Source organism: Callionymus lyra, chromosome 17, assembly GCF_982586985.1.
Source record: "Callionymus lyra chromosome 17, fCalLyr1.hap1.1, whole genome shotgun sequence".
NCBI lineage: Eukaryota > Metazoa > Chordata > Actinopteri > Syngnathiformes > Callionymidae > Callionymus > Callionymus lyra.
Window position 1 is genome coordinate 6,600,085 of NC_141834.1, and position 60,948 is coordinate 6,661,032.

Sequence of the window (60,948 nt, forward strand, 5' to 3'; positions counted from 1 at the left end):
GTTGTACATTTGACTTTTGTATTTCCATATAAGAGTAGAATATCTGCTGCTTCACCTGATGTGGACCTGAATGACCGGATGATTCGTCTCCACTAAATGAGCCAGGATGAGGACAGCGAGGCTGCTGACGCACTTTAAAGATCTCACAATAACCAGAAGCTGGCGGCTGTATCGTCAAGACAACCAAGAGAGTAAGAAAAGGTTTTTCGATCTAAGAACGGCAGAGAAGACTCCAGGGACAGACCGCACGTCAGTTTGAGAAATCTGAATGTTCTGCTCCCTCAGAGTCTCAGAGGCTTAATTTGAGTACAGAAGATCAATGTCCTACTATCATTAACTTTTACTGACTTGTGGGTTGGAAGCTGAAACTCGGAACAAAGAAATTCTCAGATATTGATGTATTTCATACTGTATTTTCACTGAAAAGGGGTTCATCTTAAACATTTAAGTTAGGTGAGAACAAAGTTTTAAACGTCATCAAGCAATGTGTGATTGTAAAACAAATGTATTTATTTATTTTTATTATTTTAGGAACCATATACCAAAGTTGGTCAAATGTTAATCCAAAATAATTACCATAGAATTAATGGAGAGTTCAGTTGCAGTTTCCTATTCATAGCAAATGTCCTATTAAAGTTATTCTCATCAAGATTTTCTAGATGTTATAAAAAAAAAAGAATAGTTTCATTTACCTTTAATATATTTGCATTTTTATAAAAAACACATTTAAAAAATGCAAAATAAGAGCTGCTTTTTAAAAATTCAATAGTTTAAAAAGGACTATTTAATATCATTCATTGCAGTGTCCTCTTCACAATAAACGTCATACAAAAGTTACAAGATTTTAGAAATTCAAATTGAAAACCATTTGAGAAAAATGCAAAATAAGAACCATAAAGGTTTTCCTGCATCCTTTTTAAAAATCCAATATTTTAACTGACAATTTAAAAAAAAAATACAACAAGATCATACGCACAATTACCTATACAGAAAAGTGTTACAAGTTTTATTTAACATTATAGAAAAAATAAAGAAAAAAAAAGAAAAAAAAGGGGAGTGAAAACAGCGATGTTACATCACAGATCTCTCCACCACATACACATTATTAAAGTTAAAATATCTTATTTAAATTTATTTGGAGTCACATATTTATTGTTGTTTTTCTTTTGATTTAGTCGTACATTTAAAAAAATAATTGTATAACTTTTAGGCTGAGTAGCAACAAAAAAGTATCCCTTTCTTATTCCTGGAGTTATTTTCTAAACTTTAAAAACTAGAAACAAAAGAATAATAATAATAATAAAGACATTTCCTTCTAAAGGCATAAAGCATAGCAGCATGAACTGAAGAGTGGAAACAAAGGCCACTTCTTGGTCCAATACATAATAATAAATAAGTTGCAAGTTGAATTATAAGTTGGCGCTGTAATTCAGACAGATTCTGCGAGTGTCGCTTTCTAATAAAGCTGTCACATTTGCATCCGCTGACTTACACCTACGATCGTTTTGAATTAATTCCTGTCACTTCCCCTTTTGATTTATGTATGCTGAGTAATGGAGGGAGGCGTCAGCTTCTCTGAATGCGCGTGCAGCCTTGACTGTTAAGTTAACACGTTGTCTAAATGAGGCGTCATCTTACTCTGTAGAAACGCAGTAACGTTGAGAGGACAAGAGGACAAACTAGCACAACGTCATTATCTTCTGGCTGCAGATTGTTTTATTGTCAGTGTGTGTATCCAGAGTTATGATCTCTGCGACATCAATGCTGTGTCTGTCGTGTTTTGTGAGAGTGCAATCATCACTAAACGCTCATTTTCTGCTGAATTCAAGTGGAAATTACAAAGCAATTCTCAATTTACACAAGTGCTGAGAGTGCACTACTTTTATTGAGGATACAAATTTCACTGATCTCTGGGATTCCTCAATATTACTCAGATGAAGCTTACACAGAGTTGTGTGCTCGATCTTCAAGGTTGTCTTGTTTCTGCCAATTGTCCCATGAATCAGTTTTCTTTTAAATAAATTTCAATATTTGTTTCTCCACTTTTGCCATTTATGTGTTGAACTCTGATCTGATGTTCAGTTGATATACAAGATTATCTTAACCAGGGATTTCAGGCAACTTCATTAGGGGTAATTTACAAATTGAAAATATTGTTTCTGGCCTCCCCTAGTGTCGGAGTTGTGTAACTGTAGTGTTGTCAATTATCACTTTAGAATTTGCCAATTATCTGCATGAAAATGTGTTTAAATAAACGAGAGAAAGGCTCCTCTGTCAGTTCCAAGTTTAATCTTACTAGTTCTACTACATGTGTCATGATTGTTGAACATTAAACCAATCATTCCATTATTTTTGGAAATGTCTAAATGATGACAACATATTGTTTAATCCACCCTGAGTGTTACTCTGGCAAAACTTCAACATGCATTGACTCTTGTATTAAATGTTTAGTCAAAGGTTTAAATAGCATTTGAATTTGCAACTTTTGATGGTGAATCGGTAAATAAGTACACATCAGTTTTGTGTAGGACTGAAGCACTTCTCAATTGGACCTCTGAAGCCATTTGTTAAAAAAATATATACATCTTACAACTACATTTGAGATCTTTATAAGAAGAAACAATTCAGAATCAGAATATTTTTTTATTGCCAGTGGTGTAAATGCAACAGAGGATTTTTTGGTGGCGTCAGTACAGAATAAAAGCATAAAATAGGATTGTGTAGTGTATATTTGTTAGTTTGTTTGTGTTTGAGTAAAAACACCTTTTGCAAAACATCTTGTGATTGATTTTCTGCGGAAAACATTTTGCATTTTCAATTTTATTTTGAAGTGTGGTATACTGTATATTTGTTTCGAGTTTTTTGTTTGTATTTATATCATTATTTTTACGTCATTTGTTTGAACTACATTCATCATTTAGAGTTCAATTTCCCATTGTGTATAGTTTACGTCCATATATGTATATATATATATAAATTATTTTTTTAAATTATTATTTTAAAGGTTCATATGAGAACGTACTTGAGAGTTGCAGTTGGTGAGCACTGCCCCCTGCTGCTTTTACAGCGCTGACAATAATTTATTTTATTTTTATTATACGGCTCTTTAAAATACGCATACATTAAATATTCAGTATAATATGTTATTTTTGTAAACAATTCTTGAAAAATGCAATACTGAGACAAGATAAACCAGCATTTGACATGGGATATCTCCTCGTATTTGTTGAGATTAATTTAAAAAAATACTGATGAATACAACTTCTGTGTTTTCTTTTATAAAACTTAAAATAAGCATTAACATACAAATGGCTACATAATTATGTCTTGTTTAAATTTCGAAAGATACTTCTTTTGACTTCCGACGCTCCCCGTAGCCGGAAGTGACGCATTGTTTACAAACCGTAACTTCCTTTCGGCATTTTTCTGAAGAGACGCTTGTAAATACTACAGTTTTTGTATTTGACTCGAAACTATCAACCAAACAACACGTGTATTGAGTTGTTCTTAGGATACTTAAGTTGTCATACTTTTAATCGTGAAACGCCAGCTAACTTGTGGCTAAGCTAACAGGCTGCGGCGAGCGTGAGTCATTTCAACAGGTGTCTTGGATGTGTCTGCAAACTGTCAATGAGTCAAAGGTTAAGAATCTGCAAGGGTTTCTAAAGTGTCTAAATGCTCCTCGGCCGCGTTTTACTCAGGTTCAGATCATCGTGCGTGAGAGGTGTCCACGTTCATCTGCCAAACAGATGTGCAACTTTAAATGATAAATCCAAGCTTCTGAAATATCCGTCACACCAAATACAAATACAGGTATTCTACATTGATCTGTACTATTTATTGCATGCAAAATGAATGCATTAATCATTTGACTGTTGTTTTAATTATTGCTATGAATTTGTTCTTTGCAGACAAACGCACGATCCAGTCTGTCTCAGGTTGTTACGAATATCATGGAACCTGGAAATGTATCCATTGTGTTAAACGATGATGATGAGGATGAAGAAGGTGATGGTCCTGCAGAGAGTGAGGACGTGAAAAAGGACATGACTTCCAATGTGTTGGTTACAGTTCCCAAAGCAAAAATAGATCAAGTGACTACGGATTCTAATATAAGTAAGTAAAGCATTTATAGCTAGTTCTGATTTTACACCACAGAATGCTCATTGTATAGCTATATGAACTTGATTTATAATTATTTTAAGTCTTGACTTCTGTCTTTTAAAGGAAAAAGTTTACTATACCCTTTTAAACGCAACTTTTCAAATAAAATGATTAACCTTTGACACATTTCTCCAACCTCTTCTTGTTTCTACCAGTTCATATCGTATTGAAAGGATTGATTTAACTCGTTTTTTCCTGAACTCCCGACAGAAACGAATAAATATTTAATGAGGAAGATGAAGAGAAAGGAGAAAATGAGGATGAAGAAAAACGATAAGTCGGATAAGTCGCTGGAAGATTTGAATGCCGAGCTTCCGTTTGCGCTCACAAGCCCCACATCATGGACACAGTTGGGATGTATGAACCAGTTTTTCTTCCGATATTATCTGAAATTGGTTTACTAATAAATGTAAAAATCTAGTGTATTACTTGTAATAATGATGTTATTATACTTAGAAATACACTTATATATGGATAGGATAACATGCGTTTGTGTCTTCTCGTCTGGACTATTGCAACAGTTTATTTTCATGTTTTAACAAGAAGGAGTAGCGAGAATTCTGACCTGCTCTAGTAGAAGAACTCACATTTCTCCGATCGTTAAATGTCTTTACAAATATAAATTACTTACTTACTTACTTAAATCAGTTGTTTGTGTAAAGTCAAAATAAATTCACAAGCTCAATGTTAACTTTTCTACACACAGATAATAATAATAATAATAATAGATTTTATTTAAAAGCGCCTTACAGGAGACTGAATGTCGCTTCACAGTAAAATCACATAATACGATAAAAATCCTATACTTGTTAATGGGATTTAGACCAATAAAAAAAGTTGTAGATTTTAAAGGTCATGTATACATTATATTTATTTTATTAAGTATATATATTTTTCAAAATATATTAAAAATAATGCTATCTATTTAAATTATTAAACACTTTTTTGCTTTAAATGTTTTATTTTTGCAAATAGTATTTGAACATTACCATTAAAGTTACTTGCCACAGCTAGTTTAATGGGACGTCATCCTTTTTTTTCCACATATTTTCTTCTCTTCATAATCTCCTTTAAGTAAGTAATGGTTATCCAAACAGACAAATTGTTCGGATTGTATTCATCTTCTCCATTTTGTGTTTCTCATCATTTCTGACATTTTTCTTGATGTATTAATTTTTGACATAGTCTTATCACCCCTAAGTATAACCTTAGTAACTCCAAATATACTTTATTTTATATTGTCACATACTAAAATCTGTCTTTTGAGCTTAACTGTACTATTATAGACTAGTTATATTATTTTACATTAGTCACACAATGAATGTAAATAATATTGCTTTTTTCCATTTGTACTGTCTGTAGCTCTACTATGTCCCAATTTGTAGATTTATTGCGAGATATTGACACAGTCTTTGATAACTGTGTTGTCATTTTAAAGTTCCAGATCAAGAATCTTTTGACAAGAAGAGAAAGCGGAAGAGAGGAGAGAGTGGAGCTCGTGTGGACAGCGAGGAAGATTTAGAGAAGAAGAAAAAAAAGAACGAGATTCAGCGTCCAAACTATTTTGTTTCCATCCCGATCATCAACACAGAGGTGACCTACTTACTCAATATAATAATGTTTAGTATAACTTGATCTGAAATGTGTAATACATTTAAACGCACTGTGTATTTCAGTGCAACTGTATCACTCGTTTGGTTATAACATCTTTCACACAGGAAAGTAAAGAATGCATACAGTGACGTCTGGGCTTCGTTTGTGGTGCAATCTAAAAGCCACAAAGCATCACATGCAAAACCAATATTGCTTCCACCACAGTCGATGCTACAGCATTTTTGTTCCAGTTCTCACGGTTTCCACAAACCGTTATCATTGATGAAAGATTATGAAATTGTTCTTTTGAATTAATGACTGCCTACATGTATACACTTAAAATAAAATATTATTTTGAGGTTGTGGAAGTTTCAAAAACTAGAAAGAAAACTGCACTGTGCAGTGCTCTAAACAATTTTAGTGATATCATCTGAATATCATACCATAATACTTCAGGGGAGTGGTCAAAATCTTTAACCCTTTTGTTATATCAGGGTCAAGGTGACCCGAAGGCCCGAAAACAAATATGTTTGTAGTATCCCTTGTGTTGCCTCTGGGTCAAGGTGAACGATCTCCACCACTGCATATGTATTTAACCATTCATTTGTTATTGCATGTACTTTGGGGCTTCAAATCATTTTTCTTAAAGGTCAACTGATGTGTTCATTGGAGTGTCCCTCCAATTGATCTTGGACCTCTATTTGAGCCAAAACACTTTGTTTTTCTGGAGCTTTAATCTTGTTTACCGTAACCACACCCACGCTGCTGTGATTGGTCAAGCATTAAGGTTTGTCACCGTGGGTCACCAATCTTGGAAGTCTCGACCTCCAAGGGACGCATTGTATAAACAAAACGGGGCGTGATTATAGCTGGCTGGAGGAGGAGTGAAAGCATTATCGCATCATAATGGACTCCGCTCTCGTAACCTCTCATTTGTTGAGATTTGATGAAGACTTTAACATTTGAATCATGTGAGTGAGTAAGGAGGGTTGATTTTTTTTAAGAAGTTGCTCTTAAATGATTGAAAAAGAGCAACTAACTATTGATGGAACACTCTTTTTAAAATGATATAAAAGGACATATTGCTACACATGTATTTAAACGACAGAAGGAGCAGATGGCTTGTCTTAATTAAAAGTTTTTTTAGTGTATCGTTATACACAGTAGTTTAAAGACGTATTCTGTAGGAAAAAAAAACATTTTAAAGTGGTAGGTTGTGCCAACATCACATTGTTTTCTACCCTGAGCAGTTTTATGCAGAAAGCAATGATTAGAATAAGTGTCTAAAGTTGCACTTACTTTTTTAGTTATTACTTACTTACTTACTTTCGTCTCCCACAGAGTCGATTGTTTTAAACTCCAGCTTGACTCCAAAAGAACGATTAAATTAAACCACAACAGTTTTTTTTTCTACTTTTTAATTGCGAGCCTGTTTAATTGCAGATCAAATCTGCCGTGAAGGAAGTGCAGGAGGCGGTGCTTCAACTCGAGCCTCGGTTAGCCAAAACCATGATCCCCGTCCCGACACTGCACATCACTCTGTTAGTTACTCATCTGTCCAATCAGGAGCAAGTGGATCGGTGAGTGGATAACGTACACATTAATATATGAAGGAATAGAAGATTTTTTGAGCCAGAATTTCAATATGGATATGCTAGTTTTTGTAACTCTTTGTTGTCACTGATTATGTTGTCCAGGATTCAATATGTGACTATTTTAGTGTAACATCTTTACTCAAACTTAAAAAAAAAAGATTTTGTTCGTAACAATTCTGTAGATGTATTTTCTTTTTTTTAAAACCAAATTTAGACATTTTCCTACTTATCTAGTCAAATACTTTTGTATTTTAAGAAGATAAACAAGATGTTTGTGCACAAATGCTTATGCTGTATTTGGCAATGGCGTGTTCGTTTTTACAGCATCACAGTTACACTTTTGTGACACTAGTGGTCGCCCGAAACATTCATTTTTTTAACTTGCATATTGAGCATGATTTGCTTCCATAGAATCATTTCAAACGCAGACATTAGCAATATTTGTGGACAACAATTCCTTTAGCCACGCATACATCGGAGTGTGTGTCCGATCGCTGATGTAAAGCCGCCGCTCCGAACACATCACTCGACTCAAAAATGCATCACTGGGATATAATTTCATCCACGTCATGTGACAACTGATGACCTTGTGACCATTGGAGTGGAAGATTTGGACATTAGTAATCACCCGATTCTGTCCTTATGTAATATGAGAGGGAGGAAAAGAGAGGATTAAGTTGTTAGTAAGTGAGTGTGTGTATTTGTGTGTTTGTGTGTGCGCACATTAATGTTTGTATTCCCGTGTCAGGGCAGCCGGCGTGTTGGAAGAAGTCCGGCCGTCATTGGTGGAGCTGCTGGGTGGGCGGGATCTGGTGCTGCCCTTCTCTGGCATCAGTCATTTCAGGAAGGAGGTGGTGTTTGTCGGCCTGGCCCCGGGACAGCACAGACTTACTCTGGACCGCCTGGCAGGTCAGTGATGTTCGGCTCGCTCTTATTGATTTGCCTTAGAAGCTTTGGAGTGCTCCACTTTCATATAAACTGTTTGAATAAAATAAAAAAAAATATATATATATATATAATTGTTTGATTGTTATTGTTATGACTGGATGCTAGTTGTTGTTTTTTTTATTGACATTAACCTGGAATTTTTTTCCAGATGTATCCACATTTAAAATGTATAAATATTGGATTACATTTTTTTTAATATATCTGTGATTCTCATTTGCAAGTATGACGATGAGTTTATGCCTCTAGCAATGAGCTAATGTTTAAGAGGATTCTCTCCATTAGTGGTTTTGGACACATCCGCTCACGCGGAAAATAAGCTTTTTTTATTTAATGTCCACGCTGGTATCACTCCAGGATTAGATTCATTTATTTTTATTTTTATTTTATTGAAAACTGTTTTATGACATATAAATTTCAATTTCTTATGGGATTACGTAAAAGAACAAATAGGTTAATGCTGGAGCCTGAAGCAAAACTGAAACGCAGCCTAAACACGAACATCGCATGTAGGTTTGAGTTCATTCGATCCATATTTATAATTGTAAACTTTTTAGTGAATTAACAATTAAAAATTAAAAGTATGATTTATCACCTTTTCAGACGGACAGTTTGCACAACATGCATACATAAGAATGACACTACATTGCACCAAACAATATGAAAACAAGATAGATTACGTGATGTATTCAAATAGCAAATTACAATAGATGCAATCAGAGGATTGAAACTTGAAAGTGAATAAAATATGATACGAGTACAAATGTTTTCTATCTGTAATTAAAAGAAAAATATTTTACCATCTTAATTTTATCTTAAAACATTACAGACGTGTACATTTTCTTAAATTGATTTTTTCACTGTATATTTATTCTTCAGTAAAAAAAAGTCAATTGTTTGTGATTTTAACCGTAATTTTAAATGGCCGTAGTTTTTTCAACACTTTCAACTATACAAATACTTTTTAATTTTAACTTTGCCTGAGCTTTTATTTATTTTATTTTATTATTTATTTATTTTTTACTTTTATTTACCCTTCAAATAATACTTTAATATTGTTAATAGTCTTGTTGTTTTTATTACTATTTTTATTCTTCTTCTTATTATTATTATTATAATAACAATATTCATTATTATTACCACAATTAAACTATGGTTATAAAAGTTTTGGAAATAATATTGCATATTCTATTAAAAATTGTCTTGTATATCCATTTTTTCTAATTTTATTTAATTTCTATTTACGTACCTTTTATTACATTCACATCAACTCCGCCTATATACAGTACACAGTACCCTTTTAAAATGTACATTTTATCGTGAAAATAAAATGAAAAAGCAGCGAAACTTAATGATTTAAATCCTTGGAAACATTTCAAGCCCCAAAATCTTTAGATTTGGCAGCAAACTCATCCGAGCAACAGTTGGTTCATTAGTTTAGTCTTTTTTTTCAAGCTGTAAAAACGAATGTTGTTAGTGCTGAACCATGCCCAGCATTCACAATTTTTCGATGTTTCCCGAATGGGATGAAAAATGTACATGAAAGATCTTTTTGATCAGCAGTATGTTTCCATCATCTGAGCAGAAAATCCAATCCCGTATCCATCTATTTCATCTCAGATAAATAAAATAGTTTAGAGAAAAGCCCTCAGAACTGTGTCAGATCAAACGGAAACTCCTCTAAATACCTGCTGAGCGTGACAAACCAACGTGGCCCAGTTTCTGACATTGACTTGATTGGAGGGGGAACTCAATGAAATGACCCACAAACGTTATTCAACAGCCTTGTCTGGTGCGGATAAATAGTACACAATCCAGCTCAGATTAACTCATGAACACACACAAGAATTAAATACCCTTGTTGTTTATGCATCGCTTTTGTGTGTTCCCTGAAAATATGTAACTGGTGTTGCTTTTGTTAACCCCGGAGCAGCACTCAGACAGGAAATTAGCCTCTTCTGTCTTCATGTCTGCTCTCTACACCTCATTTATCGATTAAATACTCACCTTTCCGTCTCTGCCGAGCCCCTGCTCTAAAAATACATCAGTTGTTTCCTTCTTTAAACCTCTTCGCTGCTCGTTGACTCTAAACGTCCTCGTTGTCTGATTGTCGACTGCCTTCATTTCATTTCTATATTGGTGCATAGTTCAGGTTATTTAGGAGTTTGTGTGTGTGTGTGTGTTCATAAAATGGTTTATTAAAAGAGAAGTGCAGTTTGAAAACTAAAAGTCCATCTATTTTTTGGATAAATTTAAAAAGCACATAGATTTTAAATATAATAATTGCTTTTATTAAACTGTTTTCTGTGTTTTTTTCTAATGTTTATGTTACATATTGAAGATTAGCAACAACCACTCCATACACACATCCTTTCATTAGAATTCTGACTTATCGACTGATCTTTGGGCATTTCATGTAGATAATTTTCTGTTAATTATAAGAAATTGTCCATTATCATGAGTCAGGGCTGTTAAACAAAATGTACTTTATATATGTTGACTATCACCAGCCCTCCTCTGAAATTGACCACAAACAGATGTAATATCAGTACAATTTCAGCTTAATTTATAATTTTTTTTAAATAATATTAGCATCAATGAGGTTCACTTTAAACTTGTTGATTTAATGGAGTCAAATTTTAGATTTTTGGAACTTCTGAATTTGATTATTTCTTTTCTATAAACGGGTGAAAGTTTCAGTTAGTGCATATCTATTCGGATTCTGGCCGTTAATAAGTCTTCACCCACGTTTTTATTTTCTTAATTCTTCCTCTCTTGCGGGCCACATAATATAAGTTGTTGGGCCACATTTGTCCCCCGGGTCATGAGTTGGCCACGCGTGTGCTAAATTGTCGGGGTTATGTTCCATAAGAGGACATACGTGGTTGACCTTATGAGTCTAGGAAGGGCGGCATCCCCTCAGACAATCTTTGGAATGCTGGAGGTCGAGGCCTGACTGGAGAAATATATTATTTTATCAAGGAAGTTGCAGCAGGATTGCTAAATGCTGCAGAATGCTTTTTTTTCCAAGTTTAAATTAATTGTGCAAGTGTTGAGACAGAAAAAAAGAGATGTTCGGTCACTACCAGGGACTCTTAAGAGACGCTGGAGAAAGTCAAGTTAATTCTTAGTCGGATATAAGGGAAAGGGCTAAGGGGTAAGATTGGGATGCAGCCCTTAAATGGAATTTCCCTCGTCAAGTTCATATCATTTATTTTCCAGGTTTGCTACGGAACTCTTTCGAGCAGCACGGCCTTGTGCGGGGGGGCGACCGCGGGTTTGAACCTCACCTCACCATTATGAAGCTCTCCAGAGCCTCCAAGCTCAAATCTCAGGTACGGATAATCGGAACAACATCTCGAATAAAGGTCGCAGGTGGAACCGTGTCTTCCGCCTGATGACACCCTGGTGATCTTTTCCTCCCCGGCGCCTCCTGGACGACATTCTTCTTCTCCTCTTATCTGTTCGTATCGCACTGACAGGTTTTTATTCACTCAGGGACTGAAGCGCGTGGATCCTGCTCTCTACTCCAGCTACACAAGCAGGTTGGTGCTTGAATATCAACTTGTATTACAGTTTTTATTATATATTATTGAAAAAAAACTGGTTTGTTAAGCAGTGAGATTTCATCCTTGATGTTTGTCAAATCAGGTTTTTCGGTGATCAAACGGTGGAGAGGCTGGATCTGTGTTCCATGTTGAAGAAAAAGCAGCCAGATGGATACTACCACACTGAGACGTCGCTGCCTCTGAGTAAGTTTCTATTTCAACACTTATATTTATTGATTCATTTAACTAGTATTATATTTCAATATAATCCTGTTTAAAAGCTGCTAAACTCGTGTGGCACCGGTTCCATCCTAGACATAATGCTGGATATGATGTCATTTTGAGTGCATTAACCACAATAACACACGGTGAGTCACAGCGGATTATCTCTCTTGAGTGCTGCCAGTGAAGTGAATCTTGTTTTCATAAATTCATGCAATGCACCAGATCAGCCACTAGAGTGTGCTGTTCGCTTGCACAAAATATCGATGTGAGTTTAACGGTGTATTTTTGTCGCACAAAAAATGTAAAGGCACAAAAGAGATCCTAGATATGTAACTTCATACATTTTTAAACATTAGATTAAAAGTCATGGATTGATGTGAGCTGATTTTATAAGCGTCACAGATATACCACAACACACACAATCAATAAGTAAGTAAGTCATTTATATTTATAGAGCCCTTTTTAGACCAGGGTCACAAAGCGCTTAAACAATCATAAAAAATAAGTTTAATAAGTAATGCCACATGTAGTACAAGCACTGTCATGAGGAGGTCATCAAATTAATGGATGAGAAAATAAAATATTTGTCAAGTTTGTTTAGGTATAAAATAATTTATGTAAAAAATAATATAATACAACTTACATAAATTAGGACAGTATTTTTGGGTACTTTTTATTTCATATACAGTTTGAAGCTTCTCACCATGAACAAATAAACATGTGCTAAACTAAATAAAATAAAATGATAATAATAATAATTAAATATCCAGGCACATTTGTAGAAAGGAGATATCACTTGAAATGGATAATAAAATATGCACAAATAAAAAACTGAGATGATATGTTTTTATTTTCATGATCTTACACGATTTGTATGTATTTATCTGTTAATAAATGCGTGAAAATTAGAATCTTTCAGAGCACAAAACTGAAGGGCATGTTTACAGGTAGACCAAGGAATAATGATAACAGACACTTGGCCACATGTGGCTCCCATGGTGCACTCTGACACAGTTCTGCCAAAGAGTGATGAAACCTGTAGAAGGTTCTTGAATCATCAAATTGTGAACATCTGTTTATTATCATTTCCTGTTTATTCCTCTGAAATCGTTTCATTTATTATGAGATGTTTTACTTACAGACGAATAAACATGGACAGAAACATAACTAAAGAAGCATTTCCTAAACATTATTTTAGATGAAAAACATTAAAAGATGGACTTAACGATGATGATGATAAAATATCACATAACTATTTCTTTTCACACTAGCCAGAGATGTTGAATCTACAAATGCTGTTACTGCATTATTGGATCTAATTTGTGCAGAACAGCCGTATTAACTCTTTCATCCTAGTTTGTGTTTCCGCTTATTAAAAGAGATGAAGCTTCGCTCACAAGATGGCTATGATTGCAGATCGAATCAGTCTGATGTGTGATCATGATTAGCAATCATGTTTTCGGCAGGTGGTTAATTGCGGTGTAATTATTCATCCATTCATTTTGTTGCTGATTATTATGGGCTGGAGCTTTTTGGGCTCTCAGGAGTGTAGTTCATCGCTGTGAATATTGACCGAGATGATTTGTTTTTGAGACAGGGGGGTCACATAAAATGACTAGGTGGACCAGATTGTGTCCCCTCTGATGTGAGGCTGCAGCTCTGACCAGCTACAAACTTCTACAACATTGATGGTGCATTCTGGGAACCATAGGCAAGTGTAGAGAGACTTGTGGTGATTTGAGTTCTCCTCTTGTAAAGAACGTGATCAAGCATAATGATTTTCTGAAGAGCTATTATCTCACCCTGCTGGACCATCCCGAAAATGTGCTGATGTGAGGCTATGAACGAGCTTCTATTAAATCCACAGACCAAGGGGCAGAAAATTGACCATTTCAGAATCGATTCAAAATGAGCGGCGGACATTGCATGACCTATAAAACTGATAATGAGAAATGAAACCGAGATCAGAGTATGAATATTAACTTGATCCATCATATTGATCCTTTAAAATCCTTTCACGCATCATTATTTCCTTCTGTGTGTGCAGCAGACCATTAACTCTGGACTAAACCGCTGCCAGAAAGTAGTAATCTGGATAATATAGAGTGAAAACTTGAGGCTTTGAACAGTCTGCAGAGAGGATTTATCCGAGAGGAAACACACTTTTCCACTTCTTTTTCCAAAACATTCAAATTGAATGACATATCCCCACAATTAAAGCAAAATATTGTGTTAAAACTTATAACTGTTTTTATTTTAATGCTAAAAATGTATCTTGGTTCTAGTTGTGTACAGTTCCGTGCTGTCAAGTTGCAGTTAAGATTTGAACGTGAACCTCTAAAGACACTGCTGAGCAAAGCTTCTGTTATATATGATCCCAATAGAAACATATCAGTTCCAACCTCGTGCTTTTTTAAGCATCTATTCACTCCTTCCACATGTGATCCAGCTTTGTAGAGGCTCTACTGTGTAAGCATGAACAGTAAACAGGATCACACAGAACATTTTTAGAACGATTCTTTCATTTGCAGCCTCATATCCCCACAGTCTGTACGACAAAATTGCATCTGAATGAGATCAATGATGTTGCAAGTGAATTCTTCCTGCATACTAAACTAGTGTGTGCAGAGCTTGGTAGAGTTGAACTGACATGTATTGCTAACCTTTAAGCATCTTCTTTATTTTAATTGGTCTCAACTCTCTGTTTTATTCCCAGTAGCCCTTTTTATAACCTCTATTCTATATTGTTTGAATGTTTAGTGTCAAGCAGGAATGTTTTCACAAATGTTGGGATGGAAATTGAACTGAAATTCAAGTCTCTGAACATTTTTTTTATATACATCGTCTTAGTAGTGATGTCCTGATGAAGCTTCACGAAACAGTGTCACCATTTTCCGACCTTAGAAGAAACCTCACTTAAACAAATGATAGGAGGTTTCATTCAAACAGTTGATAAAAGCCAAGGGTTATTCAGCAAAGAGTGACATCTAGTGGGTTTTGGATAAGTCTCGGCAACTTTTCCAACTTTTCAATACTTGGCTCTAAATAGGCGCCGCAGAATGACTTGGTTCTGTTTTTCTATTGCTTATTTTGTGTGTGATTAAATTCTGATTCTTATTCTAAAGAAAGATTGGTACATATATTTATAATACTTCTTTCACTTCCTTTCTGGGTAGTGCTTATGACTCAATATGTATTGTGAAAATATATATTTAAGCTTTTTATTTTGTGATGTCACGTTACATTTAAATATAATCAACATAAAAGTCAAACAAGTAACAATTTCTGATATCATAACTACTATAACTATAACACTTTTTATACACTTATGTCCCTGTTAAAGAAAAAATACTGAACATCTTCAACCTTTTTCCACCGTATTTTCTGAACTTATTGTAGTTAAAGTTTGAACAATCAAGACTTATGATGTAGAAATATCAAGCTATTATTTGAACAATTTTCTTCACTACGTTTATTTGCTCAGAAGATAATGTGAGGTGTCAGAACCTAGTTTTCTAAACTTCTGGATTGATACTCTTAAAAGTTTTTTTCTATTATATTTTTTAAACTGTATGACATCTGATAAAAGCCAAAATGTAGAAAGTGGCCATAATTTCCCAGCCCTGAGTAAGTAGTCACTGTAAAATCTGACTTTATACCCGTCATATGGCAACAAAGTTTTGGTTAAAAATAGCTCACCTTCTTGGTGATGAATGTTAGCAGGTGAGCAAAGAGGTAGTTTGACAGGTTTGCGCCAACAAACTGCTCCACCTTTGGGATTTATTTAAGGTCCCTGTTGCCTACGTTCCACAAATCATAGTTTGCTGACGTCAATGATGCGACAGGTGCACTCGCATGTGAAGACGACTTGATTGACATGAACTCCCGAAAGAACTTGTTGTGTCACTGCTCTGACAGTGTGACCGTGTGAGTGTATGCGGCAGAAAACGACTTTTGTGTCTCGTTATTGTAGATCACTGGGTTCCTGGTGTGACAAACTCATGACTGAGAAAAAGTCTAATGTTGAGTATTAATAGTGATCTTCACAACAACAAAGAGAGTGAGTATTTAAGACAGGCGTTTGAGAGTGTTGCATTTATCTCCGCAGACAGAAATTAATATGAATCAGCCACATGGAGATTCATCAAGATGAAAAACACAGTTGCTGTTAAACCAGCCAGAATACAGATGCCATCAATCTTCATTGATTCTGCTACTGTGAGCAATGCTTACAACAAATCTTTCCCCTCAGGATCCCAATTATTGTGATAACTCACTGTGGTATATCGCTCGCCACCCCAGAGGGAGCGATGAATTCTCCCAAACAGCTGCATGAGAAACTGAGGAAAAAGTCTCAGTAGAAGATGAATGAACAATAATTACAAGTACATTAAAGGTCATTTCATTTAATATATTCAAAATATCAAAAGATTCCCATAAAAAAATATAATAGACACATGAGAAGTAAGAACACACCCCACACTGAAAAACACCTTAAAAAAGAGACAATAAATATTGTTTTGTCAATATAATCCACAATTTTAATGCAATTTAAAGGATGGCAAGGTTATAATAGTTGGAGGAAAAATAGGTGATATATAAAGATAAAATGTAGAATATTCAAAATATTGTTTCTGGCGACCCCGTGTGCCATGAAAGTGTAACTACAATGCCATAAACTCTCCGATTGCTAATAGAAACCGTGTGAAAGGCTATTCCTGGTAACTTCAAAAAGTTTCTTAGTACTTCATACGGAAACACTGTCTCTGACCCACTCTGTTAAAATAATAGCTCGGCCCTTCTATAATGAACTATTACAAAGAAAAGACAGTTATGGAAAAGTGTTGATAAACACATTATTTTTGCCTCTCTATAATGTATTTCAATACACATTTTAATTAAAATAATTAATAACTTAAGCAGGTAATGAGAACTGATTTAAATAGTACAATAATACATTATGTAAAAATATATATATATTAAGTAAATTGTCAAACTTATCTCACTTCAGTTATGTTGTGTGACATGATTCAAGTCTGGAAGGACAGGTAAAGAGGAAGTTAAAATAATCTATAATATTGTCCTCGTGTGTGTTCTAGATTACAGCAGTAAGCGCAGCTGCTGCTGGACATGATCCACGAAGCGCTGTGCAAACATCAGCTGATAAAGTATGTTAACTTCCTGTTTCCACCCCTGTTCAGATAAGCTGCCACTCAGGTGGATGTGCTTTTGCTCCGGTTGCTCTCTGGATACATGATAATCCCGTAAATCCACAGAACAATGTAATCCTGGACACGCCCACGTTTATTTGTGTGCGCATCTGCGCATGTAGTCCTTGTCAACCACTAATCTTAAGAATTGTTATATCTTAATATAACAATAATCCTATTTCTAGATTAAAATTCTGTGTTGTCACTCCAGGTTTCTTCACACAGTCTAGAGAGACGAAGGTTAATTCAGATTACGGCAAAATTGCATTTTGACTGTATATTCCAGTCCTAATGAAGCTAGACCAAAACTATAAAACCACTTTTATATATATATGTTCTAGTAAAAACCTTTTATTTTAATTTTTTATGATTTGTTACAACTGCAATATACTGTTACTTGTTGACTTTTCCCTCTTTTTTACCTTCTTTTTCCCCAATTATTGTCTCTCTCTTCTTCCCTACATATTTTAAAAGATATTATTTGATAACTAAGCATATATTAAGTATATCTTGTCACTCAAATGTAAATCAAATCAAAAACATAGGACTTTTTGGTTGTAGTTGTGTGACAAAGATATTCAGTATTCATATAAAAAACTAACAATTCAAATGAATAGTAACTATTAAAGTTTATTTACTAGATAAGTTGAACTATGATTGCGATAAACTGGTTGTTATTAATACAATCATAAAAGAAGAGGGAACCTTTTTTTAAACGTATACCAACATGTTGTCTTGTTTCTTAAAATCATCTTTTTCACTTCTATATTTATTTCTTCTTTGATCCCACTTGTTTTTTCAGTGTTTTTGTTTCTTTTGTCTATTTTTATATTCATATATTTTGCTATTTCGTTATTTGACATCTTTGTTAAAAATACATAAGATCTTATTTACAATCCAGTAGATATTATATTTATGTGTTTTAGTTCAAACTATTTTTGATTAAAACAGAAAACTCAGAGATTTTTAGTGTTTATATTTTACATTAAATAAATATTTTTACTGATTATTCAACTTTAAAGTCCTACATCGTCATTCTGTTTTGTGTAAAATGTATATTAGATTACTCTCTAAAATATCTCAACCATATTGAAGTCCACATTTTTCAACGCTATCCTTTGTTTTCTGCCTGACTTTAGTCAGGAGCTACATAGAAGTATGTGAGGGTTGTGCAGAACAAGGTTGAGGACAGTGAGACAGGACTGAGGTCCCTTATTGTTTAACCATGATGTCTGAGGACATTATTGTAATCAGAACTAAGAGTCAAAATGAGTTGGAAGTTAAAATGTCCTTTTCTCTTTGAGAAATCTCTAATGAATAAAAAAACAAACGATAAATTACTCCTCAGAATCCATTTTTGCATCTGATCGTTGATGCATTTTCTTCTCTCATTTTCTTAATTGCTTCTTTATTTAGAGCTTCACTGTTGACGCCATTTAACCACTAATCCAAATTGAGCAATTATAAACATGATTATATTTTATGAATCCATCAAAGATAATTTAAATCTGGTTTTAAATTGCACTTTTTATTCATGAGCACAAAACCAAAGCCTCCATCTGCAGTATGGTTTTGCGTCTGTTGTTAAAGCTGGAACCAGTAACGCGGATCTTTCCCAGTTCATCAAAAGGCCCGCTACACCTCCGTCACCGTCAGCTTTGAAATAAGACTTCATCACATGACGTTATCTACAAAGAGCCTTCTGTTAACATTTACATTTCTAATCTGGATGAAGCTTTCTTCTCAAATCTCTGCAGGGTATTAAAGAAATGATGATCTTAAGTGATATTTATTTCTGCTATTTCTGCTCGAGTTAAACTAAACTATTGAGCATCTGGTTGCTTTGATCTTCGGTACAGCATGAGTTCTTAGCGTTCTTTTATGAAAGACAAGTTTTGATTAGAGCATTTCACTAAATTAAACATGGCGGAACACTCCTCAAACATTGACTCACAGATGAAGATAATCCGAGTTGAATTGTGACCCAATTCTTCAGAAGGATTGTCTTCGCCAGAATAAAGAGCAGAAGAACAATAGAACCAATTAATTTGTTTATTTTGACTTTTTCTTTGAAACTGGGACAGAGTCGCTTCAAAGGATTGCCTTTGAAAGGAGTATTTTTGAAGTCACATTTACCATTTTGACTGGATCTTTTCCAACAGTGACGTTCATTCATTCTCTACCACTTGTTTCCTAATCGGTGTCCTCTGTAGCTCTGGAGCGGATCCCAGCCGTCAAGGGCGACAGAGGCATTTTGACAATTTAGCCAAAAAACAATTTATCTTCCTCATTTCATGAACATTAAACATTAGTATTCACAGTAGCATCCACTTTTCCTACAGAACCCCACAGAACCGTACATGCTGATATAAATATACCATCCATATGGACAAGACTTTGAGGGGGTTGAAGTCTTTTTGTTATTTTAGAACTGAGAGCTTTTTCTTTCCTATCAAAAATAAGTTTGTTGCCAGCATGGATTTTGTACTTGCCAGGGATAAATGCCAGATGATAAATTTGGTTATTTGTATGCGTGTTAGATAATTTCTCTCTTGAGAAATAATTTCCCCTATCAAGACTCTCTAGGCTTCACACTGTTAAAAATAATTGTATTTTCAACCTGGTATTTTTCTGAGACTGGATATTGAAATGTTTTTGAAAAAATTGGATTCACTGTGTCGATGCCTGAATAAAAATACAGTTATTTACAGAGAGAATATACTAAAGTGATCAAGAGGAAGAAAAATGTGGTGAAGGTTGGCCTTTCAGGTCTCATATTGTTTATTAAATGTATTATTATGTCAGAAAATCACAATGTTTTCTGTTTGTTATTTGTTATTTTTTAGTTGATTTGCTATTAATTTGCACTTTAGTCGTTTCTGTATTATTGAACGCACCCCACTTGTCCGGTGATTTTAACCCTTGGGTTATCTTAAGGTCAAAGTGACTCGGAGGCCCAGAAAAAACAAATGTGTTGGAGGCATCCCTTGTGTTGTTTACATTTTGTAAATCCCGATAAGCCTCTTTTATTTCGTCACCCCCATCTTTTACATAACATCTTGTTTGACTCATGGGGTAATGGCTTGTTACCAAAAGTATGTTTTCATGATTTTCATTGACAAATGAGGTGGGAGGGAGACCGTGGTGGATGAAATTAGAATATGGCACGACACCAATTGATGGGAAGCACTTTGCTAGAAGTGAAGGGGATGTGTAATAAAATTAACTTTCATTTTGTATTATTATTATATATAATATTAGTATCACTATATTCAACAATAAAACAAATAGATTAGTATTTTGCACATGTGTGTCTTGTGACTTGATTCTTTTTTACAACTCATTTTTATGAGTAGAAAATAAACCGTGAAACATAATTTTTTTCTTCCCTTCTGTAATTTATTTTTCCTCTTTTCCCATTAGTCAGTCTGCTGTTATTGTCTTCCTGGCCTCATTTCTTCAGTGATGGATGTGTCTGCATGATGACAGCAAAGCAGGTTTTGACAGATACACAAGAAAACAAATTAATCCGTAAGGAAAAAAACGAGCAACGAAGGCGAGGATGATGAATTATGTGCTGCAACCAGTCCCTGATGCCTGTTTCACGATCACCTACGGACCTCATCTAGGCCAAGAACATCGGATTAGTCACCGTCCAGGCGGGATTTTCAGTGTTGAGTTTGCTCTGATGCTCAGAAGACACGAGGCATGTTCAGATGTGTAGGTTTGGATTCTGTTCAGAAGAATAAATTAGCTTTGCAGATGAATCCTAGTATAATATAGCATTTGAATGTTATCAAAACCACAGGGAAGCTTCTCTGTTTGCGTCTTCCATAAGGATTAATACAAGTCAAGTAAGGGGTGTGTCCCAACTTGGGGCACTTCTGCACTTACACTTAATATTTTGAGTGCGTCCCAATGAGCAGTGTGGGAATATGTAGAGCGGCCAGAAAATTGAGTCTGGATCGATGGACACTTTCCACCCTTAACGGCTCCATCTTAGTGACGTAATTGCCACTAAACGGAAGCTACTTCACTGATGACGCGTCTTCGGAGCAGATACTGGCGTAAATGTCTCGAGAAAACACTAGTGACACCACAAAACAACAGAACGACAGTAATAACAAAATGAAACACAACTTAATAACTTGTGTCGATTGGCGAAAAGTGCTGTCAAAGTGGTGGCGATAGTGTTCCAACAGCTGGTTGCAATCAGCTGTAAAAAGTAGTAGAAGAAGAAGCTGTCGAGTCATTTCCGATCAGTGTGTAGTGGCACTGTTTGATTTGAGACAGTACTACCCTCTCATAATTTGAGCACTGCACAAGTACGTGCAAAACAACAAAGGTTTTACAAGTTTTTTTTAATATTTTATTTCCAACAAACTGTTGGTGTAAATTAACTCTTCAGTTTTCTTCTGTACCTACTTTCTTTTCCATAGTGCCTTCAGCCTCTGCACTGCAAATCCAAACATGGTTCATTGACTTCCACGTGGGCGGCCATGAGCGTGGCGAACAATGTGGCCACAGATGTCCATTGTGTTTTCTATGCCAGCTCTGTCGAGTGACGTGTTGATTGCTGGAACAGGTGCAGTAGTTGTGTCATGATTTCTGGGAGTGGCAGTAATTGATGAGCAACACTTCACTGGTGTATATTTATTGAGACTTTTTTTTTGTACCACCTCTTGTACATATTCAGAATTGTTGTTGTTGTGTTGATGCAAGACACCACTATAATGATGTCCTCAAACTTGTGACAAGCTGAGGAGTTGTATGTCCGCTGGGTAAACAGGAGGGGGCTCAGAACATATCCCTGAAAAGAGCCATTGCTAAAGGCCATTGAGAAAGATGCTGCATTATATTAGTTCTGTTCCAGTTGCTCGACTGGAAAGTCATTCTCTGACTCAGACTTGATGTAACATTTCCTGTTAAACACACTTTTAAAATGGATACAAATAAGCAAGAAGCCGAGAAAATCTCAAAGCAATGGATTCTTGTGAAAACTGTCTTTTTTGCAACACATGTAAAGAAGCCGCCGAGATATTTTCTTTCGATTGCTTGGACTCGCTCACAGCGGTAATGAATGTCGAGAAGATAAATCCAGGGGGCTAAAGGGAGATTAAGCAGTCTGGAGAATAAAGGAAGGAGGCTCAGTATCTGGACCAGAAGCAAAGACGGAAAGTAGGAAGAGACGGTGGGGATAATTTCAAAGACGCAGCAGATAAACAATGGTAAATGAATATGGAAAGGGGAATAGATGAGTGTGAAGGTGAGCGGTCTGGCCCGAGAGAGATGTAATAAATAGAGGAGAAAGAGAGGATCAACCCAGCAGACAGGATTGCCGGATGGATGACGAGGGAAAATTGAGTCTGAGTGTAGCTGGCATTAAACAGGAAAGGGGGTCGAAGATTGATTACGGAGGCGGTACGGTGGGTCAGATCCAGGTGACGGCAGACGGAATAAAAGCATACGGTGACAGCTAGAAGGAAGATTGGATTTGGCCGTAGAAAATAGGAGTTGGCAGATGTTCTATGACTGATATGAAGTCATCACTGTCCATAAGACATGTGACTAACCAGTCTTTGAGTATGAGTATCATCAAGAACGATACCTGGGCTATAAGGATATGACTATTAGGGATGTTAAAAAATATTGATATGGAGATACTCTTTTCAACAATACTGTATCGATATTAGACAGCACTTTATCAAGTAATTAAAATATAAATATGTATATTTAAGTTATGTTTTTGGCTCGCAAATCTTCATTTATATATTATCATAGTTTTTTTTAAAGGTTTATAGTTAAATATTGTGTGTTTAAAAATAGTTAATTGTCTCTTTTACAGACAACATGTGAATATTTAGGTCATTTTTTATCATTCAATATATCCTACTGTATCACAATATATTGCAATTGTTGCCCCTGCATCATGATATGTTGATAACACTATGACATATCACAGGTACTTTAGCTAGTATTTCTTCATTATACTAGCTAATATTACTAAGAACATGAAATTAAATTCCATTTACAAAAACAACCTTTTAGACTGACTCGGCACATATGACCATCCAATCTTAAAACTAACCTACAATGACAAGTGTGGCTGAGCTGTGGATGAGGAAATTAAGAAAACAACACATCAGCCATTTTTACTCTCGTAACAATGTGTGTGTTTATTGGAGTGTGGAAGAAAATGGCTGACGGAGCAAGAACACATGATAAAGGAATGCAGCTTTCTTTCAGGTACAACTGATCGATTGTGTGTAGTGTGAAGTGGAACAACAACGTGTGTAGCCCTGGTGGACCAACAGTCCACTCTGTCTTTTAATAGGAAATATTATATACTCTTTGAGTCATTTTGTTTTAAATCATGAGGAGAAAATAAACAACGTTAATCACTGCTGACACTTACATTTATTTATTTTGTTTTAAATGGAAGCAGTTACACAACAAACGTTGTTAAAACGTATTATAACATTTATTTATAATATAGATATTTTCATTTTTAAATAGTTAACTGATGATTTTAAGTAACTTTGTAATATCAAACACATTTTTTCACATTTTATGTCAAATGTCTTTTTCATTTACACTGCCAATAAAAGTTTTCGGATTCAGAATCTGACTTAAATCTCAATATTTTATATTCTATACTCAAATCTCAAAGTCGAAATATTTTTTTGGTGTGTTGAAACATTAATCAATCCCAGTTTAACTTGTTCTCTACTGTATTTGAATATACTTTATTTATTTATTTTAATTCTGTGACATTTATGCTTTTACTTGTTAAAAATTAATATATATTCTAGAATATTTTGTTATTGATCTTAACCTATTTGAGACACAACTGTATTATTCATACCTTCATCTTGGAACAATACATAAAGTTATGCTGATGGCATTTTGAGACAATAATTGCATATCTAGGGATTTTATAAGTGCCTCCAGTTTAAATAAAGAAACGTGACATTTAGCATTGGTGGTGGAGGTGAGCTTATGAAAAAGACTTGTGGCCCATTTAAATATCAAAGGTAGAAGGACAGCGACCTTCAGTTTCACATCTGCTGGTGTGTGCTCCGGGGGAGATGCATTTGGTGTGAAAGCTTCTATTAGTCGCCATATTTTCTGCTGTATATGTCAGTGCACACATAAGGGCGCCTGCATATTAATGACAAGTAGTCCCTGACCCAGTATTATTCATGAAATGTTAAAGAAGTCATATTTTCTCTTCTTATTTTTGTGGTTTTTAAACATATTTATGCTTGTGTTGCGCTCACAGAGATTGACTCTGGTTTAAGTCATTCAAGCAAAAGCACAACCGTAGTCTGTAAGAATGTATGAACAAATAAAACAAAGAAGTCCAGCGTTTGTTCTGCTTCACTTCAGGATGACTTTCAAAGTTTTGCAAATCAGATGAATGTCAGGATTCATCTGCACAAACTACGAACGATTCATATCTGTGTTCTGAGTAATCGTTGCAACAGTCAGCTGTAGAAAGCAGAAGCTGCTGCTGCCGCGGTCACCTTTGACCTGGAAGTGCATTTACTGTGTGTGTGTAAACACAGCGTTGACACAAAGTGGTACGAGGTGTGTGGGTGCAAAACACCCAATTTCATGCAAATGAGCCACTTTGGTTATATTTGTGGATTGGTTTTGTTTTATTGATGATGATGAGCGTATTTTGATTGACCACTCTTGTTGTTTATTGTTGCCATGGAAACTATTAATCAGAAGTTGTAATACATCCCTTTAAAAATGAATACGGTGTTGCCTTTTTCTGAATGTACTCTGAAGACCAGGTCACTGAAACTAGACATCCGCCGTTGACTTACAACTACTTCTATCACATTTTCACAAAATAGTTTAAAACATTGATTAAAAAAAAGTCATGTTACAAATTGAGCTGTTTAGTCAGGAAAATAGTAGGAAAATGATACACAAAACATTGTCGTTTAATCACATAAACATGTCCGTAAAACATTTTTTTTAAAGTTTTTTTGCATCAATTAGTTCTTTACGCTGCCGTCTCCAACGACTCATAATTTATTCATTGATTAGAATCTTTGTGCAGCATCTTCCTTCTTCTACAGCCAAAGGATCGATTCAATCCACATCATATACATTTTCCAAAATTACTTCTTTAAACTATATCGTTGTTAAAGCTGTAGGTTTCATGTAAATAAAGTAGTTTCTAATAATCTGGAAAATATTCTGACTGTAACGGGTATAATAGTTGACTTCCTGATTTGGTAAAATGACAATAACATTTTAAATACATTTTAAGACCTAATTTTTTGTTCGATTCTTGCTTTGGTTCCTCTTCGCCACCAAAAATAGCCTTAGTTGTCTTTTGCTTGTTGTCATTCCTTCACGCTGCCGTCTCCAACCTCTCACCGTTAAATGATTAATGACAATTTCACTTGCAGCATTTCTGTTTCCTGCTTCAACAGCCAAATTAATTGTCTTAAACTACATCATTTTTTTTTCTCCCAAAAATCCATAGTTTAACTGAGAGTTTTTTAATAGAAAGTAGTTTAAGTCTAGAAAATAGTGGGACTGTAACGGCTGTATTAGCTGACTTCCTGTTTTGGCAAATATAATTATTTTAATATTTAATAGTTTTAATCATTTGTCACTTGTGTTTTGTTTAGAGTTTGAATGTTGTTTCAGTAGTAGGTTGATTAACAAGTATATATAAGAGTTGGACGTTCATTTATCATTCTTTTCTTCGTCTGTATACGAGTGTGAATCCCATCATGAGACAACTCCTGCGGCGCAATTAGCCGATCTCTAGCTCGGCAGAGTCGACGCTGTTATTGCTTTCTGCAGCGTCCTCAGTATTCTGCACCTTCTCAGAAGCATCAGCCCAAATCAAAGTGACATGATTCTGTCCCTCTTCAGATGTAGCCATAGTGACTGGTCCTGTGTATGATGCAGTCATGTTTCATTATTAATCGTGTCCATTGAAAAACGCTGCCAAACACTAGTACAATTCCATATGCTTTATAGTGTGAGTCTCCTATGAAATTCTTTCATTCATTCACAAGCTTTATGAATGGGTCACAAGTTGGGATTAGCTTCATCTTCAGATATTTAATAAGAAGCTTGGCCAGTTGGATCATGGCGATGAAGCTGGAGGAAAAATGTGAGCAAATTCCCACTCGTTGTTATGGACCAAAGAAGAATGGTCACCCTAAAGTTTGTCCTTCTACTTGGAAGTTGATCAGAGGACATACAGATCGACTACACTGCTGGACACCCGAGATATTTTAAGATCAATTGTTATATGGACTGGGGAGAAAAGTGCTGGTGTGATGTGTTCACAAGTTGTCATGTTGGTCAGCATGAGGTTCCGCCGCCTCCTGGGCCAACTGGAGACAGCGCGACACATCTACACCCGTGGAAGTACAGTCACCTCCAACTGTTTGATGTGTTAACTCTCTGCCTCAATTTATTAATGCTTATCTTTCTAATTAGGCTGGAACATTGGAAGACAAAATATAAATCAAATTTTAGATAGGTAGATGTACAATAACAACCAAAAGACAATTTGAACTTGCTGCTCTAGAGGTTGTAAGTTGCAGATTCTCCCAACATTTAGATTTAATGGCTTGCAGATAAGAATCCCCTCCAGATAATAATTAAAAAAAACCTTTTTGATAATAGTTTTATGGAGAATGTATTGTTTGTCTCACCATTATTAAATTGGTAATTAGATTTTCTTGAGGTGTAAGTGTGTGTGGTTGTCTGTCGAGTAGGGTTGTAGGAAAATATAGATACATTTAAGTGGCTTGATATCGTATCGATATTCAACTGAACTATATGGATTTTTAATTAACAATTAATTTACAAATATTCCCAATGTTATTTTATTTTTACGTTTATACTCGATTCCAGTGATGACTGAGGAAGAGAGGATATGGCAGACTACAGTAGGTTTTATAGCTATAGACATAGTTTTGCTTTAACTTATGATGCTTCAACCAAAGAAGAGTGGAACAATCCCAAAATGTCAATGAAGTTCAGTGTCCCTTGAAATCGTTCAGACAATGATGCGTGTATCGAAGTGTATTGTATCGATTCTTATCATGAGATTAGTGTATTGCTACAGCCCTACTGTCTAGATAAGCCCTGCAACTGAACTGGCAACCTGTCCTCAGTATAGATAGACCCCGCCCCCTTACTTGCAGAAAATAAACAACTAAATGTACCTGTTCAGAAAAAGGTTCTTTAAAAAGTTACAAGATATCAATAAAGGAACGCGAGCAACAAAATGATCTCTTGAGATTTTCTCTTGATACATCAGTGTGAGAGATGGTGTGGGTGTTCGTCTCCACAGGTGGCCTTTATCCAGTTCAACCCCAGCTCAACAGGGATCTGTGTCTAGTAGGTGACGACGCTGAACAACCCAAAATAGTTGTCGTTACAGCTGCGTGCCCTTGTGTGCGTCTGAAGAGCTGCAGCTGGAGGCTGAATGCTTCCCTTCCAGATCGTCCATCGCTGCAGCTGAGCTTGTTGTGTGGTTCAGATCCATGTTTGCACTTGTTTTTATGTCGATTCTTTATTCACATTGACAACCCGGTGCCCTCGTCTCAGACACGTCACCTTCCTGTCGTGTCGGATCTAAGGAGTGTTTATTGCGACGTCCGTGGCGATGAACTCGTGCGGTCGCTGCGATGATTTGGTGTCTTTGTTCCAGTGAAGGACTCATCAGTGGGATGTTGAGTGGGCTACAAGCGAGGTGTTCTGGTCAGCTATTATCACCTGCTCTTGTCTTTACGCAACGTGAGCGGTGACTACACTGATCCCACTTTACTCAAAACTGTGCTGTGTAATATTAGCGTATTTTTCTATATGTTCTGCATATTTTAAAGTCAAAATTATTATTTTAAAGGGCAACTAATGTGTTGATTTAAGTGTCTCTTGAATAGATCTTGGACTCTATTGTACTCATCAGTATGTGTCTGTTTGTACAAAACACTCTTTTCATTTAAATAGTTACTTTAGAAAATGTGCTTAAGTCCCGCCCACTGATCTTGTTTACCATAACCACACCCCTCTGCTATCATTGGTCAATCATTGAGGTTTGTTACGCAGCATCGTCAATCCCTGAAGTCTCCAACTCCAAGGGACTTGTGTATAAACAAAGCGGGCGTGATTACAGCTGGTTATTATTATTATTATTGCATCATAATGGGCTTCGCTCTTTGTAACCTCTTGTTTGCCTAGATTTCAGACAGTGTACTGAGAGAATTTAACCAAGGAAGATAAAACAAGACATTGACACAAGAAGAGCTTTAAATTTGTATGTATTTTAGTTGCGTATTGTTTTGTTGTTTAACGCCTACTGACCCAAGTCTGTGAAAGGCGCTTACAAATAAAACTTACTTATTACTTATTACTTTCTCTTGTTTTGTAAACAACTGTAGATGATGTTTGTGTGAACACAAACAAAATAAAAACATTGTAGTGACCTTGTTCTGACAAGCGGGGGAGCCAAAAACAACATTTTGGAACTTATTTATTGTTGCTTTTTGTGTCCTTTTGTTTTGTTTTTCAGAAATTTAACTTCTGATTTTTCTTTTTTTTTTTTATTTCTTAAAATCTAGTAGCGTTTTTTCCCCCCACACTCGGCATAATGTAGAAATAGTACCCATAATGGCACACAAATACCTTTTAGATTTTGTTGTTATCTTTTTTTCTCATTTTTGCCGATGAGACTTATTCACTTTTGTCCAAACACAAAAGCTCAAAGGGAAGTTTTATTTTATACCAGAGCAGATTTTTGTAGGTGTATTCTCACGTTTAAGTGTATTATACATTGTATTTACATCTGCCAAATGCATTTTATTAGAGAAAAATTTCTGGCCACAGACTCGCATATATCTAATTATCCTCACGGTAATTGTAAACATTTTATTTGCTTATTAAGTTAACATTTCACAGACTCATTTGTTGCATAAGCAGAAAATAATCCAGACAGTGCAGATAATATCTGTTTCCTATCTCAGGGTTTGTAACAGGAAACTTGCTACGTTAATATCTGCTCAGGATCATTTAAACCATTCAGTGTCACGTAATTCCTGTCATCCTTAATCCCCATGAGACTCACCTTAGAAGGTTTCATCTTTAAACTTTTACTGATACAGCGATGATGAACAGGAAGATGGAATGTTGCACTTCCTTGTTGGATGTGAGCCAGCATTAGTCAGACTGGAGAGTGGTGGGAATGTGGGCGGCATGTTACAATCAATTTATCCCCGCTCTATTTACTGACCTTTCATACGACGTATCTTTTAATAGTATCACAGGCAGGTTAGCGCCTGTTTCGTTGTCGGCAAGGCTGGATGAATCAATAGCGGCTGAGTCAGCGTTTCGTCTTATATTAAAGTGCATAAATCTATACATTTGGGAAATATATGTACATATATCTTGCATTATATTCTGCAAGTGACGCGCCATTAAGACAAATAGATGGAAAGGACGAAGAGGATTATCCCTATTATGCTGGGAAAGGTCAAATCTTTAAGATTAGATGAAATTGGTACATCCCATTATATATTGTGTGTGTCCGCCTGAATGTATTGTTTTATAGATTCTCTGCTCAATAAAATTGTTTTGAAAATTAGCATGTAGACTACTGACCTTTGTGAAGGTCAAGGGAGGCAGGAGACCCAGATGAAAAATAAATAAATATGTCCATTTTCATTAAAATGTATTGGACTAAGCTGGGTGTGGGAGCTAGTATGTTTAAAATAAGAAAATACATTGTGACTCAAAACATATAGTTGGCTGTACATACATTTATATCTCTATGATGATCCATATAGTAGTTTTAATTCACCTCATGAGTGTAAATGTTCCCCTCAATCCGTACTTTGCCCAGGTCTGGAATGTATTCCTTTTGTTTCTTTAATACTGAGGTTTGTGATGCTTTGGACAAACAAAACATTAAAGTAAATGGTTTGAGAACCAGCCGTAAATGCTGCATGTGCAAATACATTTTTAGCTGTTTTATTTACACAAGGTTTAGATTTGAGGAGTGGCTTTCACAGGAGATCTCAAGAGGAAATTGTACACAGAGGGATTATTTTAAAACAAACATGTTGCACATGTTCAAGTAGCTTCTATTTCCACATGACTTGGACTGCGTTCGCAAAAGAGCTGAAAATAATGAAAAAGCTTTGTTGCTTTTGAATGAGTTTAAATCATGTATCACTCTGTCAGCACTTAAGTGTCTCTAAGGGTCTCTTTTGGTAATAGTAAAAGCTTTGTTGAATCGTGTTTCTAGTGTTTCTGAGAAATGCCTGGATCTATTTTAGAGAAGGTAAATTTCCAACCCTTGCACTTAAGCCATTTTTATCCCCAAACGTATGTAGAATAAAAATCTTCACTAATATGAGCACTTTGTTTTATCTGACTTCTTAAAGCCCTTATGTTGATTTAAGAAAAGAGTTTTATTCAAGACACAAAGTTTTACAATAGCAGTCAATCTATTGTTTATGATGGTATTGCAAAGTAGGAAAGACTCGGAACAGCTCCCGGCTCTTGAGAATAGCAATGCACTTTGCAATTTCCGCTCTGATTTTTGTGGAAGTTGTTTTTCATATTTGGAAGTCTAATGATTCTTAAGGCTGGCACAACAAATCCGTTCACCGGAGAGAACGTACACATCGGGGACAGTTTCAGAGACTGAAATGCAGCATAAAAATGAAAATAACGAGCAGTAAAATTACGACTTAAATTTATAATGAATCCGTCTTAGCCCTTGGCAGGTTTCCATGCAAGGAAATGGTTTAATCAAGTGTTGGTTTTTACACTTTTTTTCTAGCTCGTCGTCTTATTTTCCAAGTATTACTTGACAGAGGCATGTTTCTTAACTAGCTCAGGTCGATTTCATTTGTTAAAATAGCTGGTAATTTTTCAAAATTAGACTTTAATAATCAACATTTCTTTAAATATTATTTCTGTTAACTTGTCTCCAGCCTTGAACTTCTATGAGATGGTTGCATATGCAGTCTAGAGAATACCATCTATTTTTTCAAAGCAAAATTATATAAACCATTTTTTTCCTCAGGAATTTTCTAAAGATAAAGATTTATATTTTGAGACCAGGGTTTTTTTAAGCTTTTTCAGGACAAGGCCACAGCTGATGAAGAGAAGATGAGCAGCGGAAAAATGTGATCGTGTTATCAAATTTAGGAATTTGCATCACGTAGTTTTCATTTGACTTATTTGTCTTGCATAAAAAGATCCTGTCCCATTATTACATTAAAAAATCTACTAATTTAACTTTTTAGGTTGAATAGAATAGTAAAGGCTGTGGGGAAGCTTAGTTAAAACAGTGGGATATTCACTAATTTCTTTACTTATTTTTGTATAAGACATCATAAAACCCTATTTTTTAGAACAAATGTTCAGTTTGAAATGAGCTTTGTTCCATGTTAGAGTTCCATCTCTTTGTTATTTACCATGTTGTGTGTTAACAGTAGCTTTTCCAGTTCAAAAACTACCTCTAAAACATTTAAAGAGGTCACGTTTTTTCAATTTGATTTTTAACTACATTCTAGGGTAAGGTCAGTAAGTGACCTTTTTTTCTCCTATTATATTTGACGTCAAAGGTGATGCAAGCCTTACTTAGAATGAAATTGCTTGTTGCACAGAAATAATAAACGGAACAGAAAAAACACATATATTTGATTTTAAACTAGATTCTAGGGTAAATGTATTTTTTCATCCTAACCATAACCAAGATTTAAATAAAGTAATTATGCTTATTAACCTTTTAAAACACGTTCCCACACAGCAGGAAATAAGACTTTTAATGTTTTTTTTAACGTAAAACGTTTTGACTTGATTGTGAATGTTGCAACTGTTTATTATACATCTCCCAGAGGTTTTTCACTGAAAGCACAGCGGAGGGCGAACTGAAAAAGATTGGATAAGTAATGAGAATATCTGCGTGAGGTACTCAATCAGCTGCTGTTGAAAACTCAGCGGGACGGTCGAGTCTTGCTGCAGATTACATTTTCAATCGACTTTTTCTTCCCCTTCGGGATGTTTGCCGGCCTGCAAAAAAAAAATAGAATCGAATCGCTCATAAATTGCATGCGGTATCAGGACACAGCTGTCGGCTTTTCAACGATCGTTATTTAAGTAAAGAGGGGAAGGTGGAGTCACACGTTTATATATTGGTCTTTTTCTTTCCTGTCACACTTCAGAGCATCCTCCAGGATCCTCTCTTTCTTTTAAATATACACTCACCGCCACTTTAAGTATTTGCTAATGTGTGTTCCCTAATCTCAGACAATTACTTGGAATAAAACACACAATTTATTTTTCAAGTGCACACACTCCTGTTCGCCCTCCCTCTCTCCCTCTCTCCCTCTCTCTCTCCCTGAAACACAGACGCTCACTCCCCTCCTCCTGTGTCAGTGCAAAGTAGAGCGAGAGCAAAGGAGCTCATTCTTTCTCCATCACTCACCGCCTCGCTCTGGCTTTTTTTGGAAAGCAAAAAGGAGAAAGCATTGTTTCCTTTTTGTTTTATTTCATCCTCACCGGCCAGTCCCTTTTTTTTGAAAGGAGGAAGGGGGGAGGACAAAGGAGGGGAGCCTCCATCTATCTGCCGGGGCGAGAGAGAGACAGAAGAGGGGGACAGAAGGGCGAAGGGGAGCGAGAGGAGAAGGGTCAGGAGGCGCCATGGGCCAACTGTGCTGCTTCCCTTTCTCCCAGGCTGAGGAGAAAATCAGTAAGTGTGTGTCTTGCTGCCGTGGGTATGTGTGTGTGTGTGTGGAAAACGGTCGCACTGATTTGGTCCCGCCTGTCGTGAGCGTCCAGTGATTATACATGGAGTGTGTGTCGGCGTGTGCACTAATCGCGACGCCACAAGAACTTGTGTGCGTCCGAGAAATAAGACGGTAGTTGTCGCTCCCGCCGCGTGCATCCCGAGGTGGTGGAGGTCAGTTCAATTCCTGCGCTACATTTCATTTTTTATCACTTCGTCTCGCTGATTTATAGGCTCCCGCGACAGCACTAATGCTACTACTTTCTCTTGGAAAGGTTTCTCCTGAAAGCCCCGGAACTGTTTGTGAAGGACGTGTTAAATTAAAAGTTCAGTCATTCCTTTTTTTGTTTGAGATTATGACCCAAGGATTGTGGTATAAATTGGAAATATGTTTGTCTTTACGTTAAAGGTGTTTGTTTTAAACCTGAGGGATACATTTGTAGCATTTTCAGTCAACATTGGACACGAGAACTTTGTTGAGCACGTGTTTCTGAGCTGGATGATCGACTTAACCAATCTATTGAGTTGGATCTTTGACCTCCATGGAGATGCAAGACTTACTGGCAATGAAACTGATTGAATGCAACATGTTTGCTTAATGAAGGGAATAGATGGAAATAATTGTCTTAAGCATGTCCAGTTATGTCGACCTTCTCCTCACTGAATTCATTTCTCTACTCATAGATGGAACATTGATGATGAAATGTATTTATGCTTAAAGTTGCTTAGATTGTCCTGCAAAAAGGGATGGAAAATGTGTCAGACGATGGTCGAGGGGGGAGTAAAGGGGGCACTGAGTTATGATTGGGCGGTGAGGCTGCACCCATTAGCTCGAGCAATATGCACTCCTGTCAATCAAGTCAACCACAGCCTTTATTGTGGAAATATATGAAAAGGGATTAATGGGATTATATTGGTAGAAAAAGTGAGTTGTGAGTTGATGGTATAATTGGTGTTTTGTCTAATGCGATAAAGGTGATTTCTGGCTATGTATGTGCATGAATTATAGTCATTCTGCAGCCAGCCTCCAGTGGACACTCGATGAACTGCAGCTTTTTCCAACTCGCACATTGGCTTTACTTTTTACATCAGGATTTTACCTGGATCTGCTGAAACTCCTGTTTCCTCCCTAAAAAATGCAGCAGTTAGTCGGGGTCTCTTGTCCAAAAGACATGAGCGATATGTCTGTCAATAAGACGGATCAGACTTAAACTCAAGAAAATTCAAAATGTCCAAATCAACTTTTCTTTGACTCATTAAGCAAGTTTAAAACTCTACTACCTTAAATCTGGACTCAAAACCCGTGGTTACAAACTAGCCTTCTTTTCTCAAAATATCTATTTTGTTATTATTTAATGGTTTTTTTTATCACTTACTAATGTTTTTTGCACATCCTATCGTTGAGCTTGTCACGAGCCTCAAGGTCAAATGTAAGTAAGTAAGTAATTTTTATTTTTATAGCGCTTTTCCAGACCAGGGTCACAAAGCGATTAAACAATCAAAGCAATATTCAAGGAAAAGACTGAACAAATAGAAACGTCTTAAGATGTTTCTTAAAGGAGTCAGTAGACTCCATCACCTAGTCTTGGCAGAAACACCAGCCTGTAGGTCACCGTTTGATTCCACGGGTGTCTGCCAGATGTCGAGCGAACCCTCCCACTATCTGAGCGTGAAAAAGATGGACGACTGTTTACTTTCGCCACAATAAGATGTCGTCGGAGTCAAAGGGTTTCATCGTTCAACTGCGTCAGTGTGGTGACATTTCAGTGGCCTTCATCAAATATTTACACAACGTGTTTGAGCGAGATAGCTTGACCGCCGCGGAGGGCTAAACGAGCGTGACACGTCTCATGTGGCTTCAGACCACCTCGGCAGATGAACCACGTGTCTCCGACTCGAGCGCTATCTCCACATCTGGGCACGCCGGCGGAGTCTCGGGGCGATCTGTGGGCGCGGCGTTAGGATAAAAGAATGAAGGAAACAAAGCGACAGCCGCACAAGTCGTCCTCGCTGGAGCTAATTTACAAATGATAATTACGAAAAGTGGCTTCGACTCCGGCCATCACCGGAGATGACAATCTTGTCGTCTCAGGTGGTGTCGTGACATTTTAAAACGAGTTCTTGACACCCGAGGCCACAAAGTCATTTCACGTTTGGATAAAGACACGGTATTAAATAAAAAAGATACGAAAACGATTTAATTGATCTGACTTTTAGTATCAGTGGGTTCCTCTCATAGTAACACAACTGTTGTGTAGTGTGAACAGTGGTGGTGATTTTGAACCTGAAAGCAAACATGTGATGGTACAGTATGTACTTATAAAGCATATGCAATATGCAGCTGCAGCAAGGTAGTGCACATAGATAAGCAGCAGCATTGTATCATTTTATGTAGGTGCACTCTTGTGCCTACAGCTGCAGCTCATGTGGAGTGAGGAGAATCAAGAGTGCTTTGTATGCTGAGATGGTTTCTTCTGAGCACCCCCCCACACAGACACACACAAAATCCAAAAACATAAAAATGATCATTTTCATAACCTCTAATCCATAATTAATTAGGAGCGTAATTCTAGATGTATGTCTTAACATATGTGCTCGAATGACAAATGAAAAATGTATTTAGACCTTTTCTGTTTCATTGTAACAATCATAGCAAGTTTCATTAACTCTCCCTACTGAGCATTTTTCAGTCCCTCTGCACACATTGTTTTTTAATCATAATAAATTAACCATAAATGCTGTCCACACAAAGAACCCTGCTATGATTAATTAATTGAAAACTATGTTTACAGTAAACAAGAGATTAATATACTGAATATGACTCAAAGTGTTCAAAAATTGTAATCAAAAATTGTGTTTTTTTAATTAAACACATCCATTCTTACTGAAGAGAGAAACATTCATAATAATTGAAATTCAGATCATTATAGGTTCAGATCATAGGATAACAATAGACTATAACTCTTATACAATAATTGGAATATAGTGGTTTAAAAAAAAAAAGATAACCTTTATATCTAAGACAAAACACATCCTCTTCTTCCTTTACTGACCCAGTAATTATTAAAAATATGATAAAATATCACTTTATATGCTGGACAAAAGTCATTTATGTTACTATTGGAGGAAACTAAAGTATTCATTTGTCGAGCACTAACTGATGGCACTTCATAAAGCAATGTCCTATTGTTATGTCCTAAGTTTTAAATAAAGGAAACCAAAACATTTGCACTTTGTTATCTCTTTGAACTTTGTTATTTTAATTTGCACTTTGTTCTAAAGCCTGCTGTACTTGGTCTATTGTCTGCTGTGTCCTGGAATCTATCACTAGAGGGACAAAACAAATATATCTATCTATCTTTAAATAAAAAAACTCTTATTATACAAAAAAACGAACTAATTATCAACCTTAACAAACACACATGTTTATAAAATGATAGAAAACCGAACTATTGAAAAAAAAAACTCAATTTCGATCTTTATACTCTCTCATGATTAGAGGAGAAAATCGCATCCATACATATACAGCTTATATACCATAAATATATAAATTATACAAAATTCAAATTGAAATATAAATGAAATTGCTCACATTTTATTTGAAAATACAATCAGAAACTCACTCAACTACTACTGCTGTCCCGTTGCTCAATTTTTAAACCATTCTTGATGCGATCATTTATTTTTCATGTTATAATTCATTTTAAATGGGTTCAACTTGCATGCCGGTGCACTAAGGTGGTGAAGAAATGAACTAGTAATATAAAAATCGTGACAACCTAATAATTATTAATTTGAGCTGAGTCACAAAAATGGAAGAACAATGATCTTCAATCGGACGGGGCCGGTTCAGAGGTCCAGACTGTGTTGGAAATAAAAGCAGGAGAAAATCTGTTGGTGGATTTCTTGGTATTTTCAAAGATGTCATATGACACATTTCAAGCTCTGCGCTTGAACAGCAGAGACTTTTGCTGTCGCTTGCTTTCCAAGAGTGTGAAACGGATTAACTTGGTGACTGAGGGCTTTTTTTTTTTTTTTCAAATGAAGGGAGATTTAATAATGATTGTTTCTTTGTTTGACCCAGTTTTGAACCAACTTTATTATATATTTAATCCTTGTTTTTTTCAAGATGTTTTAAAATCGGTTTATGAAATTTTAGCGTTAATATAATTAGGATTAAAGCACATTTATTCAGTTAAAATGTGATAGTTTAAAACAAAAATACAACATTTTATGTAGTGTGACCTGTCAGTCCACCTTATATATTACCGGTTACCTACTTCACTCTAGACCAGATGTGGGGACGGAAAAGTGCTTAAGGTCCGACAAGTTTACTAGAGAGACGTCATTTTAACGTCCTGTCCCTGAAGTGGACTTAAGCTTTTATCATTCCAAAAGACAATCTTGTTTATATCGTCTGCACTTGAAAGTAGCAACTGTTTTCAGAATCTTACACATGCAGTGTCATTGAATTTATGTTTTATTTATTTCATATCGAGCTCCATGAAGAAGCCTATCATTTTCGACCTCAGAATTGAGTCCGACAGAATTTATATTCAGAATTATCTCTGGCCAAACAGAATTCATGTGACATTTACTCAGAAGAATACTTGGGCGAAACGTGGCCCGAGTTGCTCTCTCTTTTTGTGCAGCAGTTAATGTATTTAAAGTGAAAATCACGGCACCCTGAGCAGCCTTTCCATGCCTCCCTTCCATTCTTCTTCGTCCATGTTGTTCCCCCTCCATGTGTCCCTGCCTCTCTCCCCGCTCGCAGCTGCATCGCTATAAACAGTCGAGCCACTGTGCCCTACTTCTGAGAGGGGAGAGGTGGAGGGAGAAGAGAACGAGGGATGCACGGCATGAAGACTAATGAGGACAGAACCAGCGAGAGGAGGCTTAAAGAGAAACGCTGGAATAGAGGCAAAGGCAAAGGCGTGCGTACGCGGGTCAGATGCCACTCCTGCGATGAGGCGACCGCTCTCCTTATGACCACAGTTTAAGACGCGTGTGTTTGCTTTGAAGCCGTCTAGCGTGTAGTCGGCCAGAACCCATGTGACGAGGTGTCAACCCAGCGAGTGTGTCTGGAGCCACTGCCGCTGAAACACACACACCTCGCTGGTTCTGCAGACACTTGGACACACTCCCAGGGTCTTGCTTGGACACAAATAGTGACTAGTAGTGTTATTGAATTAGAAAAACATATTTAACATCCGAATTCTCTTGGAAATTGATGCCAAAATTGTGGTATATTCAGACATTCTCGAAAATAGATGAATGTATTTCATGCAACTATTTGCACATGCAATAGAAAAACAAAAATGAAGCCAAAATAGAAACCTCAACAAAACACAGTTGTTTTGAAGAGGTGTAGGAGTATATTTCATACCTGTTTAACGTTTCTTCAGTGAGTAGTAAAATGCCAAATATTTCTACACAGAGATCCATATAAATAATAAGCCATATTTTTAATTCATAACATACATACATATACTGTATAAATATAGATAGATAGATAGATAGATAGATTAGGTAGAACTTTATTGATCCCTCAGTAGGTCTCCTTCGGGAAATTGTTTTTTTTTCCAATAACCACAGCAAATACAGCAATTTTTCATAAAAAATAAATCAAAATAAAATAAGAACATAAAGAGAAAGAACAAGATGATACAAGTCTAGTCTAAGGATAAGTCTAAAGATAAAGATAAAGAACATAGATAAAAGAAAAATAACAAAGACAAAGGATACATAGACTAACATAGAACAGAACATCCAGATACTTTCACTCCACTCCTGCCCCCGAACTCAGAATTGTACAATCTAATAGCCTGAGGAATGAACGAGTCCTTGAGTCTATTTGTTTTGCACCTGGGAAGGAGCATTCGCGCACATTCTGCTTCTCTGCTCACTGATGACAGTGTTGACTGATGATAGATATACATGAATTATCCCTAAATTATATCCCTCCATATATAAATACCCTGATTATTATAAACCATATACATATGCTGTAAGTGAATTGCAATTAAAACAGTTTAATATTTGTTTTTCCATATTCCAATATTGTATTTTCATACTTGGTGCCTCGTTCTGTCTAAAATGCCTCCATGTTTGTTCTTCTTTATTAAACATTCCGATTAAATTCCTTTCCTTTTACGTCAGTTTTACGCTTATTGGAAGTCTTTGCATAGTTGTCCACATCTAAAATTAGTCATCATATAAACGAAAACATTTGTCTACTTTGATTTGAGTTTTCGAAAAAATGTAGACCCGCTCCTCATTTTTGCAGGAAACAAAAAGCTATTCATTCATGAAAAATGTTCTCTGTGCCCTCCTTTTGTGTGTGTATTTTGGTGAACAAATGTATTATCGCTAAAGGTGGCTCATCTTGTTAAACACGTTGTCCTTTCTTCAGACTCCCCCCGAAGCCCACCCCAGAGCTGTGCAGCAAATAATCTTGTTAGATCAGATGATGGCAATGAGACTTTCACCTCCATTAATCACCATGTTTCCTCGTGATTTCCACTGAAGAACACATGCACGTTTTAAACCATAATGTAAGTTTAATCTTGTGACATTAAGATTGTCTGTTAAACAAAGAGATGAACAGCTGTGACGCATTCAAAGACACCTTGTAAATAGGGTTCATAAGGCTTTGTTTACAAATACGAGTTTATTCAGTTGTGAAAGCAACATGTTTTTCTTTGTCTTTTAAATTCAGCAGCACTCCTCCTTTGACTCCGTAGATTTATTCCTGAATGTGTTCAGGTTCAATCATTGTCTCCGTAGCACATGTATGAAACAACCCGAGTTGTTTTAACAAGTTGTTGAACTAGACGTCAGGTTGAATGAGTGTCGAGCTACACAAGACCAGCAGGAAGCTGCCGTCTGTAAACCACCGTTTCTTTATTTGGTCAAATGTATCTTCAGGGAAGCCTTCGATTGTTGTACTAATGCCGTGACGGACGTCAAGGCCTCTTGAGAAATGCTACAGGATGTTATCACGGTTAAATTTCAATATGTTCTGCCTGATTAAAGCAGCATTCCGAAACCTGAACACGCCAACAAATGCTCCAGAGAAAAAACCTTCAATCAGGAAAAAAAATGTGCTTTTTAGAAACTCATGCGTGGTAAAATGTCGATGTTAGAAACTCAATCTAAGGGATTTTTCTTTTGGCTGCTGAATGTGCAGGTGTTTCACCTTGTCCATTAGCTCGTTCATCATTATAAATATGCACGTTCTGCGGTTTATAACCTCATTTACAAGCTACAGCAAGGATAGAATGTATTAAGCTGGTTTACAAGGATAGATAGTTAGACGTCTGAACACGCATTACATTGTCAACTCATTGATCAAGCTTTCATTTTAGAAGAATTGATGATGATTTATGCAGGAAAATATTGCCAATAGACAAATAGCTGTAAGTAAGTAAGCAAAGGTTATTTGTAAAGCGCCTTTCTAGACCAGGGTCACAAAGCGCTTTAACAATCAAATACAATACACAGTTTAAATAAATACTTTAAAATGCCTGAGACACAGAAGACAAACACAGGAGTCCCAGAAAATCAGGGAAAAGCCTGAACAAATAAAAATGTCTTAGATGTTTCTTGAAGGAGTCAGTAGATCATCAAACACAGAGAGAGAGGAAGATTGTTCCAAAGCTTAGGAGCAACAGCCTGGAAGGATTTCTCTCCTCTGGTCCTGAACCGTGTTCAGGAACCATCAGTAGATTCTGATCCACAGACCTCAGAGCCCGAGCTGGGGTGTAAAGCTGGATCAGATCACTGATGTTAGGAGGAGTCTGACCATGAATAGCTCTGAAAGTAAGAACCAGAATTTTAAAGATGATCCTGAAAGAAACTGGCAGCCAGTGAAGAGTTTTTAGGATCGGAGAAATGTGAGTTCTTCTACTAGAGCTGAGTTTTGTATTAACTGCAGGCGAGACAGCTCCTTCTTGTTTAGACACGAAAATAAACTGTTAAAATAGTCTAAACGAGAAGACACAAACACATGGATTACAAGCTCCAGATCATGTTGTGACAACATTTTCCTAAGTTTGGAGATTTTCCCTAGTTGAAGGAAACAGTTTCTGGTCAGTTTTCTGCAGTGTTGAACTAGAGACAAGGCCTTTTGAAATACAACACCCAGGTTTCTCAGGCTCAGTTTGAAAGACTGGCCTAAGTCCCTAAAGTATTCAGAGATACTAAGACTCAACCCTGGAACCTCATCATCAAGGACAATCACCAGAGTTTCAGTTTTGTCCACATTTAGCTGCAAAGTGTTTTCACTCAGCCACTGTTTGGTTTCTAGCAAACAATTGACTAAGCTGTTCAGCCTCTGGGGCTCAGTTGGATCGAATGAGCAGTAGAGCTGGATGTCGTATTTGTTTATCGTTTGTTGTAATTGTACAACCAATACGTCCCCCTGGGCATTTCAATGTAATTACAGCAAATGTTTTCCATCAACAATTAGGAATAAATGCGTCATTTACAGATGAGTTGATGTATTCTCTATTGGCTTCAAAATGAATTAACTTCTTGAGCCAATTCAATTCTAATGATTGAAATTAATAAGATTAGGAATTTTACACAAGCATGCTGTTCACTCACTTTATAGCACCTGGTAGGAACTTGTATTTCAACCTGGACTTGCATAGCTAAACAGATCAGAACCTCTTGTCCGAGAGAATCAATGAGACCTAAAACTCCTCTGTACAGAAGGGGAGAGCAGCTGGTCCTGGTACAGGTTCACTCCTCAGAGACCTTTAAAAGTTTGGACTTTTTTTTCTAAAAGGGTATTAACTTAAAAGCTCTGTGTGAGGTCCACAGAGATGAATGTTCCAGGCATTCTGGAATGTTAAATTCTTGAGACAAGCTGAGCCCTTCTGGGCATGTGGGGTAATTTAGTCTGGTGACTTGCTCGGAAATGAATAATTTTGGTCGATGTCATTCAGGACATTTCATTAGTTTAGTACAGAGATCTTCAAAATGGCAAATCAGCTGTTTTGATTGACAGCTGGGTGGTCCAATGTAATCCTTAATGCAAATCTTAATAATTTTATAGGACAGCTTTGTGTCAATAAAGTTGTAGTTATATTTGTTTGTACAGAATAAAATGCCAAAGTCAAAGCAAAACGGACAAAAAAAAAAAAAAAATTGACAATTGTAAAACAGTTTTTGGTGCAAAACTACAGTGTTAGAGTAAGTCAGATGCCTGCATGTAAAAACGAGTATATACATGAAGGGACGGGTTGGAAAGACTTTGCGATCGACTGATGGACGTATTGATCATCCTTGTTATTGACCGAGGAAGACTTCATGCACTTGGCGTACAGACATCAATACTGTGTACTCTCAGCATGTTTTGGCCTTTGCTGGTATGGCCTTGCATACGAAGCTTCACAGAAGCCTCCTTCTGGAATCTCAAATCCTTGACCAGACTTTAACTCCAGGTAACATGGCTACTGTGCAAAAGTTTTAGGCAGGTGTGAAAAAAACGCCATAATGCTGTCAAAAATGGAAGTGTGAATAGTTTATTTCATCAATTAATAAAATGCAGTAGAATGAACAGAAGAGAAATGTCAATCAAATCAATATTTCCTGACTAAATCTACAACTCCATTTGCAAAAATGCAGCCTTGCCTGTAGACACTCATTATTGTTCGGCTCTCCATCCCTTCGGCGAACAAACTGTCTTCTGCTACAGCCAAATATTTCAAATTTTGATTCTTCAGTCCAGAGCACCTGCTGCCAAATTTTGTGCAACACAGTTCCTATGCTTTCTTGCAAAGTTGAGTCGCTTGGCCTTGTTTCCATGTCGGAGGACTGGCTTTTTGGCTGCCACTCTTCCATGAAGACACTTCTGGCCAGACTTCTCCGGACAGTAGATGGGTCTACCTGGGTCCCACTGGTTTCTGCCAGTTCTGAGGTGATGGCTCGGCTAGACATCTTCCTATTTCGAAGGGAAATAAGCTTGATGTGTATTTCATTTGCTGCACAAAGTTTCCTTGAACAGCACATCTTGAAACCCCAGTTTACTTTGAAATCTTTGTCTGGGTCTTACTACTGTGCTCAGTCTTGCCATGGTGTATATGACCTGTGACATGAAACTGTCTTTGTTTGTTCTTCACCCGATTTTAAGCTCCTACACATCTGTATCTTTTTCACTTAATGACTGTGTTTCAACCTATTTGTGAAACTGATGATCATTAGCACCTGTTTGGTATAATTGGTTGATCATACACTAGAATCCTACAAAACCTCTGACTTTGTGCAAATGTACCTTTAAGAATTGATGCTGGTTTGAAGGCAAAGGGTAGGTACAACAAATATTGATTTGATTTCTCTTTTGTTCGCTCACTTTGCATTTTGTAAATTGATCAAAATAAACAATGATTATTTATATTTTTGAAAGCATTCTTGGTTTACAGCATTTTTCCACACCTGCCTAAAACTTTTGCACAGTACTGTAAATATTGATCATTGCACCTGTCAGTCTTCCTGCCAGATGAACAAGTTATTATATTTGCTCGTTCCACTGTGACCGATACAGTTATTTCCAGCACTCACTTGTATAAAGGCTGAGGAGGAAAATATGTGCGCAAGGGTGTCCTGTGCCAAGGACACTCGGCACCGACGGCAGTGAAACAGAACAAAAACATTAACACACATCTTTACAATGTTGTGATGGTTCTTCGACTGATCCTAATAAACTAGGGCAGAAAAGTAACAGTTGACTTTAACCTGAATTATGTTACTGTTGGTCGTTCTCAAGTCAAGGACAAGATGTCCTTGTATGGTGTGATATTTCATGAAGTACTTATTCACAATGCAAGTTTACATGAAGTAATGGCTGTTCTTTGTTACGCCTTCACCCTTTTGTCCTCTCGCACCAAAGAAAGACTTTTCAGCTGCAGCTGATGTGGTTTTTCATGATTCTGTTGCTGTGAAATCGAATCATCTGTAAAACCAGCTGATTTTTGTGAGCTCCACCATGACCACAGCTCGGTCATGGACTTGATTGACTTTATAAAGTCATGAAACTGAAAGTGTGTCAAAAATACTTCAGCAATCTGACCAAAAACTTTCTACTTATAATTTCCAATGACATATTTTACATTTCTGTTTCGGTTCTGGGGTTAGCACGATCGCCTCACAGCAAGAAGGTTGCTGGTTTGCTTCCAGGTCTGGAGGGTGCCAACTTGTGACCTTTCTTGTATGTTCTCTTGAATGTCCTCCCTGTGTTGCATGGGTTTACTCTGGGCACTCCGGTTTCCTCCCACAGTCCAAAAAACATACAGAAGTTGATTGAGAACTCGGGGTATTCTCCATAGTTATAAGTGTGTGTCTGTGAATGGTTGTCTGTCTTTTTGTGCCCTGCGACAGACTGGTTTCCTGTCCAGGGTGTCCCCCGCCTTTTCGCCCGTAGAATCTTGAAGAGGCTCCAGCCCCCCCTGTGACCCCCATAAGGGATTAAGCATGAATGAATGAATATATTAGTTTTACACGTGAAAGTTTCCTATATTTTATTTCTGTTTCATAGCCTTCTTACCTTCCAACTTAATATTTTATTCTTTTTATTTAGTTAATAATGAAAATATTACAAAGATTTTTGCAATAAAGTACCTTTCTTTTATCACTTTTTTTCCCGCTGGCTCTTTGATGGCGTCCTTACAAGATATCTAGAGCAAATTAAAAGGGCAGCAAAAATAGTTTTGGATGTTTTTTCACTCTCATCCCGCCCTGAATAAACCGCTTGAGTCGACAGTGAAAGCTCCCCCGACCCCCACCTCGTCCTCGCTCCCCCGTCTTGTTACAGTTCATAACCGAGGCATGGATCCGCTGCCCCTTGGGCACCAACACACATGAGCTACCGACTCCATTTCACCACGATCACGCACCAAAATGTGGCTCCTTATAAATAAAGCGCTGTAAATTCACTTTACATTTGTGAGCGCTGTGCAAACTCTGCTTATAGAAGGATGTTGCGTGAGTGAGGTTAGGGGCTCACAGGGGAGCAGCAGAAGATGTGCATCCCTAATTTATTCTTTTTAAAAATTCCCATTCAGCTCTTCTGGTCAGGGTTCCTGCAGCTGCTTCTTTTCCTCGGTGTGTTAACTCCTTCCACTCCGTCATCTAAACACACATGCCCTTAATAAAACATTAACATGTAGATTCTCCTTCTGACTGAATGAAGAATGAGGAATTATATGATTTTTGCCGCGTGATGACACATCACAACTGAGACATTGATAATGATGACAAGGTGACTCACACCTCCTCCTTTTACAGTTAAAAACAAATGTCTCACCTAATTGCTGCTTTTTTTTCATCACTCCTTGAGGGAAACTATCTTTTGAATATTATGATCAGTCTCTATTTTGTATTTTAGCCTTTCAATTATGAATTAAATGAGGCAGGACAAGACTTTATTAACAAGATCTACAATTGTGTTGCTGCTCGGTGTTTCTCACAGACACGGTTTTACGCCTTTTCCACACAATTACTGATTGTTCAGTCTTTCCCCGACATTCATCCAGAGTAGTGGTCATTCTACAACTGCTGTTGCTGTTGTTACAACTATTGATTTAAAACCTTTTTCTCCTCTTTTAGTCTTACAAACACGTGTTTCCAACACTCCTGCCCCGAAGCAGTTGAAGCATATACTCGATAAAAAAAGTAAATATAGTTAAAATATTTGATTTTCCGAACTAGAAGATTTTAAATAAACTAGTATATGGCACATATGTATAGGGATACAAATAAAAATAATAATGCAGTATGTATGTATATATATAATGTATTTATATGGATATCTAGTATTTGCATAAATATCTTATACTATATCATATTATATAGTGTAATGTGGATAATACAAGACGATGTATAATTATGTAATGCTGTAAGGGCTTATATGTTATGTATTTGTATGTATACTTGTGTAGAAATATTTGGAAATTTGCTACAAAATAAAGAGTAAGTGAAAGTATTTTACCTTCTTCCTACTCTTGAACTACAGTCTTCTGTTGATTTTTATTTCAAGTTTTTGAACATACAAACAGTTACATATATTTGAAATAAATCATTCAGAATCCGACAATAATCTAAATAAAGTCAAGATTTATTGTTCATATTTCACCATCGTTGGACACCGTTTCATATTTGTGTTGCTATGCTACTATGCTAATGCATCTTTCTGTATTCTTCAAGATCACACATACACATGTCTAGTACTACATCCTTCAGATATATCCATCTTAACGCAGATTTATTTTTTTAAAGGAAAGTGATCTTGTTCGCTTGTCCTTTAATTCATTCGCTCTGCCAAGGAGGTTCTGTGTTCTGTGATGGACATGGAGAGCCGACAGTGTTACACGTGTCCATTTTTATGTTTCAGTCAATAGTCTGGGCGGAGGAGAGCGACGCGACCATAGATACTCTGTGCATGTCTGAGCCTAACCGCCGATGACAGCTGGGAGAGTTGGGTCACTGAGCAGGAAAAGCCACCTCTGAACATGGCTGACTGCTTCTGTGCCCGGAGTCAGGCTCCCACACCGAGACAGAGGGCCACATCTGGGGCTCCGACTCTCTCACGCTCGCAGACACACAAAGTGGTGTAACAGGCTGTCGTGTCAACACTTGCTTTTATTGAGCGTCACATGAGACAAACCTCAGATGGATTGTCTTCCTTGTATTAGCTTAGATGAGTGCCAGGAACTGTTGTTCTGTTAAAACTTGTGACGACCACAATGATGATGCCAGCAGGGCAAACACATGATTCCCTGTGTGGTTCAAGTCAAAGGAGAAACAAACAAGAGCTCTTATCAAGTGGTTCCAGTTACTAAAATGGCAAGAATCCCAAACAAACTCAGGCTGTTTTTCTTTTTTTTTTGTTGGTATAAATGGACTTGTATATTGTCAAATCATTGATGGTTTTGGTCATTCAAGTTACACTTTATAGCAGACCTTGACAAAGTGTGGCCCTTTGTCTCTATTGATGTGGCCCTCAAGAGGCAAAATATAATTTATTTGTGTAAGTCAATACTAGGTAGACTCTTTATATGGCTTTAGGGTTTTTTTTCAGTACTTGCTCGGTTTTGAGTGTGTTTTTCTTACATTTATTTTAAATAAATAATAATTTAAACTGGTTTAGCTTTATTTTATTACATTTATTTTTCTGACTTAAGATGTTTTCCCATATGTACTGAGGCGTATCCTATTTTTTGGACCCTTTACAACAGTCTTTGTATAAAATGTGGCCCCTGTTGAAATGTAAATGCCTTTGAGAATTTGAGATCTGTTGTCGGTTGTGTTACTTTATTTATGTTTGTTGATGTTATTTTATTGACTTTGGTCGAACAAACAAGCGACTTGTATTTTTAATAATATACTAACATGCTCATCTATGAGGTGAGATGGAATGGGTTTTCATGTAAAAGTTGAAGTACTCAGGTTTGGACAGAATTCCAAACAGTATTTGACAGAATTATGTCCTTTGTGTGTAAAGAAAATGTCTTAAATCTTTGAGGACCACTCATTAAAGATAAGTTTCAGTAAAACATCCTCCTTATCTAAATATATTGAATGGATTTGTTTGCCAACATATATCTTCACGACCTTGAGATGAGCAGTCTAAAACATGTGACCTAAACACAGTTCATGCTCTTTACCTCCCTTGTCTCCGAGTACTTTCAGCCGCCCTGATCACCGACGTTTATCCTCCATCATCTATTCTCCAGCGCTCCCTTGTTACTCCTCCAGACTGGCTGTTGTATTAAAGTCAAGCATCCATCTCAAAGATCCCTCCGCTCCAGCAAATCAACTTAACCTCCCGCCCCCACCTTAAATAACAGCACTGTCTTCATTTACAATCATGTCCCTCTTTCCTCTCCGTCGTCTGCTCTCAGTTAATGTCCTCATCCTTCTTCATCCGTCTTACAGTCGGCTGAGCATTTTTTCTCCTGCGGTGGATTCAGGAAATCTACTGGATAAGACGGTGAATTGCTGCCAAATTAGCCTTTTGTTATTGTTAAGTTGAGTTGTTTTGAGCTGCCGCGTGTTTGTGTGAAGTGACTTGTTTCGTTTTATCGTCGCAATTAACCTTTGTGTTCATGCGTTCACCCCGCGGCGCCGAACAAAGTGGGATAAGATCACACGTGTCAGCTTTTTACAGTCGACTACATCAACGATCCCGCTTGAAATGTTTTCCCCATCTCTGTCGTCTCTGACCATCTCTGTTCATTTTGTTCAACTGGATGAAGGTATAGAGGTTTTGTATGTTCAACTTCTGATTATTACTATAAACATTTGGCCTCTGTTTGTTTTCCCTTCATCAAATGTGGCTCTATTTTATAACAAAATGACCTTTTTGTACTTGTATTGATATGTTTAAACACTTCCATTGGGCACTGACCCATTATGTCTGTTTTATTTTGAAGGGACAGATCTATAGATGGTGATTAAGAGTCCTGTACAACGATGAATGAATTGTCAATTTAAATGTGGACCTTGTGAGCTCAGGATATGATTTTACTTTTTTAATTTCTGGCGCATACCTTAACATATTTATATTTATTAAATAAATACCTGATTTTCTGGGACTCATGTGTTGGTCTCTGTGTTGTCTTGACCTTTTAAGCATATATTTTATTGGGTATTGTTTTGACCCTGGTCTGGAAAAGCGCTCTACAAATATAAATTACGTATTTACTTAGCTTTTTCCAAACAGTGCTTGTAACACTGCAGTAAAACGGCAAGATAAAACTAATCACTAGCCTATTGGAACAGACTGGGTTGTCTGCCATTGATATCTTTTTTCAAGACACTTATTTACGCTGCCGTCCCCACCGTCTCACCATCGATTCATTTTGCCATGTTTCCATGCTAGGTTTAGCTAACGGCACACGTTCAACAATCGTGTTTATGTTAGCAGGAAATGTAAGTCGGAGGCGAGCGGAGACAGGCGCTATGCTAACTCTGGGAGTGCCATGAGCCGGTTATTGTCCCTTGACATTGAACAGTGACGTCTTCTCAGCTCTGCTGAGGTTTTAACACGAGCTGGACGTGCAAACAAGCTGCATCACTCCTCAGCGCTGAGGGACACATGTGTCGGCTAGACCGAGTGGAATGTGTTGTCGAGGTCACTTTATAGAAAATGGTGTTAAAAATGTTGTTAAAAAAAACAATCTTAACACAGGAGGCACAACAATGAGGACTAGATGAGTGTGTTGTTGATGATGACGACGGTGAGAACAAAGCGGTCCATTATGAATCAGAAGCTCACATGCATGACACGGGGATGACATGTGGAATCATGTGCCATCATTACACACCATCTGTGGCTCTCTTTGCCAATACTTGTCTCATCGGCTGATGCAAAGATACAACAACAGCTTCTCATAGGAATGAGAGGATCAGCCACAAAAAACTATAAAATTCTATCTTATTATTATTAAAGAACCAACATGTTATTCATAGCAGGACACAACTAATGTTATTCTTATATATTAGGTTGTATAATTTTGCTTTATATTTACCTTTATTACTCCACATTATAACTAATAATAAACTCGACTATTTATGTATATATTTAAGGCAATATCATTATTTCAAACAATATGTTGTTTTTATGTTAAAGAATATTTAGAGAGTTTTTTTTGTATGTATCTTAAATTATGATTCATTTAAAAGTGAGTAAATTTAGCCTGGTTAGGTATTTCTTCAGGTTTTTTGGGGTAAAGTTCAGTAGTGAAAATGAGAAAATTACATTGATTTCTTTAGGGCTTTCATAACATATGATTTAAATATTCACCTGGTAAACACAGGTTACATTTATTAAAGTCGAAATTCATAGGACGAGAAGAGTTTCTGGCTCTTTTCAGTGTCTGTATAGTGTTTTAAAATATTTTGTACACAATTCCACCTATCATAACATAAACACATTTAAAAATATGACTGACATTTTACACGTCTCAGCCCTACTGAAAGAAAAAATCACACATCTTGTTCATATTTTTAGTTTTTTACATTTGGAAAGCCTAATTTCAGGGACTGTTGCAAAAGTAGCCATTTGTACTTATATTGTCATGCTTATCCCTACAATTAATAAACCATAAGAAATAGATTTTCCATATAATCCAAACATTTTACATTTATTTTAGCATATTTTCCTTTTATTCATGTAAATCCAGGGCATTGGCACAGTTAGTGTTTACAACAACAAATTTATCATTTATAATGACATTATGATTCAGTCATACCTATAGTTGCCGACCACCACGTGAAAAATGTGTGTATTTGTAAAGCAAGTTGCTGAGGCTCTAATGTCTGGACAGAAATCTGCATCAAATCATCCCTTCAAGAGTGTAATTGGCCAGAAGTGTGTGTGTGCTTGTGTGCGACAGGGACACACACAAACAACACACTAAACGTTGCACAGATGTCGTCCACCAAAAAGAGAAGCAATGAGAGTAATACGTTTTGTAAATTGGCCAATATTCTTTTGTCCTCGCTCCAAACTACATCAGTGCACCTTGAAACGAAGGGTGGAAGCAAAAGATGGAGACAATGAATCCTGAGTGAAAAGAAAGTCAGTTGTAAAATGTGAAACACATTTCATAGATGAGTGAGTGAAAAGATTGACTTTGAAGTAAAAAAAAAAAAAAAAAAAAAATGCTTCTCCGGTTCCCATCCTGTCACCATGACAACAGTGACAAAAAAAAATGTTGGAGGAAACAGATAAAGTGAAATGTTGGGATGAGTGGAGGAGTTTGAGGCGGAGGAGCAGACGTCCAGGGAGATAAGGAGGAGATGCAGGAACAGGTTTAAAAGAAAGAGTGACTGTGAAAGAGAGATGGTTGAGGCCGGTGTGTGACATGAGTGCGACTTTACAACCGTCATAAAGCATCAGTTTGAAGTTTGTTCTCGCAACCTGCCTTTAAACGTTCGTCACACTGTGACTGTGAGAAGCTTCTGACACTCAACGATGGTATGTTTGGATTATTCTACACTGTTGATACAGGGACGGCTGTTAGGGGCCGTCAAGCTAAAGGAATAACAGGAAAACTTGAGGGGAAAAAAATTGTCGGGTATAGAAGAAATGAAGTAAGTGTAATAACGCCATGACATTATTATTAATTTAAACTATCTTATTGTATATTTGGAATTTTAATATGAATCAAAAAAGAAAATACCAATTTTTATTAAAATATCTATATTTTATATGTAATTTATTTAAAATGAAGGCCTTTAAAAAACATTCCTCAATTACGTTGATTCAAATTTTGAATTGAATAAAAAAAATAGTTAAATACAAAAGATTAATTTGGTAATCTATCCATCGCATTTTTAAATTGTCACTTCAATAGTTTAATTCTGACGTCATCAATACAGTCAAAGGGCCGCTTGTGACCCCTAACCCCTAGAAGGTAGGGGTATTTTTTAAGTTTTATCCGATGCTGGTTCCAAAACCTTAACAGAGCCAAAAACGTAGCCTTTATTTTTTAATTTAAAAAAAAGAGTTTAAAGATATACTGAAGAGATCTTCACTTTTTAGTGAAATATTGACATTAGAAAATGTAGAAAATAAGCTCCGCCCACTGAAAATGGTTTGTTTTCTGGAGATTAAATCGTATTTACCATAACCACGCCTACTCTGCTGTGATTGGTCAAGCATCAAGATTTGTCACCGCACATCATCAATCCCGGAAGTCTCCACCTCCAAGGGACTCGTTGTATAAACAAAGCGGGCATGATTACAGCTGGCTGGAGGAGAAGTGAAGCCATTATTACGTCATAATGGACTCGGCACTCGTAACCTCTCGTTCGCTCAGATTTTAGATGGGGGGAGAACTTTATAAAGTAATAACTTCAAAACATGGTTTTATTGTGATGGATTTTGTGTTGTATTCTACAGCATTATTTTGACTGGTTATGATATGACTTCATTTTTTATATATATATTTGTATTTTCTATACTTTGTATAAATTAATTTTCATTGGGGAAAATGACACTGAATTCTCATGTGCAGCAGTCTTGATGGATCTGGATCATCGTTGTTAAAAGTTTCCTTACTTCTTTATATAGAGTATATATCTCTATATATATGGATGTACAAACACATTAAACTTGAGTTCGTCTGCAACTGTATTTGCGAATGAGGAAGTGAACTTGATTCATGAAATGGTCTCACTCGAGTGAGCAGTAAAAGTGTGAACACACAGCAGCACAATAACTCTGTTTGAACACAAACTGTATTGTGAATCACCTGCTGGAGGAAAGAGGAAGAAGCTCCAGACGCTCTGAGCAATGTTTCGTGTTCTCTGGTTAAACTGCGTTAGAGCCGGGCATCGCCACAGGAGTCGTTAATGGGAAACGAATCTCCGCCTGTTCAAGTGACCTCGAACGTCCCTCGTGGCGTAATCTCTCATCGTAATCACGATCCTGGTTAATGACGTCGTCGCATTCAGAGCTGCTTTGATTGCCTTTGATTAGAACCCGCGTCCGTAAGAACCAGTGACGACCAACACATGTGGATAGAAACTGGAATAAAGCTGACGAACACCAGGAAATGCTGTGTTTGTTTCTGTGGGTTCGTGCACTCGGCTGGAGGCTGTTAAAAGCCTCATTAGTTTCAATTTCGTGTTCGGTGTCGATACAAAGACGAGGCTGAACGTCTGAGATGAAGAAGACAATAGAGAAGATTCTGTGTCTCTCCTTTCCTGACATTTAGAGGAACAACTGTTGCTTCTCAGGAGCTGCTTCTTCTTCTTTTAGAGATTCTTTTGTGACATTTATGTATTTTTATATTTAAGTAGTCGTGCAGTTATTCACAGATACTTATTTGACCGAACACATGGTTATGATTTATTGTTTTTTTAAAGGCTTTCTTATCTTTCTTTAGTGTTCTTTAACTTCTACATCAACTTCTTAAGATCTGTTTTTTTTTTCTTTTTTGTTTCCTTGGTTTCCTCTTCCTATACTTTCACCCACTTATTTTTCATCTTACTCTACATCCTCTACTCCATTTTCTTATTGGTGCTTTTTCTACTTCTATGTCGTTTTCTTTTTGTTTGTTCTTCTTCATTTTGTTCTAGTATTATTATACTGTTTCTTCTCATTGTCATTATCATCCTTGTTTTTTACTCTTTGTCTTCATTTTCTTCTTCTTCATCTTCCTTTATTGTCCACTTCTTCTAGTTTATTTTCTTTTGTCTTCTTCATGGAACAATTGTATTATTATTATTATTATCATCATTGTAAGTCTTTTACTTGATTAAATTATCATTGTCACATTTTATTGTCTTTTTTATCTTCTTTTTGTCTTAATTTATAAATTATTAATACTATTCGTATTATTTATCTTCTTTGTTGTAATATTCTTAGTCTCCATCATATTTTCCTTTATCTTTGACTTCAATTTTGTTCTTCTCAAAACATAATATTTCACAGAAAAAATAAAACTAGAGTCAGTTAGTCAGTTATTCAGTCAATTAGTTGGATGGTTGGTTGGTTGGTTGGTTAAAATTGGAATACTTTCATTAACTCATTTTTATCAGCGAATGGTTAAATATCCAACACATTCTTAAACTCATTTGCCATTTTTAATTTATCATTATTTTGGATATGTTTTGCTAACCCGAGAAACTGTCTATATAATCAAAGCAAGGTTATTTTTAGGGCAACAGTATCTAAATATGTGTTATATTATAAGGGGCAAAGTGTGAGTCACTGCTGGTTTGTCACTTAAGGTTACTCAGCGACATCACAGCATAAACACATTTAGCAGATGAAGTCAACGAATCTCTCTTCATTTATAAATAGAGGATCAAACAGAATTGTGCTATTTTATGAAGCATCAGACGTTGATTAATGTCATTCGTATGAGACTCTGAGTAGAGCAACGATGTCTTGTTACAACAGGATGTAAACGGTTGTTGAATTAGGTTTTGCTGATGAAGTCGAGGCTTTCTGTGGAAATTCTTTTCCTCGTTTTCCTTTTCAATCTGCGGACTAAAAACCATACCGCCCTCCATTCTATTATTGAATATCTCCCGTATATAATATGAATGACTCCTTATATTATTGATAAAGCTTTCAGTTTGAGTCAAGAGTTGAGAGGAAGAATAAGGACCAGGTCGTCCCTCTTTGTCTCTTCGGACACGAAGGTGAGCGAAGGTTTTGTTACAAAGCAACAGGACACAATCAAAAAGAAGAACAAATGTTGTGCTTTATAAGTAAGGTTTTCAGAAGCTTTCAGGCCTGAAATATGTTGATTTTAAATAGTGATGATGGTAAGACCACAACAAAAACTACAGTGTAACAAAGACCTGGGCAGCATCTGGCTAATAAAATAAAAATATGAACTGAATGTCAAGAATCATTTTCCATGTAATTTAATTTGTTTAAATAATTAACTAGTTTTATTCCATTGTTTTCCTATTTTTCTGTCCTATTTAACTTATCATAGTTCGTTTTTGATTCATCAAGAAGTTAATTTAACTTAAAATGTGCATTGTTTTTCAAAAAATTATAAAATTAAATATGCATTTTATTATTTATGTGAACAGTCTTTTTATTGTATGTTTGTATTTATTTTAATCTAAGCTGTTTATTACATGGGAAATATTCACATGTTTATTGATTTATTATTTATAGTATATGAGAATTTTAGATATAATATGTATGAAGTATTAGAAAATCCTTTTTGATTTTTTAAGAAAAGTCTTTACTCATTGTTGCATCATTGAGATCTTTTAGATGCTTTTATTTTGTTAGGGATTTGCTTTTTTAATTTATGATATTGACATCACTACAAACCTATTTTTCAACAATTGTCACATTAAAAATGTCGTTTCAAAGTTCTTGATTTGATATTTTGGTTCCTTCATTTTTTAACGTAGAGGTAAGTCCTTTATTTTGTTTAGTTTTCTCCAGGTTTCCTCTCATTATATAAAGTATACAAATATACTAAGTATATAATAAGTATAACCAAGATGAATATTGATCCTCCACATAGATGTGATTGGCTCAAATGGAATATTGTTAAGTAATTTGCTTTAAAAAAAACAACTAAATATCGTAAATCATAGATATAGATACTCCTGTCATCTGAGACTCGGAGTAGAGCCACGTCTGAGGGGATCATGGCACCTCTACCGTTCTCAGAGTTGACCTTTATGTGCAGCAGCGACCCTGAAAGAGAGTCCGATGGTTTCACGCCATAAGACGCGGAGTCACTGCGAGCACATGGTGACCATGACGACTCCGGTGGAGAGCGTCCATGTGTCTGGTGCGGTTACTAATCTCCTCACTGTTTGCCCTGCTGTTAGCAGCAATATTGACACAGAGAGTGAGAGGACTCGCTGTTTGAAGCCAAAACACTGAGTGTGGAACCTCGTTCTTCCACGTAGGTTCTCTGAGTCCAGGCAGGTCTGTTGTGCTGGTTATATAATCCACTTGTTTCACTGAGGGAGGAAGACGTTTCTCATCATCTGACTGAGCCTCGGAGCCAAACCGGCTGTTAGCTTCATTAACCACGGTGGTTTAAGAAGTACTGTGTACAGGTAGATGGAATGAACTCAGACAGGATTTTGGAGTTATTTCCTGAGGCATGAAAATTGATCCCGAAAGAGACTAGCTTGTATTTACATCAAAGGTAAACTAGCAAAAGTGTGTCATGTATTACCTCTCCTTTGTTGCGAGTACCGTTTTGGTCAGCCCTAATATTTGGGTCAGGGCAATTCTTTACTTCACACTCTGAAAACATGAATGACTTACAGAAAAATTGTAAATTGAACTTAACTGGATGATTGGAGGGCACTTTGTACCACCATAAAACATTTGTATTAAAGTGATAGTTCACCCAAAATTCAAATTTCACTCATTTTCTACTCAGCTTCATGTCGATTAAGGGTTTGGATTATTTTATTTTATTAAGAGTAATCTGTTTCTTTTTAGAGTCATAGGAAAAAAATTATGTTCATTTTATTTTATTTATTTTATTTGTAGCATCTGGAGCTCAGTTCTTTTTCGTCCTAAAATGAACACATTTTTGCCTAAAACTCAATAAAAAGGGATCGATTACTCTGAAAATAATCCAATAATTTTCCAGTTTGTTTCGTCAATTCCTGGTCTGGCGACCCATGTGACTTCCTCCCCAACAGAAACAAACTGTCAAATGTGAAATGGAAAAACGTTGTTTTGATAACTGCTATATTTTTTAAAAAGTAGCTTGGCTTGTTTTAGGCAAAGGTCACGTGCATCCTTTTGTTGATATAAATGTTTTATGTGTGGTACAAAGTGCCCTACAATTGAAGTAATCGAAATAGTACTATAACCCTCCACAACGGTCGTCCACAGGTCCATTTTGTTTTGTTATTTTGTTCCGTGGAATCTTTGACACAAAAATGAATATAAAGTATTATGGTGCAATATGCGATAGTGCCTCCTGAAGAGAAGAAGTAGAATTGATATTTATTTATTTTATCTTAAGTGATGAATGAAACATTTCACTTAAAAAACATACATTTTAGAATGACAATCAAACGTTTTTTAAAATGGATTTGCTTTTATATTAATTAAACAAAATGAAGTAAAATATCATGAATGAATAAACATTAAATTAAGCCTAATAAATTAATAAGTGTGTGTAGCGCTTCTCCATTTTCGTAGTTATGCTGCATTAAGTCATATTTATTATCTAGTTGAACAATAACAGTTGTGTTCTTGAACCTCACCCTTGGGATCCATTTAGAAAGAACCTCCTCCTGTATAAGAGAACAAAAAAAATATATTGTTGAAAGAAGATGAGATTTATTATCCAATTATCGGGACAATTGTGTAGCAATGGTCGGTCTGTTGTTGTGCGGTGGGTTTTAAACACTCAGTTAAACGGTCTATCGCAGATATGAGCAGCTTGTCTGTTCCCAGATCAGCATGAATCATCGCAACACAAGAGGATTTGGTTCATTACAACGTGACTGCTTTGGATTGAGTTCGGTGCCTCTCTGTGTTCTTTATGAAGGTCTCGTGTGTGGGTTGTTGTGTCGCCGTTAAAGGGATGGAAATGATGGCTCCTGTATTGTCGGCTCAAAACATGATAAATCATCAGACGTCGGTTATTAAAAGGGGAATTTCTGTGAGGTTTGATGTGTTACATCTGTGTGTGTGTGTGTCAGTAGTTTGACCAGCTTAAAGTGTGGTGTCCATCAAACCCCCTCGAATCTTCTCCTCTATATGTTATTTATTGACTTGCGGCTGAGATTATTGTTTCCCTCCCTCACTTCCTGTCCTTCAAAACTTCTCGACAGTCCAGCGGCGGTTTCTACACCTGTCCTGGATCAGGGATTATCACCTGGTTAATACCTTGTCAATCACACGACTGTGTGGGAATTCAGGATTACTGAGAAGATCTTTGCCTCCGTAATCACTACACAATTGATTTGTGCGGCTTATATTGTGGGTGGATTCAGTCGGAAGCCTCTAGACGTCCTGAGACATGTGACGGGATTGGAGGTCTTTGAGTGACTAGTTTAAGCCTTATCTTTTTTAGATTTAGATTTATTTCTTAAAGCAGGTTTAGTGAAGATTTTGAAGAAAAGAACCACCTTTAGATCACAGGCGTCAAACTGGTCCAGAAAAGGGCTGAGACGGTGCAGGTTTTGCAGCCAGTCAAGCACATACAGTTGAACCAATCAGGCGTCTGAAGACAGTAATCAGTTGGTGCTGCTTGTTTAAGCTGACACCTGATTCGTTAATTTATTTGTGCTTGACTGGTTGGACCAGTTTGACACCTATGCTTTTTAGATGGTAACCCATCCCTGCATCAGTAGGTAACACTAGCTTAGCTGTAGTGAAATCCTGAAAGAATAAGAGTTTCATTTTTTTTCTTCTTAAGAAACGCATGCAAGTATTAGCTAAGAGTATTTGTTCTTGTTCTCATACCTGCTTAGCTTTGTCAAATCTAAATAAAAAATGGTAGCTTGAAGTTTAATTGAGCAATTTCAAGCATGTTACCCCCTTTAAGTAGTTGAAAGTACTTAGTTTAGTTGAGCACCACTGAAAATAATGTCCACTCCCTCAATTGGAATGATAAAGTAGTACTGACATCTCAAGACAAATGTTGTCACCCTCGACTTACCAGGGAGGATTCGACTCACACGGTGGTGGATAAAAGACATGAAGTTTATATGATTTAAAGCCTGGTCTTGTTGACCTGAGCTGAGAAAAGTTTACTCAAATGTACAGCACACATATCTCAAGTGAATATATTTCCAGTAGAATTACTGGTATTCAGTATTTGGACGTTGCCAAGTACCCTCAATAATTAAGTGACCTTGAGCTTGTTTTTCTGTTGGGTCGTGTTTTTTCTGTCTCTGAATAATCACCACCTGATTATGTCCCTGATTTCCATAATAAAGGGGGGGTTCGTGGTTCGTCCTTTAACAACCTTCTTTGGTCATCGCACTCAATAACACACATCTTACAACGGAGACGTGTGATGATGCGAAGTGAGAGCGAGTGGCGGTAGATGTGGAAATAAAGTGGAAAATAGGTTGTTTTTGTGGGTTTGTTTTCATACAGTTGACTTGATGTTGCTCTAGCAAGATCTGGGAACAATGTCTTGGATCATATGAGCAGAAAGTGAGATGTAAGAGGGGAACATTGTGGCCAGTCGGACCCCTTTAGCCGAGACCAAGACCAGAGAGTGTCTACAACTACTAACAAGTTGTCTTAAGACCTAGTTTTCTGGTAATGTTACCCGGTTATCCTGTTGTGTACGTCCTTAAAAGTGTTGTCTATAATCTAAAAAGCCCAAAAAACTGGCTCACAAACTGGACTATCTTGAAGATCGAGAGAGGATTTAGATCGAGGGCTATCTGGTCTTCAATGGGAATGGCTTGGGATTGTTTTTTTTCCAACTGATCAAGCATGGATAGTTTAACCAATGAGGTTCCAGCTGAGACTCTCAACACAAGACTGACTCTCAACACAAGACTGACTCTCAACACACCTAAGACACCTGGCCTTGATTGGTTGGAACAAAAACCTGCCTCTACTGTGGCCCTCCATAGAACACGTTATACTTTTATAGCTTCTGTGGCTGTACTTTATGATCCTGTAGCAATTTTAAAAATTGTTTGTCATCCTGATGACATATTTAATTTTTTGGCAGGTGGGCGTCGTCGCTGCGAGGCCGACGAGGCGGAGCTCCTGAAGATCAGCAGACGACTGGTGGAGGATGCCGTCAATCGAGCGGTACAACAGTACAAACAGGAAACACTCCAGAACGGGGGCGGACCTAACGCGACCTCCGCGAAACCCCCCGGGAACGCGGAGGACACACAGACTTCGCTCAACAACTCCACCGACGACAGGAAGTGACCTCATCCCATCACAGGACTGAACCGTCTAGGTGTAGCCTAGGAGTTCATCCACGGGCAGGAAAACGTCTAAAGAAAACCCCCCAAAAAACCCGTCGAGCTGTCGGGCTGACGCCGCGAGCTAGCGGGCTAACACTAGCTAACTAGACCGCACTGCCGGACGATCGTCTAAGATGGCCGACAAGCCCGAGTGGTCCGAAAAGACACGCGATGTTTCGCTGTCACAACTCTCACTGCCCTTTTTCCAAGATTTCTTTTTTTTCCTACCAGTTTGACCGGTTGGATTTTTACCTTCTGTTTTAGCAACTTCTGGACACGATAGCATTTTATTGTGTGTGTTTGTGTCACATTTTATTACCAGCCTGAACACATTTGTATTCCCTGGTCCTGAGAACATGATGATCGTCAAGAAATGCGACACTAAGAGTCGAAGTGACACAGATGTGATGTTTTTTAGTTTGCTAGCAGGACGACGCGCGACTCCCTTATTTAAGAAATATTCTACGATGGATTTTGAGTGAATGGTTTGATTCCGGCACAGACTTTAGGATCACCGACGATAAATATTGCCACTACAATTGTTGCCGAAGTTGTTTTTTTCGCATCATCTTTTTTATCGGGGAGAGCCTGAGAAAAGTGTTCACGGTTGAAGTGATGCAGGGATGGACCGCGGTCGCCACAATCAAACGATTTGTTTTTCCTTCAAGTGCTGAAAAAGCAGCTGAATTTTTTGGGGGGGTTTCCAGCTGCGAGGAAATTGATTCCCATGTTCACGACCCGGCGATGGCGAGTAAACCCCATGTGGAGAGCGAACACGTCGGTAAATGTAATTCATCCCCGTGAAAAAAGACTCCTCCACCTCCTCGCCCACACGGTGGATTCAACCGACCGTCGGAGCGGAATCTGTCTTAAAGCTTTTTTTCCTTCTTTTCTTTCATTCACTGTCACCAGATCCTTAATCTCCGTCTAATCCCCTTTAATACACACATTCTGTTGATTTATATGGGTTCCTAAGTGCGTGTTTGCACAAGAGGACGTGTGTGTGTGTGTGTGTCTCTTTTGTTTGTCGACAGTGTTTCCGTGTGTATCTTCTTCGGCCATGTTTGAACAATAAAACAGGATATGAGATTCAAAACCAATATCCTTTCGTAGCGATTTCATTTCAGCTCAGATGGTGTTTGTGTTTGTGCTCGAGGACGATAAGGTTTTTATTTATCGACAGTCCTGCCGTTTGAAGAACCTTTAAAGAAAAAAACTTAAACTAGGGGGCGCTCTCAGTTTTAAAAAAGGGAGATTTTTATATACTAGCTGTTCACAGCAATGGATTATAGAGGAGAGAGCGCCATCTGGTGGGCTCTGAAAATAAGGCTTCACGAAGCTTCGTCATCCCATCACTAAATAAAATCAGTGACTCAAAGCAGAGTCGATGGAAGTATTGCTGGAATCAGTTCTAAGGGGCCCCCAGGGACCACATGGGGAGCTGTTCTGAAAAAATGTTGATT

General features: G+C 36.8%; 1 protein-coding gene across 2 annotated transcripts; it reads left to right on the forward strand.

Moving 5' to 3' along the window:
• Positions 1-3,418: 3,418 nt before the first annotated feature.
• akap7 (A-kinase anchoring protein 7) lies at positions 3,419-60,585 on the forward strand. 2 transcript variants are annotated; one of them, XM_087812823.1, is made up of 11 exons: positions 3,419-3,585; positions 3,702-3,813; positions 3,912-4,116; positions 4,375-4,521; positions 5,603-5,757; positions 7,201-7,337; positions 8,101-8,261; positions 11,520-11,632; positions 11,796-11,842; positions 11,949-12,049; positions 59,239-60,585. In XM_087812823.1, the coding sequence occupies exons 3-11, from the start codon at positions 3,954-3,956 to the stop codon at positions 59,445-59,447; spliced, it is 1,233 nt and encodes a 410-aa protein (XP_087668949.1). In that variant the 5' UTR covers positions 3,419-3,585; positions 3,702-3,813; positions 3,912-3,953; the 3' UTR covers positions 59,448-60,585. The 2 variants fall into 2 exon arrangements, with proteins under 2 accessions (XP_087668949.1, XP_087668948.1); XM_087812822.1 differs by having other exon boundaries at positions 3,419-3,813.
• The last annotated feature ends 363 nt before the right edge of the window (positions 60,586-60,948 follow it).

Bases quoted from the DNA above. Each gene is read 5' to 3' on its own strand.
- akap7 (XM_087812822.1), top strand. From the start codon at position 3,676: ATGCTCCTCGGCCGCGTTTTACTCAGGTTCAGATCATCGTGCGTGAGA. The intron at 3,814-3,911 runs GTATTCTACATT...TGTTCTTTGCAG, and splicing joins CACACCAAATACAAATACAG to ACAAACGCACGATCCAGTCT. The intron at 5,758-7,200 runs GTGACCTACTTA...GTTTAATTGCAG, and splicing joins TCCCGATCATCAACACAGAG to ATCAAATCTGCCGTGAAGGA.